The following is a 71,933-nucleotide window of genomic DNA, read 5'->3' as shown; positions in this document are numbered from 1 at the left end:
TGAAAGCCTCCAGTGATGAAGCTTCCACAACTTCCGAAGGCAACTTCTGTTCCATTGGTTGATTGTTCTCACCATCAGAACATTTCTCATTATTTCCAGGTTGAATCTTTCCTTGACCAGTTTCCATCCAGTGTTCCTTGTCTGACCTTCGGGTGCCTTGAAAAATAGTTTGACCGCCCACCTCCTCTCTGTGGCAGCCCCACAAATATTGGATGGGACAATTCCCATATTGATGAGAAATCTGATCCCAATTTTCATCATTAAGCTAGTATCTCTCACAGGTGCTTTTTCTTCTTCAAAAGGCAACTGGAAAAGAGTCCACATTTTGGATAGAGGGGACCACTGTTTTGAAAGAGAACTAAAATAATCTATCCGTGTTAGAACTGAACATCCCTCCCTCAACGGGGGGGGGGGGGGGGGAATAAGACACTACATATCTCCAATTTACAATGCATCCCTTTCAGCAGTTTCAAGAAGATTCCGCAAAGAAGCTCACCCTGATAAACCCCCAAGTGGCTTCAACAGCTCTCAGAGAACGCTAACGACCAGATGACTGTAAAGAAATACAGTCCTTCCATCCTTCCATCCAACCCTTCTAGGGTTGGACTTCGAAGCCCCTTCCAGCCAGGGGTGGGCTGTTACGGAGTTGGCCAGGTTCAGGAGAAACCGTAGCTAACATTATGGCCAGTTAGGAGAACCTCCAAATCCTGCCCCTGGTTGGCCCCTCCCACCCGCCCTTCCCAGGAATCTCCATGTGGCCCATTTTGGAGGCGAGGAAAGTGCAGGGCCCATGCAGAAGGTCAGGGGGCGGGGTGAAACGGGCCTCCCGGAAATTCTGGAAGGCCAGAAACAGGCCTGTTTCTGGCCTCTGGAGCCTGGGGGAAGCAATTTTTGCCCTCCCAGAGGCTTGAGAAAAGCCTCCAGAGCAAGGGTGGGTTCCAGCTTCTGTTACTGCTGGTTCACTCAGGAATGCGCTTCAGGAGTGCGCATGTGCTTCGGGCACACACTTGAGGTGCACTGCCCATGCTTGATGCACGCTAAGCGCTCATGCGCAGTAGTAAAAAAATTGCTTTTATGCATGCACAGAAGCAAAAAACAAGATGGTGGTGCCTACTGCGCCACCGATAGAACCAGTTCTGGGGCGTGGCCAGCCAAGTTACTAACTACTTGGCCAAACCGGGCTGAACTGGTAGGAACCAACCTCTGCTCCGGAGCCTGGGGAAGGTCAAAATGGCCCCTTGCCGTGGTGCAGGATGCCAACTAGGCCACGCCCACCATGGCCACACCCACCCGTTGCTGAAATTTTTGGAGCCCACCTCTGCTTCTAGATCTGTGATTCTAAGAAGTACTAAGAAGACACAAAGTGCAAAGAATGAGATCACAATTGATTGTGGCATCTGAAAAAGTCAGTAAAAAGCATTAATTATGTCAAATAAGCTTCTGGTGCTTAGCACCAAAGAGGCTGATGAAGTTCCATAGCAAGGAAACGGTTTCCTTCCAACAAGAGAGATTAACGCCAGAAATGAAGAAGAAAGTGGATGCTTGGAATTCCAAAATCCAGCCGTCATCATCTGACTGCAAAAGGTCAGAGATGTGGTGGGAACTCCCGAGTCCAACATCTTTGACCTTTCCGTGAGACTGGCCTCCCCGCCCCTCTCCCACAATCAGCAGCTGAAGCCTGTATCTGGAGGGTTTCGTTTTGATCCACAGGGGTGGAGGAAGCCTCTGGAAATGGACCTTCATACAAAAATGGAAGCCTTGTGAAACGGGAATCTTTGGACCACAGCCTGAATTTTGAATGGAACTGATTGATAAAGGAACTGTCAGGCCTGCCTCTGTTCAAAACCGAAGGACCCCCCCCCCCCAACTCTACTGAGGTAGAAAGGAGGCTCCTTTACTGAGTTTGAAATGATAGCAGCGAAAGCAAGGCAAGATCTGATTCAAAACGCGCAAAGGTTACAGATGGAAAGTTTCCCCAAACCCCTCCCCCAAAGGTCCCTTGCTAACGGTCCAATCAACATCCAGTATGATGTTGTGTGAAGCTCATCTTTAGGTATTTCGCCCATCTGGAGTCCCAGAACGGTTGGCCTTGGCAGGGTGTAAACAACTCCATTCAGTAGCGCAATAATTCTTGAGAGCAATCCTCCCTTCCAATTCACATGGGACTTCACCTCACCCGCTCACTTCCCCGACGCAAATACCATGCCCCCCCCCCTCCCCGTTACTATGGCAGCTGATAGCAAGCATGCAGAAAACTCGAACACCGTGCTGGAGATCCGGGCTGACAGGGTCCAGAGACTAAATTGCATGATAAAACAGTTGAGGGGGCTTATTGAAGAGTAATGGGTGGAAGTTTGTTAAAGAGAGATGCTACCTAGAAGTAAGGAAAAATATTCTGACAGGGAGAACAAATAATCAAATGGACTAGCTTATCTCCCAGAGCTGTGGATGCTCCATAACTGGAGGTTTTTTGAAAAATAGACTGGAAAACCATTTGACTAGGATGGTTTAAGGCTCCTGCCTTGAGTGGGGGGTGGGTGGGTGGACTGGACTAGAAGACTTGTGAGGTCCCTTCCAACCCGATGATTCTACGTTCTATGTTCTCCTTGATTACAGTGATGGCTAACCTTTTTGTACTCGTGTGCTGAAAGCCTGCGCGCACACCCATAATGCAATTGCACCCCCCTGTGCTCCCCCTGCGGATGCATGCACGACCTCTCTGCATGCACCCTGTCCCCTGTGCATGTGTGCGCAACCTCTACTCATACGGACACGACCCCCCCCCCGTACGTGCGAACCCCACAGGTGCGCCCCATGCATGCGCAGCAGAGACCTAAAAGCCAGCTGGCCAATGGGAGGCTGGTGAAGCTGATCTGGGCAATGGCTCGCATGCCTGCAGAGATGGCTCTGCATGACACCTGTGGCACGCATGCCATAGGTTCACCATCACGGACCTAGGGGGAGATTGAGCCAGGTAAGATGAAAGAAGGCTTTCCACTCAGGGGGTGGGTTTCGGCTTCTGCTATGCCAGTTCACTCAGGGACATGCTTCATGTGCGCAAACTCTTGATGTGTGCAATGCGCACATGCACAATAGTAAAAAAATGCTTCTGCGCATGTGCAGAAGCAAAAAACAAGATGGCGGTGCCTGCGGCACTACCGATAGAACCATTTTGGGGAGTGGCCAGACGAGTTATAACCTACTCGGCTGAACCAGGCCAAACAGGTAGGAACCCACCTCTGCTAACACCTCGCCCAGATCTTTTTGAAATGTTCCGGTAGCGTAACATTTGCCAGGGGGAAAAAATGCCCAGAATGCAAGCAAAAAATCTCACTGAAGCTTTGTTTAAGCCTAAAGGATCATTTTATAAGGCGGTTATGGAAAACAGCTGCTCAGCCCCACTATAATGCTAATCCTGGTCCGCCAGGATTATTTTAATTTAATTAATTTAATTAATGCAATTTAATTTAATTTTAATTATTTTCGTGTAATTTAGTATTTGTAGCAGAGATGCAGAATCCTATCCCCTCCAAGGCCTCAGACATAGCTCTCCATATATTTCTGCAGTTCTGTAATATTTAATGTGATGGAGGAATGTCAAATGTGTCAAATAATCACCATAATGACGTTTAATTACTTTCATTTCCATTATCTCAGGGGTTGCTACAAAGAAGAGGGAGTCAAACTATTCTCCAAGGCACCTGAGGGTAGAACAAGAAGCAATGGGTGGAAACTAATCAAGGAGAGAAGCAACTTAGAACTGAGGAGAAATTTCCTGACAGTGTGAACAATTAATCAGTGTAACAGCTTGCCTCCAGAAGTTGTGAATGCCCCAACACTGGAAGTCTTTAAGAAGATGGTCTGGAACGGTATAGGGTTTCCTGCCTAGGCAGGGGGTTGGACTAGAAGACCTCCAAGGTCCCTTCCAACTCTGCTATTGTATTGTATTGTATTAAATTCCAGTGAAATCTATTTTTGTTTGTCGGGATGTTCCACTAAGGTTGGTGTCCTACATCAGGGATGTCAAACTCGCAACGTCATGTAAAGTTCTAGCAGTTTCCCTGAGCCACTGAAATGCCAAAGAGAGTGAGACTCCAGACGAGGCTTGCAAAAAAATATCAGCTTTTATTTACGTCCATAGCAAAAGCTGGGTGATAAAACAATATCCAAAACATACAAACAAATGCATGTAAGGAATAGCCACACCCTGCAAGAGAGGCTCAGAGTATTATATACATTTTAGGCAGCTAGAAACAACATTTATCTTATCCGAGACAAAGATTCGTTACCAACAGTGATCTTTAAAGCGTTCTTTTGTTCAAGCTCCTGTCTCTGTTCTACCTTATCTATGGAGGATTCCTATAGCCTTGTGTAGGGGGTGGCTGCCCCCCCTTTGCCAAGTTGTTTTTCGGCAGAATGCTTTAAGGATTTATGAGCCAGGAAAACTCCCTAGTTTGGTTCCTTTATCTATGGGGCCTGATGTTCCCATGTAACAATTTATTCTATGTTTTCATGAATGTGCCTATTTTTGAAGCCAAGAATAGAAGCGAGACATAGCAGTGAGACAACATTTGCAGTAATGCCATCCAGTTTTCAGGTTACAACTTGCTAGGCTAGAAAACGATTTCTGACAATATACAATAATATAATCAGAAGCCAGTAACAAAACTTAATTCTTAATAAATTATTTCTAGCAGTATAGCATATCAGAAGTAAACAGCAAATATTGTTTTAATCAGTAACGATTATATAGTAACATAAGCAATTCATAATAAAATCAAATAGCCAGTATTGATTCATATTGATTCATATACGCCTTCAGTCACATTGTCGTCACGTGGCATATTGCGACTTTCTCCCCCTTTGCTAAACTGGGTATGGGCATGGCCAGCTTGTGACACATCTGGCCCACAGGCCGCAAGTTTGAGACCCCTGTCCTACATGATCTTAAAAAGCTATGGGTCTCTTTAGAGATTTAAAAGATCTTTAGAGATTTAAAAGATTTCGTTGGCATGAAAGCACTGAGGATGGTCAACTGGAAATTTAGAGGGGAACTGGGCCCTCTCATGCTGGCTGGGGAATTCTGGGAGTTGAAGTGCACACATCTTAAAATTGCTAACTTTGAAAAACATTGGTCTAAGGCAGGGGTCTCCAAACTTGGCAACTTTAACACTTGTGGACTTCTGGGAATTGAATTCCTCAGCCATCATGAAACTAAGCAATTCTGGGAGTTGACATCTATAAGTCTTAAAATTATCAAGTTTGGAGACCTTTTGTTTAGAGACTCACTATATTGTTTTGAAATAATAGAAAATGCTTGTAGCTCGGGTTTTAGATTTCGGCAGTGGTTTGCTCTCCAAGCTTCAGCAGCAGCAGGATTTTCTTGTCCCATTCTCCTTACTTTATAAATGTCTTTGTGTGTCAGTGTGGTCAGTTAGTTGTGTGGTTTTGTTCGTTTGGAGCTATATTTAAATTCTGAGCAAAGCTATACTGTTTTGCTAACACTAACACCTAAAGTGAAACTTTGGCATACTTCCTTGTTTAGTCCGGAATCACCAACTTTAGTTTAAGGCAGAAGACAGGCCTGAGTCACATACTTTTCTGAAGAACAGGGGCAGACAAATAAAGGATGACAAATGTTAACCCTATCCTCAAAAAAGTGGGAAAGGATGTTTTGCAAAAGTGTAAACCAGTTAGTCTGACATCTATAGCTGGAAAGAATCTAGAGTGTTTGATTCTGGCCCCGGTGTTCTTCAATTGTTTAATTCATGACTATGATTTAGCATGGAAGGAATGCTTACGGCATTTGCAGATGTCATAAAAAGAGTAACTCCCTAGAAGACAATTTCATAACTGTCTGGATGCAGCTAACAATTTTAATATTTTAACAATTTTAATTAGGGATGGATTTTTAACAACCTTAACAATTTTAATATGGATGGACTTCAGCTCCCAGAATTCCCCAGCCAGCATGGCTGGTTGGGGAATTCTGGGAACTGAAGTCCACACATCTTAAAAATTGCTGAGGTTGAGAAATACTAAGTTAGAGGAACTAGCTGAAAATAATTTCTTTTCAGAGAGAGAAATGCAAAGTGTTTTTCTTAGGAAATTGAAATCATGTTCATAGGTACCAAATTTCTAGGGCTGGCAATACGATTAATGAAAAAAAAGATGGATGAATACAGTCAGGTTGCAGTTAGAGTTTGAACAACACAACATCTGATTTTGTGTGAATTGGGGTTGAGGTTTTAAATGCTGTTCATCTTCAGGGATGCAAAATGGAGAAAAGAAACATTCCATCGGAGGAAAATAGTACTAATCTAAACAAAAATGAAGTTATTAATTACAGCAAAACATTGATGTAATTGAATAGGATTGTAGCAACAATTAAAAAAGACCAGATGCTGGAATGCCTGAATCTACAGATTTTTGTTTGTGTGTTTTTATTTTGATTTCTAGAACTATTCTGTGAGTTTGTTAAACTACATGTAGTGCTTGACTTTACAACTGGAATTGAGGCCAGAATTACAGTTGTAAGTCATTGTGGTTATTAAGCAGATCAATATGTGATGGCACCTGATTTTATGACCTTTTTGAGGGGGTTGTTACACAAATGCCATGGTTGTTAATTAAATCCATTTCATTTAATGATTTTTTTGCCAGAAACTGGAAGTAAACTCTAGAAAGTGACAAAAAGTGCTGAAAATCACGGTTACATGACCTCAGGGCCTCTGCAAGTGGCTGTAAAGATGAGCTGGTTGCCGTATGCCCAAAATATGATCACTTGACCGCAGGGCTATCAAAATTGGATTGAAAGTATATTTTTGTGGGGTCTATCATAATTTGAATGGTCACAGAGCAACCAGTTGTTAAGCAAGGACTACCTGTATACCTTTAAATCATATTCTTTTATCCTTTAGTGTATTAGTTAATTAACATATTTATAAATTTTATATTTAAAATCTTTCATTACTTTTTCCCCATTAAAGTAGAACAATTTACCATAGAAATATCATTTCCAATAGTGGGAATTCAAATAGGATAGGATAGGATAGGATAGAATAACAGAGTTGGAAGGGACCTTGGAGGTCTTCTAGTCCAACCCCCTACTCAGACAGGAAACCCTACACCATTTCAGACAAATGGCTATCCAACATCTTAAAAACAAGTTGTTCCACTGATTAATTGTTCTAACTGTCAGGGAATGTCTCCTTAGTTCTAAATTGCTTTTCTCCTTGATTAGATTAATGCAACTATTTCCTGAGATACATTAACTCAGGGGTGTCAAACTCGATTTCATTGAAGGCCGCGTCAGGGTTGTGTTTGACCTCAGGGGGCCGGGGTGAGCATGGTCAGGATGGGTGTGGCCAGCTCAACGTCACTTATGCCAGAGGCGCCTGTGGTGGCCCAAGTACTCTGCCAGCGAAAATAAACTCCCGAGCTCTGTTTTTGGCTGCAACAGCTTCCTGCTACCCTCTGCCAGCAAAAATGGAGCTCGGGAGAGCCGCGCGTGGCCCTCACAAGCTCCGTTTTCACTGGCAGAGGCAAAGGTCCTTCACTGTTTCCAGGGTGGCTCTACTGGCCAGATCTAAGCACTTCACAGGCTGGATCTTTCCTGTGGGCCTTGAGTTTGACATCCTGCATTAACTGCACTAATCGAAAGATACCAGTAGCTGATTACAAGTTTCAGATAAGTCATCAATGGGATGTAGCGACAAAAAAATAATAATAATCAGCAAATGCAGTTATCGGCTGTAGTGTCTGAAGTATTGTTTCCAAATTCCATGAAGTGCTATCGGTCATACCCCACCCGCATGTCTGAATCATCAAAGTCTAAGAAGAATGCAGACTAACTGGAATGTCTTCAGAGGACAGTAAATATGATTGGGGGACTAAAATGAAGTCTTGTGAGGAGAGACTGAAGGAACTGAGGATGTTTCACTGTGAGAAACAAGGCCGGAAAGAGAATATAATGGCACTTTTGATGGAGCTTAGTCACCCAGAAAAAGATGAGGACTGAATCTGTATTGTTCTAGCAGGTGCAGTCAGAAAGCAGAGACTAGCTGGATGTTGGGGGGGGGATCTTCCTTAATGGTAACAGAAGTTTGAAAATATGATCAATTATTTGGAGGATAATTCTTCACTGAACATGTTCAAAGGGTTAGTTAGTTAGTACTAACTTGATTTTACCTTACACAGGTTCGGGAACAGCCAAGATCCTGTAGGTTCTGCTTGCCACTGCAGATGCATCTCTCTTTTTCTCCCAAAGTATTTAGATGGGCAGATTTATAGATCTTTTTTCGATGTAACACAGTTTTAAGGCAATATGGAGTGGAGAATTTCTCTTTTAAACCCTAGAGATTCGTTCTCATGAATCAGGTAGGAAAATATGTAATCACGCCTCTCAAACGGAGAGGCTTGCATTTCATGTGCAATAGCGCCACCTGGTGGTCTTCAAGCGCAACACACATCAACTTGCTAGAACATGCAACATCAGCAACTTGGCGTCATTCAGAGATGCCCAAGAGCCTCTGCTCTTCAGAACTAAAGGCAGGGGATTGTGGGAAGTTTAGTTCAAAGCAGAACAAGCCCTGTCTTTTCCCCAAGGTTCGTTTAAAGTAAAAAGCTTTTGTTCGACTGCATTAGCCATAGTTAGTGTGGCTAAACGTCACAGAAATTGGTGCCAGGAGTCCAGCAACAACTGAAGAGTCAGAAATTCCCCATTCCTGTTATAATCAATGCAATTATGGCTTCAGGCTCAGGATGGCCTTTCACTGTAAGCCTGAATGAAATGGGGGATAGAAGCCAACTGAAAGCCTGCACCTTTATTCTCCTTTCCCATAGATTAACAGAGTTGGAAGGGATCTTGGAAGGGATCCCTTGGAAGGGATCTTGGAGGTCTTCTAGTAAAGAAGGAGACCGTATATCCGTGATGGTAAACCTATAGCACGTGTGCCACAGGTGGCACATGGAGGTCTCTTTGCCAGCACACAAGCCGTTGCCCCAGCTTACCTCCAACATGCATGTGCGCGTGCTTCCTGCCAGCCAGCTGGTTTTCAGGTCTCTGCCATGCATGCAGGGGGGGGGGCTCATTTTTGATCTCAGGAGGCTCCATGGAGGCCTGCTAGGTCCAAAACGGAACCCAGGGGGTCATGCACACATGTGTGTGGGGAAGTGCATGCATGCACAGGGGGGTGGGGCACACACACATTATGGATATGGGCATGTGTGTCTATGGTGTCATGCTGTAGTGCGAGCTTTCGGCACACAACGGCAAAAAGGTAGATATATATATATTTCCAAAGAAATGGCTGTCCACTATCTTCTTAAAAGCCTCCAGTGATGCAGCACCCAGAACTTCTGGAGGGAAATTATTCCACTGATTAATTGTTCTAACTATCAGGAAATTTCTCCTTAGTTCTGGGTTAGATCTCTCTTTGATTAGTTTCTATCCATTGTTTCTTGTCTTGCCATCTGGTGCTTTGGAAAGTAGGCTGACTCCTCTTGTCTAGGGAGATTCTCACCCATCCAGGTCATGGTTGTCCCAAAGGTGCTTTTTCAAGAGGCAGCTGGACTTTCTGGGTTTTCTTTTGAAGATATTTTGCTTCTCATCCAAGAAGCTTCTTCAGAGCTGAAGAAGCTTCTTGAATGAGAAGCAAATCATCATCATCATCATCATCTCCTTTTAATGATCCCCATAATCCCTTGTGAGGTGGAGTCTGGGCAACTGAACATAGCCAAGTGTTTACTGGCCGGATGCCCTTCCTGTCACCAATGCGGAGTTATATTCGATATATTTTCAACGTGCCCAGAAAGAGAAATATTTGCCTCTACCTAGGATCGAACTTACAGCCTCCTGATTGTGAGGCGAGAACTCCACCTCTAGGCCACTGCACCACTCAAATGAGAAGTAAAACATCTTCAAAGAAAAACCAGAAAGTCCAGCTGCTTCTTGAAAAAGCACCTTTGGGGTTGATCCCCTCTTCTTTATAGCAGCCCCTCAGATATTGGAACTCTGCTATCATGTCACCTCTTGTCCTTCTTCTCACTCAACTAGACACACCCAATTCCTGCAACTGTCCCCCCTAAGTTTTAGCCTTCAGCCCCCCCCCCCCCCCCAAGTCATCCTCCTTATTCTTTTCTGCACTTTTTCCAGAGTTTCAAGATCTTTTTTATATTGTGGTGACTAAAATTGAATATAGCATTCCAAGTATTACCTATTCACCTCTAAATTGGGATTAATCAAACACTGTACTACAAGCACATCATGTGCAATGCCCAAGCATCATGCTAAAACCATTCCAAACCATTAAACACAATATCCAACTGTAGCTTTGGGCTCACCCAAACAGCAAGCGAAATATACTTCCACCAGTGGTGGGTTCCGGATCCCGTTCCAACCGGTACAGTTGGAATAGGCCCGGCATCATCCACATGAATGCACGCGCCACGCACATGCATCATACCTGCCAGCGATGCCTCCGCAAGCCTCCACAATGCTCCAGCCGCCATGCACATGCGTGGAAGCGCTGAAGGCTTTAAAGGACAGATAAGGAGCTTGGGCGGGAGGGTGGGCCCTCCAGAGCACCGTACCGGAACGGTTACCTGGTGCTCTGGGCAGGCTCCGGTATGCCCGTACTGAGGCATACCGCCTGCAACCCACCACTGACTTCCACCCTCTTTCCCAAAAGGGGAGGGGAATACATAAGGAGAGCCCTTGATTCAAAACCATTCGTTTAGTGACCATTTGAAGTTATATCACTGAAAAAAGTGACTTATGACTGGCTTTCGCACTTAGAACTATTGCAGCATTCTCATGCTCACATGATCAAAATTCAGGGGCTTGGAAACTGGCATGTACTTATGACTGTTGCACAGTCCCGGCATTGTGTGATAATTATTTATAACCTTTCCAGCCAATGTCCGACAGGCAAAGTCAATGGGGGAAGCCAGATTTGCTTAACGACTGCATAATTCACTTAACCGCAGCAGGTATTTGCTTAACAACTGCAGCAAAAAAGGTTGTAAAATGGGACACAACTCACTTAATAACTGCCTCGCTTAGCAATCGAAATGTAAGGCTCAAGTGTGGTTGCATGTTGAGAATCTGTGGTTTTTTAGATCCCTTGAACAACGAAACCATGTGTGTCGATGCACCTTCGCAATGAGGGATGGATACAGGTCGGCAATTGGTAGCTTTCCAGCCAAAGATTAAAAGTTGGCAACTCCATGAAAGGAGAGTTTTCTCCCACTAACTAGCCCCAAATCAGGAGGCTTTGGTTCTGGGGGGCTGAAAATCACAAAACAACTTTTAAAGGTCTACTTTTGTTTCAAAAAAAGAATTCAAGAAAACTATTGCACGATTTCCAGCAGCCAGAAGATAAATGCTGTGATGAGACTAATTCGGGTAAAACATCTTCCTCTGTTGGGTTCCTCCTGTTCTCTGAGTTTGGTTGTCTTTTTACACAGATGTTGAACATCTGCCCAGGATGTTTTGCTTGACCGCAGGGGAAAATGTCACTTTTCCGTGGTTACACCTAAAGCATGGGATACTGGCTGGCTGGTGATGAGATGGCATCTGTTTTCTGATGATGTCTTTGAGGAACAGGCAATGGGGCAGTTGCATGATGGGGCAAGTTTGGATGAGTCCTTCACTCACTGGTGGGGAGAACCCAGATTTTAAGAATGGGTGGATGTGAAGAAATGATTCCAAGATTAAGGAGGATGGATGAATAAGGTTTCTGGTAAAGTTAAGACTTCCTTCATTTAGACAAGAGATAGAAGCCTGCATTAATGACAGAACATGATGCCTGGGCTTGCTATTTAGGCATTCACAGCACAACTCTTAAGGCCTTGTTGGATGCTCCCTTTACCAAAGTTGGTGGTGCCATCTGTCATTTGCTGTCTTCTCATGGATGTTGTCGTCCACATTTGCAGAGGGCTGAACTAGATCTTTGTGTCTAATTCAGTGGTTCCCAAACTTGGCAACTTTAAGACTTGTGGACTTCAACTCCCAGAATTCTCCAGCCAGCAGAGCTCCCAGAATTCAACTCCCAGAATTCTCCAGCCAGCAGAGCTGGCTGGAGAATTCTGGGAGTTGAAGTCCACAAGTCTTAAAGTTGCCAAGTTTGGGAACCACTGGTCTAGTTAACCATAGTTCATCTCAAACACACCCCGTCTTCAAAGGCCTAACCTGAAAATTTCCCCTACAAAACCTGGGGCCAGCTTAAAAGTATGCTATTGATCCCTTGTGCTGAAGAGCAACTTTCCATGGACTGCTCCTCTCTGGAGATCAAGGGGGGGAAGCTTCAGTATCGCATTCCACAGGGGTGCCATGTTGAGAAAAGGAGAAAAAGCGGACAAGCATCTCCCTTCCCTTTCTGCCGTTTCGGCCACTTGGACTCCTTCAACAACACACCCGTCAAATTCCAACAGAATAGCTTCATGAAGAACAGTTGCAGGATTTGTGTGTCTAGTTTAATTAAAAAGGACTGGGTGATATGATAGCAGGTTCTGATATCTCAGAGGCTGCCACAAAGAAGAGGGAGTCAAGCTATTCTCCAAAGCACCTGAGGGCAGGACAAGATGCAATGGGTGGAAACTAAGGAGAGAAGCAATCTAGAACTAAGGAGAAATTTCCTGGCAGTGAGAACAATTAATCATTGCTTCAACAAGTTGTGGGTGCTCCACATCTGGAGGTTTTTAAAGAAGAGTTTGAACAAGCATTTGTCTGAAATGCCATAGGGTTTCCTGCTCGAGCAGGGGGTTGGACTAGAAGACCTCCAAGGTCCCTTCCAACTTTACTATTCTGTTAGATAGCAGCACTTGGCTGATCTCCAAAACTAAGCAGAATCAGATGTGATCAGATAGGGCACGCATCCGCACACACGAAATCCCATGGCTGTGGACTAGCCAAAGCAGTTGGAAAAACATTCTGAAAGTGATGAACTGTTTCTGCACTTATGCCAATAAAACTACATGGGAATTTCCATTAAGTCCCTGCAAATTCTCGGTTGATTAAGCATCGGGCAGCAACAAAATAATCTCCTTACTAGCCCTTTTCAGCCTGCACCCCAAAACAAATTTAACATTTGTTAGAGTTAGACTATTAAGTTTAGTAGCTGGGATAGTGAAGTGTGGGGTGGGCCAAAGCACAGTTGTAGTTGATTGGAGAGTACTGACTCGTGTTATGAGGCAATCTACATTCTGATTGGTTGCTCAAGTATAAAGGGGGAGGTCCCCCTTTTTCCCGCCTTCCCCCCCCCCCCCTTCTGTGTTGTCTGTATGCTGCTTGATTTACCTCATGGTGTTCTGGTCTGCTGTAAATATGTTAAATAAATTTATTCATATAAAACTACAAATTTGTGTCAGTGCTTCTGACTTCCTTTGGACAGTAGCTGTGCAATTCCTTGACAACATTCCTCAGTTAGGTGGCCTCTTTTGGTTTATGAATAATTCGAAGAAAACGCCTGAAATGTTAAGAACCGGTCAATGTAACCAGGGGGAGCGGCAGAAAGAAGTGAAGCAGAAAAACAGAAAGGACACTTCATTTTTAATTGATTAAATAAAATGAGTTTAATGCAACCATTAAAAAATACGCAGGTGCTTAGTATTGAAGACAGCGGTTCTTCTATGGAAAGAAAAACCACCGTCCCCTAAAATTAACTGGTTTGCAAAAAAAAACAAAAAAACAAAACAAAACAAAACACAGGAAATTATAGAATAAATTACATTTTCTAGTTAGCCGTAGAAGGGGGAAGGTGAAACAAAGAGGTCTGGAGTTTTTAATGAAAAAGAGATTCCTGAGGAGATGAAAACAGAATGAAAACAAAGTCCGAGAACTCAAAAAGAAAACAAAACCATTTCGGTCGATACAGAGGTCAGGATTCCAGGCTTTTGACAAAATTCGGCAGCTTTTAGCAGATGGTCAGTCTCCAAGGAGCTGCAGACCCAAAGGGCAGGCACATGAGCCAGGTGGCGTTTTGAGAGGTAATCTGATGCATTGCCAAAGGTTAGGGAAACTCAGCTTGAATCCTCTGGAACTGGAGTCAAGCATCGAAACACAGGCATCCGGAGGCGTTTGCAGCATATAGCAACAGCACTTAGACTTATATACCGCTTCACGGTGCTTTTACAGCCCTCTCTACGCGGTTTTACAGAGTCAGCCTATTGCCCCCCAACAATCTGGGTCCTCATTTTACCCACCTCGGAAGGATGGAAGGCTGAGTCAACCTTGAGCCTGGTGGGATTTGAACTGCTAAATTGCAGGCAGCCGGCAGGCAGCATAAGTAGCCTGCAGTACTGCACTCTAATCCAGTGTTTCTCAACCTTGGCAACTTGAAGATGTCCGGACTTCAACTCCCAGAATTCCCCAGCCAGCGAATGCTGGCTGGGGAATTCTGGGAGTTGAAGTCCGGACATTTTCAAGTTGCCAAGGTTGAGAAACACTGCTCTAACCACTGCATCACTGCAGCTCATATGGTCAAAAGCCCAAGGTGGTGGCTGCAACAATTAAATGGATAATCAGCTCGGGGGGGGGGGGGGGGGGGAAGCTCTTTGAGCAGTGGACTCTTTGTGGGGGGAGTGTGTGTTTGTGTGTGTGTAGTCAATCCTTGGCTTTATTTAGTGACCATTCAAAGTTACAACGGCACTGAAAACCAGGGACCTGCAACCAGTTTTCCTGCTTTATGACTGCTGCAGCATCCCCACGATCAAGTGATCAAAAATTCAGATGTTAGGCATCCAGCATCTATTTACAATGGTCGAAGCATCCCAGGGGTCATGTGACTGCCATTTGTGACCTCCCCAGTTGCTTTCTGGCAAGCAAAGTTAATGGGGGAAGCTGCATTTGCTTAACCCTGTGATTCCCTTAACAATGGCAGTGATTTACTTAACCACCACGGCTAAAAAAAGTCATAAAATCAGGCATGACTCACTTAGCCATCTTGCAAGGCAATCTTGTCCCAATTGTGGTTGCAAGTTGAGGACTACCTGTAGTGGCTGGGTAATTTTGTCGCTCTGACTAAATAGGTTTCTTTTAAGTAAGTATAACCTACTAAGGAATGAACCGTGTTCTTCTGTATTTGATAGTTAGCAGAGTGTGATTTATAAACCCATTCTAAAAGTTAGGAAACTCATGTTTAAGTGCTGGTTTACAAAATCTGGTTTCTTTAACAAGGGCCGGTGACTCAGGAATGCTGGGAGTTGAAGTCCACAAGTCATAAAGTTGTCATAAACCATTCCCTGAATTAGAGGACTCTGGGTGACTTCTGGGTTTTCAAGTGGCGCCTATTTTTTCAGGATAGTGACAAAAAGATTAGGAATTATCAAACAAGTAATAATTACATTGCTAAGGCTGCTAGACTGAGTCTGCCTGTTTGGCAAAGCAAATTCTGGTTTAGCAGTGTGAAAGATTGCAACCGATGGGAAAGTTCACCGGAAGACACTGTGCCGATGATCAAACTGCTGTTCACCAGTCCCTGTCCACTCCCACCCACCCTTTATGACAACCCCTATCGTGGAAGCTAGCCAGGCAACATTTTCATTAGAAAAGCACCAGAGACATGGAGGTCCAATCAGAGTTGGTGAAGTGGAGCAACAGCCCCAATTTATGGCATGAAGAAATCTTCCCCTGCATCATTTGTGGGATTCAGCCAGTTCGCACCTATTCGGGAGAACCGGTTGTTAACTTTCTAAGCAGTTCGGAGAACCGGTTGTTGGAAGAAATCTTATTTTATTTTTTTACACTTTACAGGGCTAATCCTGTAAGGAAGGCAGGAAAGAAACATTCTGGTGTTGTTTCTAGCCTAATCTTTATTGCCTTGCTTACAGAAACGGCCTCTTCGGTTAACCCTTATTACATTGTAACAGCTAAGGCGAAGCGCCCATCAACCTGAGTGATGTTGATTGGCCACACCCACATGGTCACATGACCACCGAGCCATGCCTACCCAGCTAGTCATTACATAACAACTGGCAGAGAACCAGTTGTTAAATTATTTGAATCTCACCACTGTCCTGCACACCCAGAAGTGGGGGTGCAGCTGAACCAGGAAGAAAAAAAAACATGCTGCAGCAGGCATAATCCAGGGTTCTGATCCCGAATTCAGCCAAAGAGTCAGAGGCTGCAAAGTAGAACTATCCACTCTTAAACTTCTCTCTACAGGCTGGGATAACATGTGAAATCAGAGAGATCCCCAAAACCACAGCCTTCGCATTCTGTGGGGCTTTGGCTAGGCTGATACCACAATAAGGTTTAAAATGATTTATTCAGAAGCACCACATATTGTGCATTAAGAGAAGCAACTGTCCTCTGGGCTGCTGTTTTCAGAGCCATGCCACACCTCCTACCAGAAAATATTATTCGAAAGCCTGGTTTCCCCTCCCCAAATTCTGGGCAAAAGGTCTCTTGAGAAGTTTTCGGTTACATGCACACCTCTTTCCTGTGCCAAATTCAACATTCTCAACTGTTTTACACATTTTAAAAGATAGTATTGAATAGTCTGTTCACACATTTACCAATCTCCCAGTAAAAATTTCCGAGCAAAACTTTGCATTTGTTTGCACACAATACTAACAAATTACATGTGCTGCACTGAACACAAAAGAATTTTGCTTTAAAAACAGCTAATTAAAAATATTTCAGATTGCCATTATAATTTACATCCCAGTAGCTGAAGTTGTCAATTAGAGGGATTCAAAACGAATAATAATTGTTAATCTATTTATACTAAATACTAGTAGTCCTTGACTTACAAGTTATTCATTTAGCGACTGTTCAAAAATTACGACAGCCCTGAAAAAGGGGCTTTGATCAGTTCTCACATCAGAACATCCCCAGGGTCACGTCAACAAATTCTGAGCAGCTAGCAACTGGCATGTACATACTTACAGCAGTTGCAGTGTCCTGGGATCTTATAAACACCATAAGCAACCTTTCTAACCAGCTTCTGACAAGCAAAGAATGGGGGAAGCTGGATTTGCTTAATGATGGCATGATTCGCTTAACAACTGCAATGTTTTGCTAAGCAACAACCATGGCCCAAAAGGTCATAAAGTGGGCATGACTCTCTTAACAACTGCCTTGTTTAGAAATGGAAATTCTGGTCACAATTGTGGAGATAAGTCAAGAACTACCTGTATGTATCTAATACACATTCCAAGTCAGAATCCATGTTTAGAGCGTCATGGTCTCCAGAAAAGGTACGGATTCAGACATTTCTTAACACAGATGCCCCATGGTGTGATTATGAAGGGACTAAAAGTTCCATGAGTGTAAAACACCCAAGGGATGGCAGAGGACCAGCAGAAGAATCCTTCTGTCAAAATGGACAGACCAGGATGCCTGATGCTCTTCCTTGAACTCATATTGTCAGAAATGGGGTTATTGGAGGGCATCATTTCCCAACCTTGACAATTTAAAGATATCTGAATTCAACTACCAGAATTCCCCAGCAAGTATACCGTCGTAGCGCAGTGGCTAGAAAGCAGTATTGCAGGCTAATTCTGCCCGCAACCTGGAGTTCAATCCTGACTGGCTCAAGGTCAACTCAGCCTTCCATCCTTTCGAGGTGGGTAAAATAAGGATCCAAATTGTTGGGGACAATAGGTTGACTCTGTAAACCGCTTAGAGAGGGCTGTAAAGCACTGTGAAGTGGTATATAAGTCTAAGCACTATTGCTAACTTAAAATCACCAAGGTTGGGAAACACTGCTATAAGGTGACTGTCTGAAAACTGAAGTATTGTCAAATCCACAGGATGAGACGGTGCTAGCGGGCAAATCTCCTCACCATTCCAAGAAGCTTGTCTTTGAAATCAAGTCAACCTTGCAAAGGATTTTGCAGTGAAGCCTGAAAAATCCCATTTCCTTAGCAAACAGACGATAAAAAGAAAATGTAATTTTAAGAAAGGAAGAAAGGGGGAGAGAAATTTTCAGTAAGGGTAACTATCTCTTAAAAAAAAAAAGTCTGGTCCCCTAAAAGGAGGTTTTTTAATTGTAACAACCCACCTTTCCTTCCATTTAAATGTTAAGCCATTTCACATCTTAAAAGAAAAAAAAATTATCCAGGTCACCTATTCTTATCATTTCAAAGAGAGATAGCCTTTATACAATGTGCATATCTGCACCCATCTAATAGATTATATAAATTTCACAGCTACACTTTATTAGAACTAAAAACAGCAGCCCTCTGTTCCTCAAATTGCATCGTTGCTGTTTGTGTGTGGGTTTTTTTTTTTAAGAAAAGGGGGCAAAAGGCCCCTTGCACAGTTTGCCATCTTACTTACAAAGTGTTCCAAGGAAGAAGACTGCTTGCAAATCTAAAAAACAAATGCAGACTCTATGCCGTGACCCCACCTTTGCTAGAATGGGGACCGGGGGGGGGGGGAAGGGAGGGGGAAGCACAGAGGTCATCACATCTGGACAAAAAAAATATTAAATAAAATAAATTATTAAATGAAACAGAAGAAGTTGGCTGACTTACTACACCCAAAGGTGCTTGGAATTTGAATGCAAGTGTAAGAGGCTGGTGTGCAAACAAGTTTTAAGAGCAACTTTAGCAACCCGAAAAGGGGTACAGATGAGGTTCATGTAAGACTGTCTCAAAATACGGCCACGCATTCAAATTCCAGCAAGGCCTTTGTCTTGCAACCAGATTACCACTGGGTTTAGCAAGCCGACAAGCACAAGGCAGCTCTCACTGAGAGTTACTATAAAAGCAGGATCAATTAGTTTAAAGAGAGAGAGGGAGAGGGAGAGGGAGGGAGGGAGGGAGGGAGGGAGAGAAAGAGGGATTCAAAAAAGAATGATTTTACAGCAAAGAAGAACCAGTTTCATTTTAAACCAGAACATTTTTAGCAAAAGTTGCTCTCTTTTCAGTTTTATCGGGCAATTCCATCGTCCAAGATTATAGAGTGGCTGAGTCTTCATTCTGCCATACAAGTTGCTTCCTGCTGCTTCATCCCCAAAGTCTCCCTGTTTAGAGTGAAGTTGAACACTGCTCGTTTTAAAAGAAAAAAACAAAACAAAACCCCACAGTCTTTAATCTTTTGAATGTATATTATACTCTAATCTCATGTAGGTAAAAAGTGCAGCATTGTTTTCTACAGAGCTGGCAAGGGCCACTGTTGGGTAAGCACAACGGAGGGTAGAGCCCAGGGGAAATTCCTGGAGAGCTACTCTGCTGAAGAAATCATGGGCACTTTTGCCCAGAAACTGGAGCTGAAGCGAAAGAGGCTTTCACCAGGCAGGAGATGGTGCCAGCAACTCTTCACCCCCTTTTCCTAGCAAAAGCAGAAGCCAAAATCCTAACCTTGATCCAGAGTCTCATCCCTCCCCAGCAGAGCAGAAAAGTTTAGAAAAGGATATGTACCGTGTTATTTTCCTAAGGTACAAAAGGATATTTGAGGAACATCTCATTTTGAGGCACTGGGAAAGATAGCTATGGTAGGGCTATTTGGGGTGGGTGGGAGGGAAGAGGCCAGTTCCTACGGCACATTAAGCCAGCAGGCGAGAAGTTCTACATTTCAGACCAATGGGTGGCTACAGAAATCAGGAAAGGCAAAATCCAAAGAGATCTGGTCTTTTTTTAAAAAAAGAAGCCATCAACAGATTTGGCATGAGGTGTCAATTAAAGGAAATGTTCCCGCCTCTCTTTCCATCCCCAAGCGTTCCTCATGAAGAACAGAACTCTACCATATAAATTGGAAGAATCTGTTTTAAGCAGTGAAGAAGAAAAAAATCTTCCAAGCTTCCGGAGCAAATGTACAATACATCTTCTTATAAAGGGAATAGCACCTCCTGTGAGGGTCCTACATTTTGAACCGAAAGCGCTGCTACATGTTGAGTGGAACCATCAAATTGTCCTTCTGAAAACACAAAGACCTTGCGAAATTGAACTGGAGCACATCAGACAACTGGAGCAATTGCCTTAACTGGCAGATCCTCTCAATCCACTTAACGATCTTTGCAGGACCTGAACCACCGATGGGGACCCCCAGAAGTTAGCGAGAGCTAGTTTGCCTGGAATCGAAAGAGAAGCAAAGGAGGATCTCCCACAATGTATCTCCACAAGAGTGCCAAGAATCCATTTCTGTTCTCAATCCTCTACATGGACGCTGCCAGCTTGGGATTCTGTAAGAACAGGAGAAAACGTTTTTGGAAGTGCAACCATGAGGAAAGTAAAGAGGCGGGGACTTTGGCCCGAGTTCAATGTTCGTTGTGACAGTTGATGTTGCTCTCAGATTGTTCTAAGACATTGAGCATTTCCTCTATGATGGCCTGGAGTGCACGGCCCAGCTGTTCTGCGCTGTATGGTTTTCCCAAGGGAGGCACGTGGACAAATGCAGATCGCCCGTGGCTCTGGTACAGGGAAGTGTAGTACGTGAAGTCACATAGATACCTACAAGAAGAACAATGAGATTCTTCAGCCAGGGAAGAGGGAGCAAACTTTATAAGCCCTTGCATTTGAAAGCCTACAAAGATATACAGTTCAATGAATTATGGCATTTCATTCCTCTACCCTTCAACAGAAGTGAATATCTGTAGTTCAGGAATTGAATGGTGGAGTTCTTAGTACTCTCTAAACTTGTCTATTTGCTTGAAATTGTTTCATTACCCAATTAGGCAATGTAAGCAATCCAAGTACATCAATGAACGCCAATCAGCTGGCAGAATTCATGATGAAAACTCCTTCATTAAATTGTTTATGCTGGCCATCTCCTCTATAAGATGACTCCTTAATCTCACAACACATGGACAGACTTAAACGCCGTTTCAATTACTGGCATCTTAGACCAAACCAACTCCAAAAATGCTAGGGAATTCCTGGAAGCTTGGCATTCAGACAACTCAGCCATCAACAGATATATACAACTAAACCATATTTACACATCATTCAAAAAATATTTTTAGGAAAGATACAAAAAGACTACAGGGTAGTCCTTGACTTACAACCGCAATTGAGCCTAAAATTTATGCTGCTAAGCCACGCGGCTGTTAAGTGAGTTGTGCCTAATTTTACAACCTTTTTACCACAGTTGTTAAGTGAATCACTGCAGTTAAGTGAATCATGTGGTTGTTAAGTCAACCTGGCTTCCCCTATTAACTTTGCTTGTCAGAAGGTCACAAAAAGTGATCACGTTACCCCAGGATACTGCAACCATCATAAATACATGCCAGTTGCCAAGCACCCAAATTCTGATCATGCAGCCATCGGGATGCTGCAACAGTCAATTGTGAAAATGGTCATAAATCACTTTTTTCAGTGCCGTTGTGACTTCAAACAGTCACTAACGAATGGTTGTAAGTCGAGGATTGCCTGTACCTCAAACTGTCTCCCTCTCCACCCCCACTCTTCTCCATCCCCTTCCCCTCTCTTCTCCGCTTCATACCGCCCAGCATCCTCTGATATCGTGACTGTGACATCCAGTCCCAATGCAGAGACTCTCTTGCACACGGCATCCATGTCGATGATCGAATCAATGCATTCTGGGCCCCCTTCAATGCAGCATTCGGAACCTGGGCAGAAGTGGCAGTTGTCCAAACCCCGGTATCCCACGTTGTGGCCACATTTTTCCAATGTCACCGTTGTGGCCATGCCAGACAGTCCCACGTGAACTATAAGCTGTTTTGAAAACAAGTCAAAAGCTTTCTGTTGCAGAAGTGGAAAAGCAGGTTCATGAAACTGGCACAGTTGAGAGCCAAACTAACGACCTGAGGTCAACATCCCCTTAAATCTTTTCCAAATAATCCCTGGCGTGAACATTCCTCCCATCTGGAAGAAGGAAATGCATGTAATCATAGTGCATGTCCTTAAAGAGACAGACCTTGGTTAAAAAAGAAACAAAACGCAACCTCCCTCTACCACCAAGAAAATATAGCCACTCTATATACATGTGCCATGACCCTCTTTGCAGTATTTCTGTTAGCTTGCTTGCTTGCTTTCCTTTCTCTTTTCTTTTTTTTCTTTTCCTTTCTCTTTCCCTCCCTCCCTCCCTCCCTCCCTCCCTTCCTTCTTTGGATAACCATGGGCCTAAGCCATTAAAACCAATATCCCTCCTCTCCTAGCCTTTAAAGATTGCTGGGAAATGCAGTCATAATATACTCCTCCCCCTTTTGGGGTGGTGGTGTTTGTATTTGAATCTAAAGTCCATTCAAAATGCTACTATTACCCCTTGAAGCCCTAACTAGCTTGTGGCCAGATGACTTTAAGGTTCGCCTCCTTTCTTATATGGAGACCCAGATTTCTCTAAAGGTTCTAAATTTAAGCATATTTATCTGTTGTTCTGTTCAACGTTGCTGCTATTGGGTTTTACAGTGTATTTATGTTTAGGATGGTTCAATATCTTGCTCTAGTTAAAGTTTACAAATGTTGCTGTTTTGCGAGGTGGTATGCAAACAAGCAAATAAAGTCATACTTAGACTGCTGCTTGGACACTGGAAATACTGCAAGCGACCTGCTTGATCAGATCATGGATCTATGTACCGTATTTTTTGGAGTATAAGATTCACCAGAATATAAGATGCACCAAGATTTTGAAGAGGTAAATTTAAAAAAAAAAGTTTTTAAAGGTCCGCTTTATGCTCCAAAAAATACAGTAGTTGAGCAGATGGTAGACTCACAGGCTAAATCAGACCCAGAAGTTAAAAAGCAAGGCGGAATAGAACTTTTCACCTATCATTCCTGGTCCCAGCTCTGAGACAAACTGAGACAGGTGCTTTATTTTAGATACAATGACTAACACCGTGTTTCCCTGAAAATAAGACAGAGTCTTATTTTCTTTTGACTCCTGAAATAAGCACTTGGCCTTATTTTCGGGGAAATCTTATTAGTTTTAAGGTGCAAGAGGCGGCAAATGTGGTCACTTCATGGCTGCTGCTGTGTTGCAATATTTTCAGGGAGGGCTTATTTTCAGGGGAGGGCTTATTTTAGCACATGCGCTCAAAAGCCCGATTTGACTTATTATACGGGGAGATCTTATTTTCAGGGAAACAGGGGTGGGTTTCTGCCAGTTCTAACCTCTTCAGTAGAAGAGGTTCCACAAATCTACCGAACCGGTTAGAAGAGCGCCTGCCCCGCCCCCTTGCCTGTTCCGTCGCCGCTCGCGGGCGGTAGTTTGTGTGGTGCAGCCGGCTTCCTAGGACCTCCCTGAACTTGCCTAGGAGGCGTGGCCGCCAGCAAAGCATGGGGGCATTCCGGGGCGTCCCCCTGGTTCCCAAACTCCCTTCCCGGCGAAGTTTTCCAAGTTGTGGTTTCAAAAGCAGCCTCCCATCCCTTGTGCCCGGCTCCCACTGAGCTCCGGGAAGGAGAAGACCCTTTGGGGAGTGAGGAGGAGGAGCGCTCGCGCAGGGCCATGCCAGCTGGGCAACCGGCGCTAAGAAAGTGCTTCACAGCTTTTGAAGGGAGGAGGGGCAAAGGAAAAGGAGAATGCAGAGTCACCTTTCAGGGACGCCGAAGTGGCAGGAAACCAGCACCGCCGCCAGAGTCTAAAGCTTTCGGCAGCTCCAGACAGGTGAGGCGGGGAGCGGAGACCCAGGCAGTTTCCTTCGCTTCCCTTGCAAGGGAGTAGTAGGCATCGTTTTTGCATTCCTGTCTCTGCTGGACTTTGCGCTCTTCTCCGTGCGCTCCTCGCGACTGCAATAGACATCCAGAAGCGGCTTTTGGGGCTAATGGGGCCTGGGCTTCCAGCCCGACAGCAACGCCACTTCTGGACATCTATTGCAGTCGCAAGGAGCACACAGAGAAGAGCACGAAGTCCAGCGGAGGCAGGAAGGTTCTCGGCATTCCCCAGTCAATTTCGCAGCTTCCCGGAGCGCTGAGAACCATCCTGCCTCCGCTGGACTTTGCGTTCTTCTCCGCACCTCCCGGCGAGCGATCAAACAAGCAAGGATCAGGCTGCCTGATCCTCCATTGCTTGCTCGTTCTTTTGCCTACCCGGACCGCTTCGGCACTCCTCTGGTTACCTCCGTCCGTCTGTGCCCAGCAGCTGAAGCGATATCATCAAGATGAAGAGCGAGAGGGAAGAGCCCAGCCGGGAGAAGGCCCCGCCGCTGCTTAGGCAGGGCTCCGAGGCCCCTTCGCTTCCAAGCCACTTCGTCTTGATGATGTAGCCGCAGCTGCCGGGCAAGGACGGACGTAGGTAGCCAGAGTGGCGCCAAGGCAATCCGGGCAGGCGAAAGAAAGAGCGAGCGAGCGATGAAGGATCAGGCAGCCTTTGAATTGTTGTTCTCTCTCTAAATATTCAATTTAACTGTACCTTTCACTGTCACTTTTGATTTAGAAGAATCACTTCCAGCTGTGTTTGAGGCTTTGCACACATATTCCGCAGAATCAGTTTTAGTAACTGCTTGGATCTCTAAGAGAGCTGTTCCATTTGCCAACCTGAAGCTGCATTTATCAGAGGATCTAAGCCACTGTTTCTCAACCTTGGCAACTTGAAGATGTCCGGACTTCAACTCCCAGAATTCCCCAGCCAGCGAATGCTGGCTGGGGAATTCTGGGAGTTGAAGTCCGGGCAACTTCAAGTTGCTAAGATTGAGAAACACTGATCTAAGCTCTCTTCCAGCTTTGAGCCACTGGATCTTAATGGGCTGTGATCCAACTACATGGTAAGCAAGTTGCAGGATCTTGCCTTCATCTATTGTCACTGGTTTAAGAGGTAGATCAAATACCGGAGGGTTTTTAGGTTCTGAAATGTGATAACATTAAGAAAGCAAGAGGAGGAAACTAGTTAGATTATCATTCATCTTACATTTTTTAAAAACTACATATCAAGGTAAGAACAATATGATGCAATGAATTAATTCCATTTTTTCAGTACAATTTTTTTAATAGGAAAAAGAATTTTCTGTTTGGTATCATATGGAATTCCGATATTTAGTGAGCATGTTTTAAGATGATATACAAAATGTTTGATATGCAATATCCATTACCTATCTTTTATGCTAAATGTAACATGAATATTGTCAAGATTAAGGTCATTTTAAATGTGGAAAAAAAATTGTATGAAAATGGATGAATACTTCTAGCTGGATCATAGATGGGAGACAGTGAAATGAATGTACATTTTATTGGCATACTTTTATCTATAGATGCAGATGCTGGTGAGTCATAAAAAATGCATATATGCATGCATGCATGCATGCATGAATTCTGAGAGTTGAAGTCCACAAATCTTAAAGCTGTCAAGTTTGAACACTCCATGGGTTTTTTTTCCTAAAGGGTTAGGGGTGCAAGGGTCTTGTAACTTGACAGCTTTAAGACTTGCACACTTCAATGCCAGAGTTCCTGAGCCAACATGACTGGAGGAGGAATTCTGGGAGCTGAAGTCCACAAGTCTTAAAGCTGTCAAGTTTGAACACCTCTGGGGGTTTTTTTCTGAAGGGTTAAGAGTGCAAGGGTCTTGTAACTTGACAGCTTTAAGACTTGCATGCTTCAAATGCCAGAGTTTCTGAGCCAACATTTTGGTTGCTAAGCAAGAGCGTTGTTAAGTGAGTTTCACCACATTTTGCAAGTTGCCCACGCCCACCCAGTCATATGACCGCCAAGCCATTCCCACCTGGTCACATGACCACCAAGCCACTCCCACCCAGTCACATGACCACCAAGCCACTCCCACAAAACAGGCCACCCCTACAGAAGAGCTTCTAAAAAGTTTTGAAACCCACCACTTGTAACACCCAACAAATTCACCTTCTATTGCTTTTGGCCCCATTCCTCTTAAAAAATCATCAAATCCTGTCTGCTTTCTAAAACAGACACAGCACAGGTAGAACAAATCCAGGGAAGGGTAGTGGTGGCAGTCCAGCTCTGCCCACTGAAATGCTTAATTCTTGCCCCCAAGTTAAAAAAAAGAATGTGCTGCTCTCAGTCACCAAAAGATAGTTCTTTGTTAGTCTTCTCCCTTTGCATTGCCAGAATGGGAGGAAGAGAGCAGAACGTGCCCACCCTGAAGAAATGAGTCAGACAAACAGGAAACCTGCCCCCATCTTCTGGCAAGTAGGTGAGAGGCCACAGCCGTCACTCCAGTCAGGGTCCTCCCTTGTCCCCCCAATGATTGTCCCTCGTCTCAAAAATCAGGGCTTTGCAAACTGAGCCAGTTTCCTGACACCAGTCTTCCTCAACCTCACCACCGTTCTCACTTCCTTTCACTCACTTGTGGGCTGTGTTTTTTCCATAAGGCTGGAATGAGCCTCTGCACAGCCTGATACTCAACGGGAATCTCGTAGACGTGTAGATCCACATCCTCTCCGAGGCCCATTTTCTCCAACTCCTGAAAAAAAAAAAGGGGGGGGGAAAGGTTTCAAAACACTTTGTCACCTAGAACAGGGGTCTAGAACAGAACTTTGCTGGGTGGAGAATTCTGGGAGTTTAAATCTACCAGGCTTAAAGTTGCCAAGGTTGGAGACCCCTGACCTAAAAGGACTCAGAAATGTGTTTTCTCTGTAGCTTCCCCAGCCCCACACCTCAGATTGGAGGGGAGAGGGGCGGTGGCTGGAGGCTGTGAAAACCTGGGTCTTCCCCCAAGCATTGGGCTAGGATGGGGTTGAATCAGGGGGTTAAAGTGATGCATTTTTATGTTGTTGTTTTTATTGGTCGCTGTGAGTCACATATGATCGGTCTGCAAGAGACGTGGTCATTCAAGTTCTTTAAATTGGCTCTGCAAGCAAACAAGACAGACACAGAGTTCAACGGATAATTAGAACTGCAGAAAAAACAATTGCTACCAACCTGCCTTCCATTGAGGACCTGTATGCTACAGGAGTCAAAAAGAGGGCTGTGAAAATATCTACAGACCTCTCACATCCTGGACATAAAATGTTTCAACTTCTGCCTCAAAACGACATTATAAAGCATTGCACACCAGAACAACTAGATACAAGGACAGTTTTCCCCCAAATGCCATCACTCTGCTTAATAAATAATTCCCACAACAATGTCAATAATTACTAAGACTGTATTACTATTATTCTGCTCTTCCTTCCTAGTATCTATCTCTCCCCGCTTATGACTATAACCATGCTGCTTGTATCTTTAAATTATATTGTTTTTATTTGTTTCCTAGTACGATTTGATAGCTTATTAGTAACCTTGACTATCACTAAATGTTGTAGCATTTTATTCTTGATGTATTTTATTCTCCTTATGTACACTGAGAGCATATACACCGAAGACAAATTCCTTGTGTGTCTAATCACACTTTATCAATAAAGTATTGTATTGTATTGTACTGTACTGTACTCTATTCTATTCTATTCTATTCTATTCTATGATTTCCACTTAGGTCCAACCATAGTTATTTGGGTACATGGGCTAAAAGGAACTCATAATATTCAGCGGCCGTCTACTTCTAATTATCAAATGCTGAGCAAGGAGGACTGTTTTATGCTGATTATGCCCTTGATGGTCTCAGCAGGTAGCACTACCTAAATAGGGCTCAGCCCAATTAGGATTTGGCTAGAGATGCCCACGAAAGATCAGAGCTATAATTAGAACCGGGAAGTCAAAGACGCAGGTCTCACCAAAAGGAAAACTATCTTTTTCTTTTACAAAGAAGAGCATTCTATGAAGTTACTTGGATTAACATTCAACTCAAGGGAGGCTTTAATTTTTTTATTTATCCCATAAAGCATACAGTAGCAAAAAAAAAAAAAAAATCATAGCAGCATTAACTGCAGCAAGAAGTATCTGAAATAAGGATGATCCTCCCTCCCTTTCCTCCCATTAAACCAGGTTTTCTCAAACTTGGCAACTTTAAGCTGAGTGGACTTCAACTCCCAGAATTCCCCAGCCAGGCAATGATGGCTGGGGAATTCTGGGACTTGAAATCCATTCAGTTTAAAGTTGCCAAGGTTCGGGAAACAGCGCATTAAAGAAATATTTCTCAATTAATCAGGCAGATGTGACTAATTAACATGTAAATCCAAAGAAGATAAGCAAATAACAGTGTTTTGGAAAGGAAGGTGTGTGGTGAACTTTGGGATGGTGGACATCTGGATTCTGATATACATAAGGGTTAAAACCAAGACATCTGGAGGATACACAGATCCCTTCACAAAGAAGAGGGAGTCAAACTATTCTCCAATGCACCTGAGGATAGAACAAGAAGCAATGGGTGGAAACTAATCAAGGAGAGAAGCAACTTAGAACTGAGGAGAAATTTCCTGACAGAACAATTAATCAGTGGAACAGCTTGCCTCCAGAAGTTGTGAATGCCCCAACACTGGGAGTCTTTTAGAAGATGTTGGATAGCCATTTGTCTGAAATGGTATAGGGTTTCCTGCCTAGGCAGGGGGTTGGACTAGAAGACCTCCAAAGTACCTTCCAACTCTGGTATTGTGTTGTATTGTGTTGTATTGTGTTGTGTTGTATTGTATTTATTGTATTGTAATACAATGAATTAGTAAAATATACCTGACAGTTAAAGTGAGGTTACTGTCTAGCAAGGAATATCTCTACTGCCTTTGATGCTGTAACCCCTGTCATGGATTTTGAAAGCCAAGGGAAATAATCAAAACCATAAAAAAGCAAATATTAGAATATTTTGGACATGTGATGTGACACCCAGAAAAATATGGCATACTTCCACTTAATCCTCCAAGGAAAGATTGAAGGCAAATGAGGTCCAGGCAGAAGAATATCATAGCTTCAAAATCTAAGGGACTGGTTTGGACAAAACTCAGCAGCACTTTTTTTGTGTGGCTGTTGATAAAAATAGGATTGCCAACATGATCGCTAACATGAGATGGCGGATATGGCACAAGAAGAAGGTGCTCTAGAGATGGCCATAAAGATCCTCTGGTATGGGTGGGGAGAGAGGGGGGAGCTAAACAGACAGATTCGCAGACAGATGTGGGTAGGTAGGTAGGTAGGTAGGTAAGTAGGTAGATGGATGGACAGAGATAGATGGATGGATGGACGGGCAGGCAGGCAGGTGGATGGACAGACAGAAAGAGATAGATGATAGATAGGTAGGTAGGTAGGTAGGTAGGTAGCAGTGGTGGGTTTCAAAAATTGTTCGAACCTACTCTGTGGGTGTGGCCTCCTTTGTGGGAGTGGCTTGCCGCCCATGTGACCGGATATGAAGATGCCGACAACACATGTCAGAACCACCTTAAATTACCTCTCACACAGCACTGGCATGCATAAGAATATGATGTAAACTTATTTTTTAAAAGGCATCTTTGGTTTGCGTTAAAACAACTTCAACTCACACAATGTTCTGATTGCACCACAAACGCAGTAGTCATCCTTACCTTTCACAGAGGCACTGAGTTTTATAAATATGAGCATGATAGGGTAGAATAATCATATCCAAGGACCAGTGGTGGGTTTCAAAAAAATTTGGAACCTCTTCTGTAGGTGTGGCCTGCTTTCCGGGTCCACTGGTGGAACCTCTTCTAACCGGTTCGGTAGATTTGACGAACCGGTTCTACCGAATAGGTGCGAACTGGTAGGAACCCACCTCTGGTAGGTAGGTAGGTGCAGTATAGATGGATGGATGGATGGAAGGATAGATGGAAGGATGGATGGATGGATGGATGGATGGACACAAACAGAAAGGTCTTGAGGACTACCAGTAAAGAACACCCTGGTGCTTTTGCCCTGTAAGATGCAGGCTCTTGAAATAAGAAGCGAAACCCTGGGCCACAGTTTATTTTCTGCATGACCCAGTCAAGCCTCAGAAGACTTGGCCTATGGTCTGAGCCAGAATGGGAAGCTCTCCAGCCTCAATGCTGCAGCCCACAAATCAAACTGGATCATATTGCTCAGCAACAAAACTGCTCACTTGCTTCCCCGCCCCCCACTCTGTCTTACTAAGGTGAATAGCAAAAGGCAACTGTCATTGGACAAGCCTTTCAGATTATCCTGCCACCAGCCGGGAACGCTAAAACGAATAAGTCACAAGTACAGCCCTCCCCAGCCACAAAAACATTGCCCATTGAAGAAGGCACCAATTACAAATGTGTCTCAGAATCTATCCCCGATACAGGATGCAAGGACAACGCTTAGCTCTTAAAATTGGTGGCCACATTTATAGCTGGAAACTTCGGGCTGGGAGATTAAGAAAAAGAGATTTTATAGTTTGGAGGGCAAGCAGGAGAATTAAATGAGAAAAGCAGTTTGGGGGCAGTGGAAAGGGTTAAAGTTCCCCTTCTCTTGCAAAAAAAAGCCTAATCTAATGAGCTCTGAATCTTATATTGATTTTGGAGACAGAGAGAGAGAGAGAGAGAGAGAGAAAATCACTAATTCTGGAGGCATCTGGTTGACAAGAGCTGAAAGAGAATAAGTAGCCTGGGGGACCACTTTGGTATATTAGCAACCATTAACCATGAAAGCTAGAGGGAAGCTATATTCAGGGGCAGTCTACCTTAGCAGAGCAGATCAAGGAATGCTGCTGCTGCTGCTGCTTATGGGCTTCAGAGTTGGTGAAAAGACTCACGTGCCTTCATTTTTAATTCTATGAACAAGGGCAAACTGTTTATTTCTTGTCACAATAAGAACTGCAAGTTAGCAATAGCAATAGCAATAGCAGTTAGACTTATATACCGCTTCATAGAGCTTTCAGCCCTCTCTAAGCGGTTTACAGAGTCAGCATATTGCCCCCAACAATCCGGGTCCTCATTTCACCCACCTCGGAAGGATGGAAGGCTGAGTCAACCCTGAGCCAGTGAGATTTGAACAGCCGAACTGCAGAACTGCAGTCAGCTGAAGTAACCTGCAGTGCTGCATTTAACCACTGTGCCACCTCGGCTCCTTCAAGAAGTTCAAGAAAACGAAGAGACTTGCAGCACCTTCTGTGTCTGTTTGTATTTTGTATTTGTATTTTATTATTTTTTATTGTTGCATTAAAAGCCATCAGCTTTCGTCTTGGTTGCTACTGGTAATCCTCTACTTATGACCAGTGAAAATGGGATTTACATCCAGTTTTGAAAGTCCAATATCTGTTGTTGCCCCCACCACCACCCGTGGTCATGTGACCATGTTTTGGGTGCTTAGCAACCAGCCCACATGTATGGCCGTTTGCAGCGTGCAAACCAGGTGGTGGAATCGTGATTTATGACATTTGGCAGAAATTGGTCTTTACTTCCATCTTCTGGCAAAATTAAAAATTAAAAAAATCCTCCCCCTAGGGAATAATGGGTTTGTGGAATATCTGTAAAGTTTGCTTTAAGACTGCCACATTCACGTAACAAACACCATACAAAAAGTTAGTAAATTGGGGGGCAGTCATGTGATCTGCTTTACAATTACAATGGTAAGGACTATTTGTACCAGAGGCAAGCAGTGGCTCTCCTGCTTCCAGAATGTATTGATTTTGATTATCTCACCACAACCAAATAGAAATCTCAAGGGTTGGAACGAACTATGCTAAAAGAGTATAAATCTTAGAACTAGCTGGAAATTCTAGTGCCAGCACATTGGAATATCTTCAGGCTAGAAAAGGCAGCTCTGGCGCTGTGCATTAAGCCAACTTTCATGTAGAATAGAATAGAATAAGAATAAAATAAGAATAGAATAGAATTTAATTCTTTATTGGCCAAGTGTGATTGGACACACAAGGAATTTGTCTGCAGTGCATATGCTCTCAGTGTACATCAAAAGATACATTTGTCAAGAATCGTAAGGTACAACACTTCATGATAGTCATAGGGTACAAATAAGCAAACAAAACATACCAGGAAACGATCAATATAAATTGTAAAGATACAAGCAACAGAGTTACAGTCATAAGTGGGAGGAGATAGGAAGGATGAGAAGATTAAGTAATAGTAATAATAATGCAGACTTAGTAAATACTTTTGACAGTGTTGTGGGAATTAGTTGTTTAGCAGAGTGATAGCGTTCGGGTGGGAAAATTGTTCTGATGTTTAGTTGTTCTGGTGTGCAGTGCTCTATAGCCATGATGGCGAAACTAAAGCACGTGTGCCACAAGTGGCACGCGGAGCCATATTTGCTGGCACACCAGCCATCCCCTCTGGTGCATATGCGTGAGCCTGCCAGTTGATTTTCGGACTTCTGGACTTCACCCTCCCCAGGCTTCAGGAAAGCCTCTGGAGCCTGGGGAGTGGTCGTGTGCACATGCCCGGGGGGGGGGGGGGGTTGGGAATTGCACGTGCATGCACAGGTGGGCAGGGAGGATTGAATTGGTATGGGCACATGTATGCGTGCAACAGCGCACATAATTGAAAAAGTTGAACCATAAGGAAAAGGTTTGCCATCATTACTCTATAGTGTCGTTTTGAGGGTAGGAGTTGAAACATTTTGTGTCCAGGATATGGGGGGGTCTGTAGATATTTTCACAGCCCTCTTTTTGACTTGTGTAGTATACAGGTCCTCAATGAAAGGCAGTATTAAGGCAAATTCCTCCTTTCCTTTGCGGTCAGATAATTTCAAACCCCCCCCCCCATTTTATGAAAAGTTTTGTTTTCCCTCCCTCCTTACACTTTATTTCAAAATGTTTACGGTTTTACTTGTATTTCGAATGGCTGCCCACCTCACAAGAAGTGACTCTGAGTAGCGTACAGCGAAGAAATAAAACATACATGTCAAAAAAGTCAGTGAAAGAGTTTCAAAAGCGTGAGGCACACAACAGTTTAGATGAGCAAGGGAGCCCCCTCAAGATCTCCTCAGTTCCCTGGGACCCCTCCCCCCTCCAGGCCTGTGACGTAGCCAGGACTTGCAGGACATTAACAGGGACGGGGTGACCTCACTTCAGGAAGGAGAATATTCCTTAATGCGGGTGCAACACAGTGGTGGGTTTCAAAAATTGTTCGAACCTACTCTGAGGGTGTGGCCTCCTTTGTGGGAGTGGCCTGCTGCCCATGTGACCGGATGGGAGTGGCTTGCCGCCCATGTGACCGGATATGAAGATGCCGACGACACTTGTCAGAACCACCTTAAATTACCTCACACACAGCACTGGCATGCATAAGAATATGATGTAAACTTGTTTTTTAAAAGGCATCTTTGGTTTGCATTAAAACAACTTCAACACACGCAATGTTCTGATTGCACCACAAACGCAGTAGTCATCCTTACCTTTCACAGAGGCACTGAGTTTTATAAATATGAGCATGATAGTGTAGAATAATCATATCCAATAACTAGTGGGTTTCAAAAAACTTTGGAACCTCTTCTGTAGGTGTGGCCTGCTTTCCGGGTCCACTGGTGGAACCTCTTCTAACCGGTTCGGTAGATTTGACGAACCGGGTCTACCAAATAGGTGCGAACTGGTAGGAACCCACCTCTGGTGCAACAGCAGAAAAGGCCCATCCCCCCCGGGCCTTAAGAGTAATTCCCTGACACGTGGGATCCAGAGCATCCCTCTTTGCAGCATGCTGGATCTGATGGGACAGGAAGATGTAATGGAAGAGAGGCAGTCCCTCACATCAGAGGTCCCCAACCCCTGGGCAGCGGCTCACTACCAGGCCATGATCTACTTAAAACTGGGTCCTGCAAGCGGTGGGCTGATGCGCATGTTGAGCTGCACACACACCAGCCTTGCGTAAGGCGACCTCTGTGCATGTGTGCTGGCCCCCTGCTCACATGGCTCAGTTCCCTCTCCTCCCCCCTTCCAGGCCACCAAGCTGCAAAGTTTGGAGACAGTTGCCTCTGATAACTTATAAATATAATATTTAGGTAGGTTAAAGGTAAATGTTTCTCCTGCCCAGGAGGTGTGCTCATCTGTTTCTTAGCTGAGGGAGCCAGCATTGTCTGAAGACACTTCCGTGGTCATATAGCCAGCATGATTATATACCGAGGCAAATAGAGCGCTGTTCCCTTCCCACTGAAGTGGTACCTATTTATCTACTCACATTTGCATGCTTTTGAACTGCTGGATGGCAGAAGCTGGGGCAAGGAATGGAAGCTCACTCAGCCCATCCTGCAGTGCTCAGCTTTCCAACACAGATGCTCAGCTTTCCAGCTGACAAGCTCAGCATCTTTAACCATTGAGCCATTGCACCTCTAACTAGTTATGTTTAATCTATCTATCTATCTATCTATCTATCTATCTATCTATCTATCTATCTATCTATCTATCTATCTATCTATCTATCTATCATCTATCTATCTCCCTACCTACCTACCTACCTACCTATCATCATCTAAATGACTGTGCGTGTGTATGTTCCAGCATAATTCTGGAATGCCTCTAGCAATTTCAACCAAACTTAGTATACAGATGACTTACTCTCTGGAAGCAAATACTGTGGGGGTAAGACACCCCTAACCCCCCACAGGGTGTGTATTCTGTTAAGGTACAGCCTGTTGCATCTTAAAATGGCTTCTACTGTACTGCCATAAAATGGCTTCTACTGTACAGTGCAGTGGAGCTGTCATGGTAACGGCTTCACAGTACTCCACAAGGGGGCTCCATCTGGTAAGGGGGGAAATCCAACATTAGAAATTACATTTGGTCCAGAAATTTTCCCTCTATAAATAAAAAACCTTGGCAACTCCGGGTTATCAGCTAGTAGAACATAAACAACTCAAATAACCTATGCTGTCCCAGACTTGGGAAAGATTTATTCAAGAACATGTAAGTCATCTTCCTCAAGAGAAAGTCCCCTCCGAGACCACAACTCGCAGATTCCTCAGCTATGACAGGTTGGAGAACATGGATGTCTTTCCTACATGATGTCTCTCCCACTGGCCTTCTACTTCTCACTTCCCCAGTGTCTTGGATTCTGTATGCACACAACTTTTTCAGATCCAGCACCTGTTTGTTGCATCTGGTATTTCCAATTTTCCAGAAATGGATAATAGAGAAGGAAGGTGGAAGAACAGCCAAAGTAAGACTCATTAACATCTTCGCAGATGGCCGATTCCTGACAAAGCCTCAACTTTCTTTTTTCTGGCAGCCGGAAGTATCCAGGATAACTCGTATGGCTGCATCATGAGCAGCCTAGCAGTATCTAATGCAAAACACTTGTCTAGCCAGCTCAATGGGAAGCAGCCTACAGCCAATTTTTTCCTGTCTCCAGCCTGCCAAAGCCATACTCTGCCTGAACTTTCGACAAGATTTAAAATGCTTCATGAAAGACTCTGCAGGCAGGGCAGGAAGCAGAGAAATTCCAAAACATTTTGACATTTTTTGGAGTATAAGACGCACCGGAGTATAAGACACACCAAGATTTTGATGAGGCAAATTTTTTTAAAAAGTCTTTGCACTCTGCACACCTCCTCAAAATGGGCCATTTTTCGTGAAAATTGGCCCATTTTTTGTCAAAAAAGGGCACACATAGCTTTTAGGGGGCTTATAGAGTGCTCCTGGGGGCGGGCAAAATTGAGCACAAAATGGCTCGTTTTTCACTCATTTCTGCCCTTCCCAGCCCCCAGGAGCACTCTGGAAGCCTCCTAAAGGCTATGCACAGCCATTTTGGTGAAAGGGGCGGGGTTTTGAGAGGCCAAAAATGCTGTATTCAGTGTATAAGACGTACCCTGATTTTCACCCCTCTTTTTTTTTGAGGGAAAAAGGTGTGTCTTATACTCGGACAAATACGGTAAATATACCACACATGATTCACTTATATTTTTAATAAGGGCATCAAATTCAAAGCAGAAACCATTTCAAGCAAGGGAAACAACATGTGAATATAAAAATGGAGCGATTGAGAATGAGAGAGAAACTATCGACCCAGAATTGCCAGTCCTGATGAATTAAGGATTTTTTTTTTTTAAAACCCCAACCCATTCTGCAATATCTGGTCAATGATTCAAGGCAGCCTTCCTCTCACGCCTCTGGCAATCTGGAGTTGCTTGGACTACAACTCCCAGAACTCTGTTTTTTTATCTTTCTTCCAAAGCAAGGGAAAGCAATGATGGCCCCTTCACAACCTGTAGGCTTCAACTCCCACAATTCCTGAAACAGGATGTTTCTGCTACTGGCTCAGGAATTCTTGAAGTCCAAGGTCGAAAAGGGGTCATAGTTGCCCACTTCTGTTGCAGAGTCTCAGACTTGCAGTCTCCAAAGGACACATGTGGATGGAAGATGATGAGAAACATCAGTGCTGAAATCCGCGCTGAAGGCTAGATTGGGAAATTGAAAAATATTATGAATTCCAGCATGACGATGGCAAACCATTTCTGGACTGCTGCCAGATGGGCATAAGGACAAAATTGTTCAGACTTCAAATTCAACACAGCTGAGCTCTTAAAACCGAAACAGATCTGGAAGGCACAGGTAGAGAAAGGCTGATTGAAGGGAGAAATGGTTAGGAACCTCAAGGTCGAGCAAGGCACAACGATTCTCAGAGAGAGTGCTAACGACCAGATAACTGCAAAGATGACCACTCGTCACCCACTGGGGGCTGCAGGCGTAAATGGGCTGCCCAGACAAGGCTCAGGCCCCTAGTCCCTTCCTTATGAAAGCCAAACCAATTTAATTCAAAGGCTGTCACTTATCTCAAATACAGTAATAAATTCGCTGTGGAGCAGACAGGTAACACATCCGTCCTCACTGAGGGACTGAGTTGAAAGCTGGGTCTGCCTAGCGACAGGGGCGTGGCTTAACAGCTTCATCAGACTCAGTCCTATCAATGAGCGGATAATGTCAACCCAGTCTGGATGCTACCTCCACCACTATGGAGAACCTGCCATTCTCCACCTTTCAGTCAGAACTGAAGAAGCTTCTTGGATGACAAGTGAAACTTCTTCATGGAAAAACAAGAATGTCCAGTTGCCTTTTGAAAAAGCACCTTTGGCACCATCATGACCTGGAAGACCGAGAATCTCCATGCGGGGGTGCTCTCTGAGCTTGCTTGTTTTCTTGCAGATATTCCATTATCCAAACTAGGTAACATCTTCAGTGCTGATAAGGAGAGCAGTTTGTTGTCAAGTTTCTGTTCAGGTGGCTTGCCTATCAGTATTGGTGGGGGTGGTGGTTCTCAGGGATTCTTTGGTTGGGCTGTTTACTATTGACTTCTTTGGCAATTTCTTGATTGGAGCATTGTTTACTTGATTGTTGGTGTGAGGTTAACCTTGGAGTTAATCCATGCTGATCTGGGTGCTGATTGATGGTGGAGAGATGGCTTGGGTATTTTTGTTTCATTTTGGGCTGGGATAGATGATAATATCTATGTGTCTATTGAAAGCTGATATGTCAGAGTGTCACTGCTTCTAGAACAGGGATGTCAAATTCAATTTCATTGAGGGCCGCATCAGGGTTGTGCTTGACCTGATGGGGGGCAGGGGGTGTGGCCAATATGGGCATGGCTGGGGTAGGTGTGGCCAGGATGGGCATGGCCAACTCTCATTCATCAAGGCTCATTTTCGGCCATGACGGCTCCCTGGGCTCCATTTTCTCTGGCAGAGGGCTGCAGGAGGCCGTCGTGGCTAAAGCGGAGCCTCGATGGGTGACATCAAGCTCCATTTTCTCTGGTAGAGGCACTGCAGCATGGCCCTTCGCTGTTTCCAGGATGGCCCCGTGGGCCAGGTCTAAGCACCCCATGGGCTGGATCCGGCCCGTGGGCCTTGAATTTGACATCCCTGTTCTAGAAATTCCCTAGCATTTTTGGACTCGGCTTGGTCTAGGATGGCCACATTTTCCCAATTGAAACTGTGGTTAAATCTGTCTATATGAGAATCTCCACAGACTTTCAATTAAGGAGATACATTTGTACTATCTAGCATGTTGGTTAAATTCACAAAGCAGTTTTAAATATTTCTCTTTTAAAGTATTTAAATTTTTTTTCCAGATAAAAGTCGGCTTACACAAAAGAAACATCATCTTTATTCGAAGTTTTGGGAGGGAAGTTTTTCTCCCTGTGAATCATGGTTACATTGTTAAAAATAAAAACGCCTTCGTTTTCTCCACCCAGAATTGTTAATATGGCCCAAATGAGAGACAGGTGCGAAATGCTAAGAATGTTCATTTTTGCCATCTATGATGTCAGGAAAAAAAAATTGAAAACAGAAAAGCAAAAACAAATAAATTATTAAAGAGCTTTATTCTCATTAGTGCACTATTAAGAACTAGCAATGTTATAGTACCTGGATACCAAGTTAACATTTAACACTGCAAACATTAAACTGCATTATTCTCGGATGGGACCGTGTTTTATGTAAAATACATTTTCTGCTTTTCAGTTGTCTTCCAACGTTTTTCACTGGAAAAGCTAAGCAAGTTCCCAGGAAGAAAAAACAAAATTCTTCACTTTCCTAATTTGAGACTTCCTCTGTCCTAAAGGGATTCTTATGCAAACCCAGGGATTATATGCTTGGGTGACAGTGGATGACAGCTGGGATTCATGCATGAAGCAGTAAGTTGGGGAGAAACTACAAATAAAACAAAACAAAAACTGCCTTTCTAAAAATCAGACCATTTGAGGATTTAATCCAACACTGCTTACTTTGATTATCCAAAGGAGATAATTCTTCTGTACTTCCTGCTACCCCAAACCTTCTCAATTGCAGGCTTAATGGCAGGTTGCTGGAACTAAAATCAGTATTTTCTGTATACCAACTATTCTTTTTTTAGGCTTTACAACTTATTTATTTATTTATTTATTGGTACGATTTATAGGCCGCCCAATCCTGGAGGACTCCGGACGGCTTACAACGAAGGAAGAAGGAAAATAATAAAAAATGAAAATAAAAAATAAAAAACAGGTTAAAATCAACACACATACATTCGTTATGATTGGGGCTGGACCTCAACAATGAGGTCAACAGACCCAGGCCTGCCGGAATAGCCAGGTTTTAACAGCTTTTCTGAAGGCCATGAGAGTGGGTAAGGTCTGGATTTCTGGGGGTAGCTCATTCCAAAGGGTCGGAGCAGCCACAGAGAAGGCCCTCCTCCGGGGAGCCACCAGCCGGCATTGTCTGGCTGACGGCATTTGAAGGAGGCCCACCCAGAAGATTGAACTCTTTAAATCTTCCCTAATGATCTTCCCTGAATTGTCAAACCCCATCTTTGGTGCATCTTTTCAGAGTCCAAAGATCATGCTTGACCATCCTATCTCAAGTTGGGTGGTCAAAATAAAGTAGCTCAGGACTGAAATGAGGGCCCTTGGTGCTGAGTTTGGTTGTTTTTTTTTGCAGACGTCTCATTACCGAAGTAGATAATATTATCAGCGCATTACCTAGGGTTGGGTAATGAAACATCTACAAGGAAACAAGCAGGCTCAGAGGACCAAGGACACTTCACGTTTGGTCACCACGATGAAAAAAAGGTGTTGAGACTCTAAAAAGAGTTCCAGAGAAGAGCAGCAAAAATGATTAGGGGACTGGAGGCTAAAACATATGAAGAACGGTTGCAGGAACTGGGTATGTCTAGTTTAATGAAAAGAAGTACTAGGGGTGACATGATAGCCGTGTTCCAATATCTCAGGGGTTGCCCCAAAGAAGAGGGAGTCAAGCAAAACACCTGAAGGTAGAACAAGAAGCAATGGGTGGAAACCAGGGGTGGGTTCTGGTTACTGCTACTGCCGGTTTTCTAAAGAAAGCAAAAAACAAGATGGCGGCACCTGTGGCATCGTGGAGAGAACAGGTTTGGGGGTATGGCAGGCCGAGTTACTACCTATTCGGCCGAACCCGACCAAACCAATAGGAACCCACCTCTAGTGGAAACTAATCAAGGAGAGAAGCAACTTAGAACTAAGGAGAAATTTCCTGACAGTTAGAACAATGAATCAGTGGAACAACTTGCCTCCAGAAGTTGTGAATGCTCCAACACTGGAAGTTTTTAAGAAGAGATTGGATAACTCTTTGTCTGAAGTGGTCTAGGGTTTCCTGCCTAAGGAGGGGGTTGGACTAGAAGTCCTCCAAGGTTCCTTCCAGCTCTGTTATTCTGTTAATTTGGATGGTTGTCCTTTGAAAGGTAAGCAGGACTGCACCTATTTTTGTTTTAATATGGGACTTAAATTAAATTAGATACATCTATACACAAGCAGAACTGTTCTCCATATAATTAAACAATGTTTCTCGGCTTAAATAGCTGTTTTCGGATGCAGTTCAGGACATTTAAGGGCAGAAGACTCTAGGACTGGAAATTCAGTACTCTATCTTAAACCTTAAGTATAAAAGAGCAAATCGGATATGTAGAATACAAAGAAGCAGAGCATGAAATGCACAATGCAACATATTTGTGGTGGAGGACAAGCTCAGTGCACTGTTCAAACAAGAGAAATTGAACAATTCAGGGCTTTGAAGCTCCTTCTGGACATGAGAAGTGGACTAGATGACCCTCTTTCATCTGACACAGCTGGGTTACTTTTAAGTTAGGTAACAATAAAGGTTCTCCTCGCACATATGTGCTAGTCGTTCCCCACTCTAGGGGGCGGTGCTCATCTCCATTTCAAAGCCGAAGAGCCAGCACCGTCTGAAGACATCTCCGTGGTCATGTGTCCGGCATGACTAAACGTCGAAGGCGCACGGAAGACTGTTTACTCTCCCACCAAAAGTGGTTCCTATTTTTCTACTTGCATTTTTTTTTAACGTGCTTTCGAACTGCTAAGTTGGCAGAAGCTGGGACAAGTAACAGGAGCTCACTCCGTTACGCAGCACTAGGGATTCGAACCACTGAACTGCCGACCTTTCTGATCGACAGTGTCTTAGCCATCTTTTAAGTTACCACTGTCTTAATTCTTTCTTTTCTTTTCACTCTAGTCCTTATAATTTCTACTGTTCTCTTTTTTTCTTTTGACTGAAGAACACAATAGGTCTGGAAGGGAAGCTGGGATTTGTACAAAAGGGGTTTTAAATTGATGAATGCATTCATATATATATGTGTGTGTGTGTGTGTGTGTGTGTGTGTGTGTGTGTGTGTGTGTGTGTCTGTGTCTGTGTGTGTGTCTGTGTGTGTGTCTGTGTGTCTGTGTGTTTTCTGAGGTTTTCGCGGGTGTTAGTATGTAGGTCTTTGGTTATTCGGGTTTTCTCCCGCGTAAAATTGGAAGTGTCTTCAGCACCAAGCCGAGCAAACAAGCCTGAAGATGACGAATGAGACTTCGTCGAAACGTTGCCAAGACACTTCCAATTTTACGCGGGAGAAAACCTGAATAACCAAAGACATATATACATATACATATACATATACATATATATATGTATATATATATATATGAACATTTGATGTCTTTTTTTTTTATAAGTAGAGACCCCTTAAAAAAATAATAAAAGCAGGGTTACCGGCTACTGGAGAGAGGAGAGGCAGGGGCTGTCTCAGGCAAGCAAGTTCCAGAAGCAACAATAATAAATCACATGGCTGGGCCAATGCTCCAAAGGCAATTCTGGGTCTTAACAGTGCATCATTATTGATCCGCGTCTGAAATGCTTGGGATTCATTAGCAAAGGCAGGGGCTGGAAGGCAACGTTCAAACACACCGGGATAGAAACAGGAGAGATGAAGGAGGAAAATGATCCTGGTGAAGCACCAGGCCGAGCGGCTCCTTTTAAAGGAAATGTTCCAAGATTTCGATTCTTGAGGTCTCAAATTGCAGCACAGACATTTCATCTGAAAGCAGAAAGCACTAGACATAACATACTAGCAATCTGTATACAAGGGAAGTGAGGTGGGGGGGGGGGAGAAGCCCTCCAGGCAGTCCTCACTTCTGATTTCCCTTTGAAGTTCATAGGGAGGGAGAGGGGGGAAGAGAAACCCAACCTAACCGAACTGTTTTCACCAGCTTCAAAATATTTGCGTGCAAGTTATCTTCATTTCTTACAAAACTGGAACTGAATGCATCACCCTTAGTTCCACTCACTGGGCATTCTCACAAGTCCAGGTTGATTCCCAGACTGAACAGAGGGGATTATGGCTATATTTTCCACCCTGGAAAGCTCACCTATTGCAAAAGACAGATGTGAAATGCACTCAGAGAGTCGAAGATCAGATACACCCGCAGAGAATGTTGACAGGTAGTATTGTAGGAAGTTAACACCCACCCCTCTCCTAGGAAAATGAGATATTTCAGGAAATATTAAAAGGGCAGAATATTTTCCCCTAAAAGGGAGGCAGAAGCTCCTTCCACCTTTGTCAATGGGCCATTGAGGGCTTGGGTCAGTCTATTCTACATAACAAAGATCTACCTCCTTCAGGCAGAGCCATAGGAGGAACTGCCCAAAGCCCCTTCATTACATCATCACCCAGCAAGGCTCAACTGAGCCTGGGACACAGACAAGCTACAAAGGTACCCTTGCATGGCCCCATGGGAGTCTGACAACCAATCAGAACACAAGCTCAAATTCAAAAGCCCAGAGAGGGCATAAAACCCAGGCACTTTCAGCATCTCTTCGCATTTTTGCCCAGGAACAAGAAACCCATGTACACCATTAAACCCTCTTTCCAAACAGTCTCCATGTTTCCAGTGTCTTTTCCCCCACTTGGAACTGAACCCAGATGGACATCTCTTTCAATAGAATAAACTAAAGTTAATGTAAATTCCCATGCACAGGTTCCTACTGCTATTTTCCAAACCATGCTAAGTCTGCCTATGATTTATATATAAATAATCCATACCGGCTGCACCGTGTTATAGCCGGTAATTCTATTTTTTGCTAATTACATACCATGTTGTCATAAAGTAAATAGACACCTACAGGTTGTCTCTGACAGTTGGAAGTCAAGCTCTGACATTTTTCTGCTTTCTCTAACTCTACCAAGCTTCACTTATGTGTGTGTTCAGTCTCATTTCTCAGCCACAAGGATTGGAGTCTTCCCTTCCTTGTTAAATATGACAGGTAAAGGTAAAGGTTCCCCTCGCACATATGTGCTAGTCGTTCTCCACTCTAGGGGGTGGTGTCCATCTCCGTTTCAAAGCCAAAGAGCCAGCGCTGTCCGAAGATGTCTCCGTGGTCATGTGGCCGGCAAGACTAAACACCAAAAGCGCACGGGACGCTGTTATCTTCCCACCAAAGGTGGTTCTATTTTTCTACTTGCATTTTTTTTTTACGTGCTTTCGAACTGCTAGGTTGGCAGAAGCTGGGACAAGTAACAGGAGCTCACTTCCTTACGCAGCACTAGAGATTCAAACCACTGAACTGCCAACCTTTCTAATCGACAAGCTCAGCATCTTAACCACTGAGCCACTATGTCCCTGTTATGACATGATAAAATATCCTATGATGTGATATTTGATATCATACCAACATATGATAACTGAGGTCTAAAGAAATATTGAAAAATCACTTATTTTTTTCCTCTATGCCTCAGTGAAGCCACACTTGTAACTGGTAGAGAGGAAAAGTGCTAAAAACACAATTGACCCACAATAGCAAAACAAAAACAAAACAAAAAATTGGTGGAATAGCTTTTCAGAAAGATGAACGGTTCAGCCTAGATCAAGCACAAGGGACAAATGCAACTTCTTGCAAAAATACATTCCTGGAGTACTTATAAGTTAATTATCAAGAGTGTGATGCTTTGGAGACAAAATAGTTGACACAGGTAATTGAGCACATAGCAAATGAGTGACAGACAGAGTGGGGTAATATTTACAAGATATATTTTTGTCTGATTCCACGCAGCCAGTGCCACCACTCAACTGCAAATCAGGATAATGGATTAGCTCAACAATTATTTTACTTCAGATGTCACTTTCTTACATTTCAAAACATTTATTGTGGTATGACAATGAAGCACAGCCGGAATAAGGAGCAGCTAATCTTGCTCCTCTGAAATTATCTCCCCAGTTTCAGGGGTGGGGGTGGGGGGGAGGTCTAAGAAGTCTGAAAGTGTATTTTTTAAATTAAACACATTCCTTTGAAGCCGCTATACTTCTACCATCAAAGCTTCACAACTTTTTTTTTTTTTAAATTCTGATTTGAGAAAGCAGCTATACATTAAATATCAGCACACCAAAAAGTCTGAAGGCGTTTTTTTTTTGGGGGGGGGGGGGGGACGCAATAGATGTGCAACTATATACATACTATACATTCCCCCTCCCCCATCTCTCTCAGTATAGGAATTATACTCAGTTATAAAGGGGAGGGGGGAACAAATCCCTCCTCCAGTCAGACAAACTTATTATCTGCTGCCTTGTGTACCTGACAAACAGTAAAACTGAATGTGTGTGTGAGACCGATTCCCTGGCCCTCCACAATGGGCTGCTTTGTGAGTTTCTAATATCCTTATCTGGACTGTCTAGACACTCTGACAGCAATTGTCCGTGCGGATGTCGGGACGCGCGCTGACCTCACTCCTCGCCGGCCTGTGGGGGGGGGGGTGGAGGCGAATAAAAGGCGACAGGAGCCAATTAACTTCACAGTCTAGAGGGCACACCTGGGCCCCTAAGCAACCTGCTGGAGGTAGGCAGGAAATCAAAGTTACCACCACCACCCCTTTAAAAAAAACAAAACAAAAAAAGCAACTTGGAAAGCGAGTTCTCCAAAAACAGCAAATAGCACGTTTTAAAACTCCGGAGCCCCCAGAGGAGTGGGAATACAAGCATTTCAAGTTCGGGGGGAAATTGTCCCTTGTGGACGTCGGTATTTCATTCAGCCTCTGTGCGTGTCTGTGCAAACGTGCGCAGAGGCGCACAAATGTTTTTTTTGTTTCCAGCAGGAGAGACGGCCTTCGACTCAAACCTCTATATTTAAGCCACATGAAAATTACTTTGCTTAATATTTGTAGACAACCCGACAGCAGGTTCAGGAGACTTTTCCAAGCCGTTCCTCTTGGGCTTTGTTGAAGATTAAGCCATGGTTTTTCCACCCCCACCCACCTCCCCATCCTCCATGTCCCCTTGAGCATTTCCAAGTCGGACAGTCCGGGACAAGTATTCAACGCCAAAGAAATCCTTCAACAAGAGAAAGGAATTGGGGAAAGGGGTTTTTCTTTCTCTCTCTCTTTCTTTCTTTCTTTCTTTCCCCCTTCTTCCTTTAAAGCTTTAGGATGCAGGATAATGCCCAAGACGCAATAAACCAAGAGTCCGCTTAGCCTCCCTCAAACCGGGGAGGATTTACAAAGATTGTTTAATTGATTTTTTTGTCTATTAAAATGCAGATCACACTGTCTGGGACTCAGAAACTCAGACACAGGTCTTTGTGTCCACTCAGCTCCATGAAGTCTTGTCTGCCACAGGCACAATGCTTCAGTTGCATGCGCTCAAAGGAAGGCTGTTCCCTTTCTTTTGTCTGGGCCTCTTCAGGCTGGGGACAGAATTGTGTGCAGTTTGTTGCACACAAACATGCTCAGGGGAAACTGCAGGACGGGAAGAGAGAAAGGGTTTTTTTTTTTTAAAAAAAAAAGAACGAACGAATGAACGAGCCGAAGTTTCTCTTTTAAACTGAGCAGGAAACTCAAGGAAACCCAACAGCCCCTTCACAAGTTTCCTCAATAGGTAGCTTTGACTTCCAGGAAAATGCGCACTGAACTGCAGCCGCAAATCAGATAAGGGAGGGGGAAGAAAATGGAAGAATTAAGGAAATGATCTCAATTAATTAGACAGTCATTTTAAAATATAAAGTCTTCCCAAATCATTGAAGAAATACAGTCAGGAATGAGGAAGACAGAGTGGAGGCCCGGCCAGCAATAGCAACAACACGATCCACACACTGCGTTCCACAATTCTCGACAAAAACATAGAGAGTTCTCACCCAGAAGTAGGGAGATGCCTAATCCAGTGTACTATTTCTCACCGTGGTCAGCAAGATGCTTCTGGAAGGACCATGATTAATTAAATACTCAATTAACTTTGCAATGTTGCCTACTCTTTGTACAACACACTTATCCACATCAGAACCTCAGCTGTCACTTTAAAAAGGAAGCTAAAAGATCCTGGCATCCAAGTTCCAAGCCCTTAGGGATGATCTGAAATGTGGAAAAATGCGGCACTGTGCCCAGAATTTTGGCTCATGCCTTAAAAACAGGAAGCCCATATCTGAGGTATACTTCTTTAAATATGGAGGCTCTACATCAGGGGTGTCCAAACTTGGGAACTTTAAGACTTGTGGACTTCAACTCCCAGAATTCCCAAGTTTGGACACCCCTGCTCTACAGCTATACTTTTCATAGCTGATAGCTACTGAAAGGAATTAAAGGTTAAGATTCCCCACGCACATACGTGCTAGTTGTCCCCAACTCTAGGGGGCGGTACTCATCTCCATTTCAAAGCCGAAGAGCTAGCCAAAGACGTCTCCGTGGTCATGTGGCCGGCATGACTAAATGCCGAAGGCGCACGGAACACTGTCACCTTCCTACCAAAGGTGGTTCCTATTTGCATTTTTTAGTTGCATTTTTTACATGCTTCTGAACTGCTAGGTTGGCAGAAACTGGGACAAGTAACGGGAGCTCACTCCGTTATGCGGCACTAGGGATTCGAACCACCGAACTGCCAACCTTTCTGATTGAAAAGCTCAGCGCCTTAGCCACTGAGCCACTGCATCCTTTGGTGTCAGGAATTACAGTATTCTAAATCCTACCTCCCACCAATCTCTTTATACCAATCATGGCTTTACTGCCCCTATTTTCATTTTTTTTTTACACTGAAAAGTTTCACACACACTAGCGTGTCCTTCAACACATCAACTGCCTGGTTTAATTGTTCATTTTCTGCACCTTCCCTATCTTTACTATTGTGTGTCCTTCAAAATGCAGCAATCAAGAATTGTGTGACCTTCCGTTCATACAAAGGCTTAAGAGACAGTTAGATCTGGGATTCCTCTGGAAGCCTCTGAAACCAGGAAGAATCCTCCAAACTCCAAGATTTTTTTTTACGCTGTACTGTATAAACGAAACCTTCAGAATGATGCACAATTACAATAAAAATCATTTTAAAAGGAAGCATTTAATCATAACATCCCACATTAGTCAACAGCCGAAGAAAAATCACCGAACTCTTCAACAAAAAATGCCTGCCGGGGTAAAAATGTCATCTTAAGTAATTAAGTAAGAGCTCCAAAGAATAACATCTATATTACCAGCACACTTATGCAAGTTTGGGCAAATTTTAAACCTATTCAAAATCACTTTAAAAATCCCCTACAATTAACCAAGGCAAACAATCTTTCATATACCTCCCTAGAGAGAGAGAGAGAGAGCAAAACTGAATCCTGAAAAATTACTTTCCAAGGAAATATATGTAAGAACAGGACTGTGTGACCACACACACACACACACACACACACATATACAGGGGGATATGAAAAATAAAGATTGTCTTAATGTACAAAATTAAAATCAACTCAGTATAGTAATAGAAAAGACATCTAATTTTAGCTCCAAAGTTGTGGGTTCAATGCCAGTTCACAAAGTAACAGAATGCAATGCAATGCAATGCAATGCAATGCAATGCAATGCAATAGAATAGAATGGAATGGAATTCTTTATTGGCCAAGTGTAATTGGATACACAAGGAATTTGTCTTTGGTGCATATGCTCTTAGTGTATATAAAGAAAAATAAAATGGAATACATTTATCAAGAATCATAAGATACAACAGTTAGTGATAGTCATAGGTTACTAATAAGCAATCAAATTATACTAGGAAACAAATAAAACAATATAAATTGTAAAGATACAAGCAACATGGTTATAGCTGTAAGTGGGAAGAGATAGGTACCAGGAAAGAGATAGGCACTAGGAAGGAAGAGAAGAAGAATAGTAATACAGTCTTAGTAGATAATTTGACAGTGTTGTGGGGATTAGTTGTTTAGCAGAGTGATGGCATTCGGGGGGAAAACTGTCCTTGTGTCTTGTTGTTCTGGTGTGCAGGGCCCTACAAATGGACACTCTTCTCTTTCACAATGCATGCTGGTAGCCAGGATTATCTTAACTGAGGCTCACCTCCACCCTGGAGACAGTGCGGGCCCCTATCAAACACAACTAGTTGCTTTAAAAAAAAACACCAAGGAGGAGACACAAACATAGACAGCTGCAAACCAGACATCTGGCTTGCCATTAGTTGGCAGCAATTGATTAGAGTTGGGGGGGGGGGGTTAATTTAAAAGCATTTGAAGGAGCGTATTCCCAGAGCTCCAAACTCAGAAGGGGAGGGAACTGGCAACCAGACAGGCTTAAGAAGGAGAAGAGATACTTCTTAGGTCACTGGATGAGCTGGATTGAAATGTTCCTTTCAGGGAGGATCACATTTATCTCCACACTTGCACAATCTAACATACCATATCAAGCTAAAAAAGAAAGGGAAAAAGCTCACCCTACACAAATTCCTAATTCTCATGGACAGCACTGTGTGCGGAACGCTAACCTTGGGAGATCTCCTCTGCATATAAAGCTCTACTTTTACGGCTCTATTTGCAAAGGAAAAAAAACAACACACTGGATTGAATGATTTAATGCCTCCTGAGAATTTCAGAAGGATAGGTTTGGTGTCCATCTTCTGGTTGAGGGACAAACACACAAGCCCACATTTTTAACAGCAGGCTCGTGGGAATTGGAGGGATTATTATAATCATGTTATATTGGCATAGGATTTCAGGAGGAAATGCATGGCACAAAAGCCTCTCCTGCTTCCTCTCTTGAACACCAAGTCTGGGAAAGAAGAGGATTTACACCCAGGACAGAAAAGAAAAAGTAAAGCAAGATGACAATTTGGAGGCGGGGGGGGGGGGGGAGGGTGTTCAGGAAAAATAGCTTAAACTTTAAACAGAGCTTGGAATGGAGGCGACTTGTGTAGTTGTAAATTTGAAAGACGCTCAGAATTTACCAAGAAATGTGTATTGGGAGAGAAGGACGATTGAGGACATTTCCAAGAAAAGAACTACGGAAAATTAATAATAACAGAACAACAGAGTTGGAAGGGACCTTGGAGGTCTTCTAATCTAACCTCCTGCTTGGGCAGGAAACCCTATACCCGTGATGGCAAACCTATGGCATGCGTGCCACAGGTGGCATGCAGAGCCATTTGTTAGGGCACATGAGTGTTGCCCTGTCAGCTCCAGTGCACATGTGCACGCTGGCCAGCTAACTTTGGCCTTCTTTTCAGGCCATTTTTTGCCCTCCGGAGGCTTCAAGAAAGCCTCTGGAGTGCTTAAAAATGGCCCTACGGGCAAACCGGAAGTTTGGGAATGGAATTCCGGTTTGCTCATAGGGCCATTTTTTTGCCCTCCGGAGCCTTCAGGAGGCTTCCCTGAGGCTCCGGAGGGCAAAAACCAGCCCTACAAGCAAACCGGAAATCACCGTTCCCAAACTTCCGGGTTGCCCGGAGGGCCGTTTTTCGCCCTCTGGAGGTTTCAAGGAAGTTCCTGAAGCCTCCGGCGGGCTTTGAGGAAGGGCTGTTTTCACCCTCCCCAGGCTCCTTGAAAGCCTCTGGAGCCTGGGGAGGGCGAAAAAAGGGACCAAAAGGGGGGAGCACTGGTCGCATGTGCATTAGTGGGGGGGGGGAGGAGTTCTCACGCACATGCATGCTGGGGTCTCGTGCATAGCATTATAGGTGTGGGCACGCTCGTGCACAACCCTCCTGTGCTCCCCCCCACTTTTTGCACGCAATCCAAAAAAGGTTAGCCATCACTGCCCTATACCATTTCAGACAAGTGGTTGTCCAATCTCTTCTTAAAACTCCCCAGTGTTGGAAGGCCAACACTGCACGTCAAATCTAGTAATGGGATCCTAGCTAGAATGGCAGCATTGAGAGTCCATGTTATAAAGCAGTGTTTTTCAACCTTTTTTGTGCAAAGGCACACTTTTTTCATGAAAAAAATCACGAGGCACACCACCATTAGAAAATGTTAAAAATTTTTAACTCTGTGCCTATATTGACTATATATAAAGTAATTTTCCCACGGCACACCTTACACTATGTCACGGCACACTAGTGTGCCGTGGCACAGTGGTTGAAAAACACTGTTATAAAGGATACCTTCTACATTATATAGGAATTTCCAGGAAGTTCAATGCCAAGTCAATTAAGAGAGCACATATCTATGGTACTTTCAAGGTACAGGTAGTCCTCGACTTACAACAGTTCATTTACTAACTATTAGAAATGACAACAGCACTGAAAAAAAGTGAATGATGACCATGTTTTACATTTACGACCGTTGCATCCCCATGGTCACATGATTTACATTCGGATACTTGACAACTGACTCACATTTATGACAAATTGCAGTGTCCCGGAGACACGTGATCCCCTTTTGCGACCTTCTAACCGGCAAAGTCAGTGGGGGGAGGATGGGGGGGGGGGACGAAACCAGATTCACTTAACAGCCATGTTACAAATTTAATAACTGCAGTGATTCACTTATCAAACGAGGCGAGAAAAGTCATAAAATGGGACAAAACTCACTTAACAAATCTCCCACTTAAACAAGATACATTTTGAGCTCAATTGTGTTCATAAGTTGAGGGCTACCTGTAATTCACAATTCCGATATTAGCTTTCTAATTAATGTTTACTAGGCTGTTCTTTAATTGACAGGCATGGATGTGGTCACTTGAGCTCAGGCAGAATCTGCTATGTCAGATCATGGCAAAACTATGTTCCTCCACCCGCCCCAAATTTTTAAATTGCTGTTCAATCAAAGTCACGCTCCTGTACCCAGTCTTCCTGCAGAGCAACCCCCGGGGAAACTGCTTTCTTAATAGATCCTTGTAACCCTGACAAAACAACATCATTTGGTTTTACATCAATGGCCCCCTTCAACCTTGCAGGAAAGTTCTTAACCAACTGTTAACAGCTGGCTGCGCCAGATGTTCAAATGTGGCCGGTTGAGTAGTCAAGTGTCCCCAAAGAAGAACTTGGAGGCTTACCACCTCCGCTCCCCCACGACACGCACATACAATCAGGAGCACAAATCATCTTCACTACAACCAACAGGTGTCTGGCAGAGGTGGATGTTACACCGTTGTGTAACAAAGAAAACCACATATTCATGCATGGAGTTGGTCGGTTTTTATCCACATTGATCTGTAAGAACATTCATCCATGCCCAGGCCTATGCCTTAGCCTCTGCAAACATCCCACCATTATTTTTTCCAAGCAAAAACTAAGGGAGGGGGAAACATCACAAAAACTGCTTTAATGATGACAGCATGCTAAGGGAAGGGTTTACAAGAGGTTACACCTATCCTCCGCGAGCTGCACTGGTTACCGATCAGTCTCCGGATACGCTTCAAGGTGCTAGTCGTAACTTATAAAGCCCTTCATGGTATTGGATCTGGGTACTTGAGAGACCGCCTGCTGCCAATTACCTCCCACAGACCCATTAGATCTCACAGGGTTGGCCTCCTCCGGGTGCCATCTACCAGCCAATGCCACCTGGCTATTACCCGGGGGGAGGGCCTTCTCTGTGGCAGCTCCGGCCCTCTGGAATGAACTCCCCGCAGGGATTCGGACCCTCACCTCTCTCCAGGCCTTCCGAAAAGCCGTCAAAACCTGGCTTTGCCGGCAAGCCTGGGGGTGATGAGTTCCCTCCCCTCTCGACATGTATGGTTGTGCGACTGTTGTCTACTTTTATTATTTGTATTTGTCTTTTATGTTCCCCCTTTTTTCCCCCTTGAATTGTTCGCCGCCCTGAGTCCTCCCAGAGAAGGGCGGCATACAAATAATAAAATACAAATACAATACAATACAAGATGAACGGGTAAACAACAGGTATTTTTTAAAAACGGCAGATGCCTCTTGGAAGCCCAAAAGCAGGGAATGAAGACCACAGTTCTTCCTTGCAATGGCTCCCAAAGCAGATGGAGATTCTCAGTCTTCCAGTTCGTAGTTGTCTCAAAAGTGCTTTTTTAAAAGGCAACTGGACCGGACTTTGTTTTTTTTTTCTTGAAGATGTTTCACTTCTCATCCAAGAAGCTTCTTCAGCTCAGAGCTGAGGAAGCTTCTTGGATGAGAAGTGAAACATCTTCAAGGAAGAAACAAAAGTCCAGCTGCCTTTTGAAAAAACCACTTTTGGATCCCCCAAAGCAGATTATCTGCCCTGAATCTACCAGTACCTGGATTCCTCAGGAACCTGAAACAAAAACATACAGAAATCCAATACATTTGCTATCAGTCCAGAGTGCAGGAGTGCAGGACCTAGAATTTAAGACACAGGGAGGCTAATTCCATTTGAATGTTAGTTTAAAAAAAAATCCCTACAGTACAGGCAATCTGATAATTAAATCAATTACCCAGAGATCTAATACATATACTCTTCACTGATATATTCAAGCAGAAGTAGAAGAGTCATTTATTTGGAAGGCTTCCATATGGGTCCTTCCAATCAATTGTTTCTATGGAAGTTCCATTACGTTTAGACCAAGGGTATCAAACTCAAGGCCCAGGGGCCAGATCCTGCCTATGGAGTGCTTAGATCTGGCCGTGGGGCCACCCTGGAAACAGCAAAGGACTGGCCCACGGTGCCTCTGCCAGAGAAAACGGAGCTCGCAAGCTCCATTTTCACTGGCAGAGGGTTGCAGGAGGTCGTCACAGCCAAAAACAGAGCTCGGAAGCCCTTTTTCACTGGCAGAGGACCAGGGCCACAGGCACCCCCGACATGATGTCAAGCTGGCCATGCCCACTCCAGCCACACCCTTCCCCGGCCCCTCCGAGGTGAAACAAAACACTAATGCAGCCCTCAATGAAATCGCGTTTGACACCCCTGGTTTAGACCAAGCTAAGTTTACTTTCCAGAGATTTAGATATTGTCTTTTACACATTGCACAGAAAAAAAAAATAGATGGAACTTCAATTGCACCACTGTGGTTGCTATCTTGATTTATTTTTGACCACATCAGGTGGACACCCCTGAATCAAGGATGGGCATTCCTGTAGTGAACAGGATTAAAGTGTTAAGTCTTCCTGCACTGGTGGGTATTAGGTCAGTGGTCTGATCCTGTACCATTGAGTCTTAAGTTTCCTCTGTGAAAAACATGGGAGGGAGAAAGCCAAAGACACTCTTGATCGGGATGTCAAACTGGCGGCCCTCATGCGTCATGTGCAGGCCACGCCCACCCCGGCTCCGCAAATGGGAAAATCATCGTGAAACGTCACCTGACGGCAGCCGTGCTCTTGATCACTCACCTTGGTTGTCCTACAACTCTCACAGTTGACAGCAGCTGTCTGCTGGTAGTTTTAATGCTTTGCTTACTTTGAAAATGATTTGGAAAGATTATTTTGGAACTTACTGAAAGGGTGGATCTCTTGCTGTTCTTTAATACAGCCACACTTTTTTTCATGCTCACATGGGAAACCTGAAAAAAGTTGGGCTGCTTTCACAAACAGCCAAAAAACGATGCGCTCTTGCAAGGGCCGGAATACTTCCAAATAATTTTGCAAAAAGTGCACAATACAAGTAATTATTTTCATCTTAGACTTTATTCCCGCTCATCTCACAAGGCAAAGCCATTCCCATTTTCCTAGACCTTCTCAAATAGGAATAGAATTTGCAAGGAAAATGTACACAAATTGGATATAAAACATTTCCCAGCTGAATGGATGTCTATGATTTTTTTTTGCCCTTTGTAATGATTTCAGGAGTTTTAAATAACAAAGGACTAACACCAACACTAGCAGAGACACTTGTCTCAAAATGCTATCAGCAAATATGATCTAAACAGGAAATGCTGATTTATCCCTTTGGAATCACTGGCTCATTAAAGTGTTTTAGCTGACAAGTGTTAGTTAATAATTTGGTTGGGGTTATTTTAAGTAACTGAAAGAATCTTAACTTCTGTTAAGAATCTTCATCTATGCAGATAATCATTACACAGAACAGAAAACATTTGGCTTTTGCCTAGAAATCATTACAGTATTACTCTCCAGAGAGTCAGCAAGTTACTGAAAAACTCCAAACTATGAAGTCAAGAAGACAGGACAGAAGGAGTCAAGGACAAAGCACTACCATAACACTATCATGAAAACGGAATGGATGCAGTCACCACTAATCAAATTCAACTTTAAGGCTGGCTTTATGTTTAAAAACAAAAGTCAGGAAGGATCACTTCTCGGAATCCGGCTTAAATAGTTATTGGACTATTGTTGGAAAAATGAGTGATTAAAAAGTAATGCTATTATAACTGAAGCATTTGAAAATATGTCTTTTACCTGAACTGCGATCCAGCTGGCATTGACAGAATACTCCCCAAATGGACCGAACCCTGAAATCATAGAAAAAGATTTCTTTTTTACCATGATGGCATTCTGTTTCTAGGCACTAACGAGCAGTCTTAATTGGCCATTTTATAGATCACGTACATCAAAAAACAGCATGTAATTATCGTTGGTCATTGTACATTCTTTCTCCCACCAGGACTGTTTTTCTCGTCCTACTTCTAAACTACACTTTATAGGAGGTGAAAAAGAAAAGGCACCTAATGAATTTTCTGTAAGAGTTTGAAGAAGAGTTTCCTGCATCTTTGTCACCACCATGAAATTCTCGCTGAGTTCCCGTACTGGACTAGTGCAAGGGATTGTTAATTTGCTTTTGGCTTGTGCTGTATGAACTTGGTCACTAAATTCGTGCACACAATTGGATTTTATTATAATCAAGCAATCACAGCTTACTATGACAGGCGAGCTAGGTGGGACATGCACAGGGTTCCTTGACCCATGAGTTTCTCTAAAGACTCCCATCTTTTCTCCATTACTCTGTTTGAAATGTGAATGATAGCAACTTAGTTAGAATCAGCTACAGAGATTTGCCAAGAACGTGATGGAATTCAGTTTATACAGGTGTACATGCACAGAGGTTTATTTATTAGCCAAATTAATATCACAGGCAGATGTCTTTTCCTGGTTTATCAATTTAGTCAGAAGACCAAACTTACATGATCTGTGCTGTCCTTAAACCTACTTACCCATACCCAACCCTGGGCAAGTGGGCATACTTGCAGTACTTATGGTATGGTATGGTATGGTATGGTATGGTATGGTATGGTATGGTATGGTATGGTATGGTATGGTATGGAATGGAATGGAATAGAATAGAATAGCAGACTTGGAAGGGACCTATCCTTTATACTAGAATATAAATAAAATCAGGTCAAACACACTCCCAGCCCAAGAGAGTGGCAGCATTTACAAGAGGTCAGTCTATTTCCATTTCAAAGTTTTTCAAACTATGTAAAACTGAGGTATAGAGTGACAAAGTTTCCGTTGCACTAAGCCATAATTCAGTTTGTCATCATAGTTTATAAGACAGGGCATATGTTTCAGTTAATTCAGCAAACAATGGTTAGCAAACACCGCATATAAACCAGTTTATGTCTCTAGGGTGGCCATCTGTATTAACTATTTCTAACTTTCCAGAGAATTTGTTGCTCAGCAGTTTATTAAAGAAAGCAAAAATGTTCCTTAAATCTATTTGGTGTGAAGTCTTCCATATCGGGTTTTACACACTAAGCACTTTCTCGGGGGACAAGCAGATTCCCAAAAGAATATATACAGTATCTGAAACTCAAAGCAAGAATGGCATGCTTTGGCTTTTTAATAAATAACTTTGTTAACTGGCAAGCCGTAACTGGAATTTGTAGATGTTCTACCTCGAGTAAAGGTAAACATGTTCGAGACATGTGAGATGTCACTTTTTTTCAACGAGGCGGTCCTCGTCTTACAACCAATCATTTGGTCACTGTTCGAACTCGTGGCACGACAAAACCGCGGTCCACTAAAGCGCACCCGATTAAAGCGCGTCACTGACGTCATCAGCAGCGCGACAACAGCGACCGCGGAGAAAAAAGGGCACTTTAAAAAGCACTTTGAAAGCAAGCCGATTCAAGTTAAGGTAAGGGTTAGGTTTAGGGTTAGGGTTAGGTTAAGGGTTAGGGTTAGGTTTAGGGTTAGGTTAAGGGTTAGGGTTAGGGTTAGGTTAAGGGTTAGGATTAGGTTTAGCGTTAGGTTAAGGGTTAGGTTTAGGGTTAGGTTTAGGGTTAGGTTTAGGGTTAGGTTTAGGGTTAGGTTTAGGGTTAGGTTTAGGGGGGTTAGGTTTAGGTTTAGGGGTTAATTTTAGTTTTAGCGCTCACAGCGTGCTTTTTTCATCGCGCTGTGATGACGTCAGGTACGCGGTTTCGTCGAGCGTGCTTTAGTCGAACGCGGTTTTGTGGTGGAACCGTTCGAACTAGCAACATCACTGAAAAAAATTGACTTTAGGACCAGTTTTCAAACTTATAACTGCTGCAGCATCCCTGTGGTCATGTGATCAAAATTCTGGCGCTTGGCAACTGGCACGTATTTAGTTGCACTGACCCAAGGTCATGTGATCACCATTTGTCATCTTCCCAGACAGCTTCTGACAAGCAGAGTCAATGGGGGGGGGAGCCAGATTTAGTTAACAACTGCAGCGATTCACTGATCAACTGTGGCAAAACTGTTGTAAAATGGGACACAACTCACTGAACAACTGCCTTGCTTAGCAATAGAAATTTTCATAGCAATTGAATGGGTTATAAGTTAAGGACTACATTATTATGCTTGAATGGCTGCCCCATTGCTCCTAGAGCACCAGAGGGAAGAATCAAGGGAAAAAAATAATGCACAGGCATTCAAAATGCCTAAATGTTTTTTTAAAAAAACTTTTCCTAACTTTACCACACAAGACTCTTGATTGCCTACAGCAGCATATTTTTATCCATTACAGCTGAGCAGGGTTTCTAAGTCTGGTATGTGTATTCAAGTAAGACAAAAACCTTATTTCCAAATAGTTGTTTGTATCACTACAAACGATTACACATAAACACCCCCAAAATTAGTAAGTTCTTCATGTCTCAATGATATATGGAAACTAGAATGTATATAATTCCAGAAGCAATTGACCTGGATTGTATCCATTTTAGAGCGAAGAGATACCGAATGATTAAAAACAAGATTTTCATCAATAGATTTCAAGGCAAAAAAGCAAGACATATTGAGAGAAAAGGGGTTGCACGTACTATATTACAATGTGGTTTGAATCATTTTGCTGCCGTTGTGTGAACTCAGCCACTGCGTTTTTTGTAAAGCCCTATTTTACGGCTCGACATGTGGTGTAAATTAAACCTATTGTGGTTCATTGATTATACCATGGTTAAACTAATTCCATTTAGTGCAACATGTGAACTCAGTCAGACTTATCATTTGACCCAGTCACGTCCGTCAATATATGCCAATCCCTCAAAGACATTCTCCAAAAGGCAGTATTTTGCCAGCATGCCACTATAATATGTGTGTGTGTGTGTGTGTGTATTCTTTTTTGTCAGGAAGAAGAAAAAAAGGGGTTTTCACCAAGGTTTCTGTGCCTGATTGTACTCACCGGAGAAAACCAATTAAGGACAAACTAGGTACATCTGTTCTGATGCCAACGTTTTTAATTCTCTAAAAAGGTTATGTTCCCAGAATCTTCCCTCTTTTTGAAAATATAAAGTTGTAAAGGCTATCTGTAATTCCAGGGAACTGGACATTCTACAGGTGCCGGATACATAGCCAAGGCACCAAGAAATGAAGAGAACACCCCCCCCTTCTTGCTCCCCTCACCCCCAGGCAGAAGGCTCCTTTGTGCTCCCTTCTTTCCTGCTTAACCAAATGCTGTTGCTATCAGATAAGAATTCAATAGAGTATTTTGGAATCCCTTTGGGCACCCTCTCACTGGAAGCCGCCAAGGCCAATTAGCAGGAAACCAGCTGCTCCCAGCTGCCAGATTTTTATGGGATTAACTTGATCCTGAAAAGAGCTACACGGACACGCACATGTTATTCAGGGCACTTGGCATGAGCTGGTGCATCAGAGCATGCCAACGATATAGGTACCAGTCAGACTATTTGAAGATTTTATCCTGACAAGGACGCAAACGGTCTGGAAAAAAACTGCTTTGTATTCTATATTCCACAGGTGTGTGGCTACTTCATGCCACGGAGCCTGAACCGCGGCTTACCAGAAAGCTCCCATTTCAGCCTCTGCAAGGGGACATCATCGCCTGGCACCCCTGCCAAGAGTTCACTGGGTTCTTCAGTAAATCCCAAGGGCGCCTCCCTATTGCCACAACTCCAGCCACTGATGGGGCAGGGCAGGTGGAGCGGCGTCCGTCAGTCCCCCCCCAGTCAAAAGACTGTTCTTATGTCAGCCTCACCACTAACAGCAACCCCCTTTTGTGCCCCGCAAGCCTTTCAGAGATGGGCCTCTCCTTCCCGCAACTTCATGTCGCCCCTCCTCTCCAGCCCAACTTGCTGTTTCAAATAACCACTGCAGGGCTCTGAGCGAGCTTCAAGCAGTTACTCTTCCTTTGAAAGCAATCCTACTGTTACTAGGGTGCGGTTTGGGGGCGACACTGATTTAGGAGCTCAGGACCCCGGAGGGAATCACACGGGGGCGGAGGTGGGGGGGGGGGAATGTGACTTCAAAACCTCTTGAATGACTTCAGATTTACCAGCTGCCATCAGACTTGTCTTTTGGGAACAGAAGGAAGGTATCCAACAGCAGAGAGGGGGAAGAAGGGGTGGGGGGAAGCTGTCACACAAAACCAATACACAGATCTCACAGACAAATGTCCACACAGAGAGAAGCATACTTCACATTTCATGGGATTTTTCATGAGAACAATCAGATATTTCCCCCTTTAAAAAAAAGGGGGGGGGAACAATATCTGCAGTATTACCAACAAGTAGCACCACCTTGAAATGGTGGCAACAACATACTTTCTATATCAGAATGACCCCTAGCCTTCTTCTAAAACAAGTCACACCCAAGGTTGTGCAATGAGAACTAGAGCACCAAAAGACACATTTTATGTGCATCTTACACAGAGAGGGATCCCTTCTCTTCCTCCTCCTCTCCTCTCCCTTCACCAACCACTGCTAAGGAGCCTCCTTGCTCATCCGCCCCCAAACATTCATTTCCAATAAACTCAAGGGTGTTTTTTTTTTTTTGTAGAAAACAGATGAAGAATTATGAATAAGAAAAAGTATATAAACAAACACGACAAAAAGCTTCCCACTAGTTGGCAACAGCCTCTGGGGGGCATTATTACAAGAGGCGAGTTAGCAGCAAGGCTAAAGGAAAATTAAAAAGAGAATAAAAGAGACAGGCACTGGAAGAGGAACACGGGGAGCAAATCATGGGTTGGATACACTCGGAGATAAATCAAACAGGACCGTTTTTAAGGAGGATGGCATTACTCGATCCAGTTAATCCGGAATATCAATACTCCGGAGAACGCAACATTCAGGAGGGGAAAGGGGGAAAAGACACACTTCAAGTGGAAAACCACAGACTCAAGAGTTTAAAATAAAATAATTAAAAAAGGACGACCCACTCTGTTATATGCTTAAAAGAGAAAGTTTATTCAGGAATAATAAAGGAGGAACAAATGACTCGATGGGGTCTATTTTTACATTATACATCTCCCCTAACCAGCAAAAGGAATGTCAAGGTTTTAATGTTCATGCTGGGACCAAAAGAAAAGGGGAACTATTTTGGGGGGTTACTTAATGCGGGGGGAAGACGAAGCTCAACCCTCACTTCCCTCCCCCTTTGGAATGGTCCCACTTCTCACAGCCCCCCCCCCCTTCCTGTTATCTCCCACCCCACCCCACGCCCTTACCAGTCACCACTACGGGCCGCCGGGTCTTCTCCATGGCTTTGCTTCCTTCGCTCTCTTCTGCCCGACCAACTTGAGGCGACTGACTGAAGGAGTGAGCAGCAAACCCGCCCCACTCGGGGCCTAGACCCCGCCCATTGGAGGAGATCGCGTGACCACACCCAGGCCCCACCCACTCGCGGCAGAAAGAGGCGGAGGCACAGCGCAGGGAAGGAAAAAACCATAGACGAAGAACGTTTGCAAGGCTAGAGCGGCACAGCGGACTTACACCCTTGCTTTTTAACAGTGCAGTCACAAAGCCCGTTCTTTCCCAATCTCCTTCAGTACAGAAGGACAGAAGAGGTTCTGTTCCATCAGCAACATCGTCCATGCTAAAGTCCACTGATTAATGGCCATGACTTCCATACCAAAGTCCCTTGGGAGTTGTAGTTCTCTCCCATTAATCCTATTAACCTTTGGTCTAAGACCATTTTTATTTCTATAATGGTATTGTTGCTGCTTTATTATATGCTGCATACAAAGAAATACATACAAAATAATTGTATGGGAATGCCTTACCCAGGGACTATCATATCTAGGCTTCAAAAATCCAGATGAATAGCATATTGTTCTTGGTTGTCTTTTTACAGCCTAGATCTATTAGGCTGTGTGTGTGTGTGTATCTGTCTGTCTGTCTGTCTATCATCTATATCTATCTATCTATCTATCTATCTATCTATCTATCTATCTATCTATCTATCTATCTATCTATCTATCTATTCTTACCAAGTTAGAATATCAATACAATTATTCATTATTAGAGAGTGGCAAAACCTCTCTAAAACTTTGGATAAATATTGTCTAAGCCACATCAAGCTTTATAACGTAGACCTTTTGCACATAAAGTACGTGCTGCATTGCTCAGCCAACCTAGAAGAAATCAAACTTGTCACAGTTGTCTGTACTTTATCTTAGTTACAGTGCTTGTAATAAGCAGCTGAGTCAGCTAAACTATGTAATGAAACCCAGCCAATATCATAGCAAGAACAAACGTTGCATTCCTGTTTCTATCAATTTTATGGTCTGAAAAAGATTAAAGCAGAGTTACCAGATACCATTGATCTGCTTGACTACATTTTCCAGGAAAAACTGCCGGATATTTAATCTGTATACAGTATGTACCCTGTTCCTCTGACAAATGATCTTCTCAGGTGTTTGTACTAACTGTAAAATGTGTTTATTTCCAAACTTTCATTTAGGAGTTCAAGACAGTAAGCCCCCTCTTATTTTTCTCCAGAGCAACAAACCTGCCTAATAGATTATGCTGAGATAAATCAGTGAGGCCCTTTCACCCCGGGGAAAGTGAAAGTGCACTAGAATCCAGCTCTTACATTGCAACATATGGAATATTTATCATACTGTATTCCTTGTTCTTCTCACGAAACATTAACTTGCTGTAGTAGAGATAATAAAACTTTTTGCAAATTATCTGTAAAGAATGACAATTTCCAACAGAGCTATAGAAGTTTTCTTTATTAAAATACCTGTTAATGTTTTCACCCACACATTATGAAGTAATTTCCCACTAAACACTGAGATTCAGCTCACACAAAACAATTAGCCATATTTTTGATTGGCTTTTAGTTTTCTGAAAAGTTGACAGAGATGGGATATAATTGTACTGTTGGAAAAAATGTCCTTCTGGGTTCAGTTCCAAGTGGAGGGAAAGATACAGAAAACATGGAGGCTACTTGGAAATATGGTTTTAATGGTGGACAGGATCACATGGCTTGAGTTCCTGAACAGAAAAAGGATGTTTACATGCTTCAAGATGTTGGGTAAAGAAGAAAAAGTGTTGAAATGCTGAAAGTCCCTGGTTTTATGCCCTCTGTTGGGCACCACCCTGGGATCTCTTGCTCCTGTGCAAGAAATGCACTCTGATTGGCTGTCAGACTCCCATGGGGCCATGTAGGAGCAACTCTGTAGGCTGTCTCCCAGGCTTGCTTGACTTGCTGGGTAATGCAATCCTCCCAGGTGCCATGTGGTGAGATGGGTGGAATGCTAATCCTACCTTTGTTATGTAGAATAGACTGGCCCAGGCCTCAATGACTCATTGACAAAGGGGGAGGGGATGGATTTCTTCCTCCCTTTTAGGGGGAAATAGTCTGCCTTTTCATATTTCCTAAAATATTTCATTTTCTAGGAGAGAGGTGGGTACTAACTTCCTACAGTACACTGGTGTTACATAGAAAAAAGTGCTTTTAAATTTACATGAAAGTACTTTTCAGCTGAATGGGTGATGTGTATGTGTGTGTCTTTGAGTCAGTCTTGACTCCTGTTGATTGCTGGGACTAGCCTTGGCAATATTTTATTCATTTATTTGTCAACAAGTACAAGGAAACAAGTATGAAAACACATGATTCTATACATATTATGTTTATATTATATATTTATATTATATGATTATAAACATATTAAATATGTTTGAACTTGGTTTGCCATAGCTTTTTTTCCCCCTTGAGAGTGACTGGCTCCAAGTTCACAAATGGCTTTCTGCTTAAAGTGAATCTACAGCAGTGTTATTCTACTTTGGCCACTTCAAAGATGTGTGGACTTCAACTCCCATGCTGATCGAGAAATTCTGGGAGTTGATGTCCACACATCTTAAAGTTACCAAGGTTGAAAAAACATTGGTGTGCCCTTGTGCTTGTGCTTTACCATTTTATACCAACATGGCTCTTGGTTGAATGATATTAATGGGGAAAAATATCCTAATAGAGAACGCAGTTGAGAGGAGAATCAGTTACCAAGACAAAGAGTGTTTCACTGAAGTCTCTTCACTGAATATTTTTCAAGTAGCAGCTGGATAACCATCTGTTAAGGATTCTTTTCTTTGGATTCCTGCAGTGAACTAAAAGCTAGCTTCAGTGACCCTTTTCATTTCTATGATTCTATGAATAAACCAAAGTTCACTGACTTTTGCAACTGTCTAAATATATATAAATCTAAGAAATACATTTTCGGTACATTTTTTTGCAATCTGACATTCTTCTTTTCATGGCATTGGACTGAATAGATAACCCAACAGTCTTTAAACGGGGGATTTGCTGCATTATCGGGGAATAATATCATAAAGAGCATTAATGATATTATATGCACCATATTAAAAGTTTGATTATCAAGGTTATAGTGAAATGTTAAGACATCAATTTAAAAATGCTAGATCTCTGATCCAAAGCAGCACAATGCATCGTTGTTATTTTTGATATATTCTCTCAATTTTAGTTTTCAATACTGTATGCATTATTTATGTTAAATTATTGCTATATTTATTATGCTAGACTATGTTAAATTATATCATAGCAAATCTGTAATTATTTCCCTTTGTCATAGAAAATGGGTTGCAAAACTCAGAAGTATTCATCTGTATGATTCTTACAAAGTAATGTTATAAATCCTACAATGTATAGAATTACATCAAACTATTTTGCATGTACATTATTATTTATATAAGACTACAGAAATAGAATTCTTTATTGGCCAGGTGTGATTAAGTCACACAAGGAATTTGCTCTCAATGTACATACAACAATAGTGATAAGCAACAAAGTTATAGTCCTAAGAAGAAAAGGAGATAGGTAATAGGAAAGATAAGAATAATGATGGCAATACTGTCTTTTAGATAGTTTGACAGTGTTGTGGGAATTAGTTGTTCAGCAGAGTGATGGCATGGGGAGAGGGGGAAACTGTCCTTGTGTCTAGTTGTTCTGGGGTGCAGTGCTCTATAGCGTCATTTTGAAGGTAGAAGTTGAAACTGTTTATGTCCAGAATACGAGGAGTCTCTAGATATTTTTATTTATTTATTTCGTGAAGCATGTATTCATTGCCATCCTTCAGTCTCAAAAGACTATGGTATCGTGCTCTGAAAAAAGGTCCTAATGCAGCATCTGGTATGGCTAAAAAGGCCAATTCAGGAGTGGCAATCCCTTCCACACTGAGGGCAGATACATTCTGTCCCCTGCCCAGCCCCCAGATTTCGCTGGTTCCGGCACTGCCTCTTTGCCTCAGCCTGCCTAACAAGTGTCTCTTCGAATTGGAGAAGGCCATGCTGTGTCTTTAACCTCCAAGCTGAACGATTAGAGGTCAAGGTTTCCCAGCTGTTAATGTCCATTCCCAGGGCCTTTAGATCCCTCTTGCAGGCATCCTTATATCACAGCTGTGGCCTCCCTCTGGGGCACTTCCCCTGCTCTAATTCTCCATACAGGAGATCTTTTGGAATCCGACCATCAGCCATTCTCACGACATGCCCAAGCCAGCGTAGACGTCGCTGTTTCAATGGTGTGTACATGCTAGAAATTCCAGCACGTTCCAAGACTGCACTAGTTGGAACTTTGCCATGCCAGGTGATGCCAAGGATACGTCGGAGACAGCGCATATGAAAGGTGTTCAACTTTCTCTCCTGCCGTGCGTAAAGGGTCCAAGACTACCTGCAGTACAAGAGTGTGCTCAGGACGCAGGCTCTATAGATCTGGATCTTTGTATGTTCCGTCAGCTTCTTATTAAGCCACACTCTGTTTGTAAGAGTATCTAAAGTATCAGCTCAGTATCTAAAGAGAGATTGTTGGAGATAGTTGAGCTGAAGTACAAAAAGTCCGTGACCCGTCAAAAGGGCGAACGACAAAACCGCGCCCGATTAAACCGCGTCGCTGATGTCATCAACGCAGCGACAACAGCCAGTGCGGAGAAAGAAGGGCGCTTTAAATAGCGAGTTGAAAGAAAGCCGATTCAACTTAAGGTAAGGGTTAGGTTTAGGGTTAGGTTTAGGGTTAGGTTTAGGGTTAGGCTAAGGGTTAGGGTTAGGGTTAGGTTTAGGGTTAGGTTAAGGGTTAGGATTAGGTTTAGGGTTAGGTTAAGGGTTAGGGTTAGGGTTAGGTTAAGGGTTAGGTTGAGGGTTAGGTTTAGGATTAGGTTTAGGGGGGTTAGGTTTAGGGGTTAAGTTTAGGTTTAGGATTTACAGCGTGCTTCTGTCTCTGCGCTGTTGTCGCCCTGTTGATGACGTCAGCGACGCGGTTTAGTCGGGCGCGGTTTTGTCGTTCGCCCTTTTGTCGGTGAACCCAAAAAGTCATGGATGACCTCTAGTTCTTGTGCAGAGATTGTAATAAAGGAGGTGAATCCACGTCCTGACCCATGACTTGTGTTTTCTTTCAGACTGATTGTTAGTCCAAAGTCTTGGCAGGCCTTGCTAAAACAGTCCATAAGTTGTTGAAGGTCTTTGGCGGAGGGGGCATAATGGCAGCATCGTCAGCGAAGAGGAAATCCCATAAGCATTTCAGCTGGACTTTAGACTTTGCTCTCAATCTAGACAGATTAAAGAGTTTTTCATCTGATCTGGTCCAGAGATAAATACCCTGTGTTGCAGTTCCAAAAGCATGTTTCAGTATGACAGCAAAAAAAAATCCCGAATAGAGTTGGTGCGAGGATGCAGCCCTGCTTCACTCCACTTCGAATATCAAAGGAATCTGATGTTAAGCCATCAAACACTACAGTACCCTTCATTTCCTTCATGAAAAGACCTGATGATGTTGAGAAGGTGGACATCCAATCTTGGGGAGAATTTTATAAAGGCTGTCCCTACTAACCAAGTCAAAGGCCTTCGTAAGATCTATGAAGGCTACAAAAAGTGGCTGTCTTTGTTCCCTGCATTTCTCCTGCAACTGTCTAAGGGAAAATACCATGTCAGTAGTGGACCTGTTAGCTCGGAACCCACATGTGATTCTGGATAGAATACAAGCATGTATTAGATAACAGATATAAGTATAAACATGATTATGAATACATGAAATGGTACGAATGAAAGGGAACATTGGGACGATAGACACGTTGGTGCGTTTATATATGCCCCTCACAGACCTCTAAGGAATGGGGTGAGGTCGATAGTAGACAGTCTAAGATTAAAGTTTTGGAGGTTTGAGGAAGAAACCAGAAAGTCAGGTAGTGCATTCCAGGCATTGACCACTCTGTTGCTGAAGTCGTATTTTCTGCAATCGAGTTTGGAGCGGTTTACCTTAAGTTTGTATCTATTGTGAGCTTGTGTGTTGTTGTGATTGTAGCTGAAGTATTCATTGACAGGTAGGACATTGCAGCAGATAATTTTATGTACTGTAGGAAGTTATCATCCAGCCCTCTCCCAGAAAAATGAAATATCCTAGGAAATATTGAAAAGACAGAATATTTCTCTGGATGTGAAAAGGAAGAAACATGTTCTATAAAGAGAGAATAGCTCCCTGCAGCTTCCTGCCCCCACCCACTTTGTCAATGGGCCAGTCCCTTTATATAATAAAGAGTTCTCCCCATCAGCTCCAGGTGATGGGATTAAGACATGATAATATTGGCCCTTTACCCAACTCTGCACATGGCATCTGAGAACTCAACTAAACCTGGATTCAAAACACAGCCTGGAGAGTTGTCCCTGCATGGGCCCATGGGAGTCTGACAACCAATCAGAATACAAGATCAAGATCAAAGGCCAGAGAAGGCATAAAACCAGGGACTCAAGATCTTAGGCCTCCTTTCTCTTCTCCACCAACATTGAAGCATGTGATCACCTTTTCTGTTCAGGGCTCAAGCCTGTTCAGGGCTCCACCATTAAAACCATCTTTCCAAGCAGCCTCCAGTGTCTTTTTCCACACTTGGAGCTGAACCCAGAAGGACATTTCTTCCAACAGTACTACATTTAGGTCAAACCAAAGGCGGCATAGTTCTACGTTGTCTAAGCCCAAAATTTCAATCTGGTAGCTTAAGGTATTCTGCTGCGAGCAGGAGTGGAGGACCCTTCTCATGAAATATCTTTGGACTGTCTCAATTGTATTAATGTCTGATATGCAGTGTGGGTTCCAGACATATGAGCTGTCTTGGAGAATTGGTCTAGCAAATGTTTTGTATGCTCTGATTAGCACTTACCCTCTTTCTAAAAAAAAAAAAGTTTTATTTTAAAATAGTTCCTCTAACCCCCATACCTTTTGCCTTAAGCCAGGGGTATCCGAAACTTGGGAACTTTAAGACTTGTGGACTTCAACTTGTAGGAAGTTATCACCCAGCCCTCTCCCAGAAAAATGAAATATCCTAGGAAATATTGAAAAGGCAGAATATTTCTCTGGATGTGAAAAGAAAGAAACATGTTTTAAAAGACAGAATAGCTGCCTGTAGCTTCCTGCCCATCCCCACTTTGTTAATGGGCCATTAAGAAGGCCAAGCTAGTCCACTTTACATAATAAAGACTTCTCCACTTCAGCTACAGGAAAGCATGATAATATTGGTCCCAACTCACCACATGGCATCTGAGAACTCAACCAAACCTGGATTCAAAACACAGCCTAGAGAGTTGCCCCTGCATGGCCCCATGGGAGTCTGACAACCAATCAGAATACATTTCTTACACAGGAACAGGAAACAGAGAGGTGGGACTGAACAGGTTATAAAAAGCCTAGCAAGCCCCTTCCTCAGCCCTTCTCTTCTTCTCCACCAACATTGAAGCATATGATCCCCCTTTTCTGTCCAGGGCTCAAGCCATGTGGGCCTGTCCACCGATAAACCATATTTCCAAGCAGCCTCCATGTCTCCAGTGTCTTTTTCCCCACTTGGAGCTGAACCCAGAAGGACATTTCTTTCAACAAACTCCCAGAATTCCCCAGCCAGCTGGCTGGGGAATTCTGGGAGTTGAAGTCCACAAGTCTTAAAGTTCTCAAGTTTGGGCACCCCTGCCTTAAGCTGTCTACTGTGGACCTTACGTCTTTCTTAAGAGGTCCCTAAGGGGGCGTGCATAAGCGCACCAGCGTGCCTACCGTCCCTGCCCTATTGCCCCATTTATATGTACTCTTTTTATGTGTTTATGGCTATGTTTTGCTTATTTATATCCATTTATTTGTGCCATTTTTCATGTACTTGTACTTGTACTTGTATCCTTGTACTTGTTGATAAATAAAATCAAATAAATAAATAAAATAAATTAAAGTTAAAGTTAAACAAACGTTCTGCTTGAAAAAACAGGCACTCTCCACACAAAAAATAATATTGCACATGTATAGGATAAGCCCTGGCGCGCAAGCGCACATCATTCCTCAGATGGAAACAGAAGTTCCTACCGTAGTTATGACTTGCGTTGCATTCTGGGTATTATCCTCCTTTCCTCACCCCTCCCTCCCGCGAGGCATGCGCTACAGTAGCTATAAAATACTGTACGTCTCCTTTAGGGTTGAATTTCAAGATCCTGGACGGAAGCTTCTCATTGGACGTCCGGCACTATATGCTGATTGGCTATAGAACTGAGTCTTGGCTTAAGGCGGGCGGAAGTCCGGCAGGCGGAAGTGGAAGTTGCTGGTGGCATCGCAGATAGAAGGATGGTGAGACTTGCGAATGGGGGGAAAGGGAGGGAAAACTATTTCTGTTTAAGAACAAGGCTTAAGAATACGAATTAAACTTTAATGAGCCTCGCTGTTACTTAAGGATAATTGGGGCTACTTATCCCAGCACCGTTTACTTTAAGGATACTTTTGTAGGGTCCTGCCTTGCTCTCTAGGCGTGAATATAGGATCTCCCCTTTGTAAAATGTGGCTATGCTGTTGCTTACTTCGTGAGTAAGACTCACGGAGTAGTAGCAATGAGTTGTGTAGTTGGAGCCTGTGTTAGTATTTGTAGAACTAAAGCAGGGTAAAGAATTGGTTGGGGGGGGGAGCTTGTTTCGTGAGAGAGGAGTTTTTGCATGAACCAGGAAAATGAAATGTTATCAAGCTGTAGATATTTCAACTTTTAATTTGTATTTAATTCATATAGCTGTTTTTTTTAATAGTGCTGCTTTTTATAAGTATAAAGCCTTGACTGGAAGAAATGTCTCTTAGAGATATGTTGAAAGCATCTAAAATTAGTGTTACTCTACGTCTTGTTAGGCTTTAGAGAATCTGCTAATATTACTCGATTACTGTGAAGATAATTGAAGGATTTTCCTGGAAATATATTTTGCTTTAGTAAGAGCAAGATGATGTTGGTGTTTGTAAAGCTTCACATCGTCATCTGTTTATGATGTGGGATTAAATGCAATTTTGATCTGTTGGGCGAGGAAATACTATTGATGTGGGATTAAATGCAATTTTGCTCAGTCCATCATTCTTAATTTGACTTCTTTCAATATGTTTTTAAAAACTGAGAGTATGTTGACCTACTTTTCAAAATATAAAAATGATTATTGGATTAATACCATTATGGCTAACTGAATTTGGCAGTAAAAGGCATGATCTGCTAGTTTATGGACAACTCTTTAGCTGCTTAAAGAAAAGTGGTGAAGTGATCTTTTCTTCATAAACATTAGAGTTGAGGGCTTGGTTGAAACTTATTTCCATCTTAAAATACCTCAATTAAATTCTAAGAATTTGTCAGTGGTTGTTGGCCATGAAAACCTTGATCTTCAGAGATAGTTCATTTGGAAATGATGTGCTGCTCATGAACACACAATAAAACAAGGCAATTATCTTTCCGTTCTGTTGCTGATGCTGTTGTTGGAGGTGCTTTGTGAACCATAATGGGAATAGACTACAATAAGAAGATGGTTTTTGATCCAGATGAATTTTTCTGGTAGGAACTTGAAATCAGGAGGGGATGAAACATGCTGTTTCTACTTGTGTGAGGCTGTCTCCTGACAAGAGGGACAAAAAATATTGTAAAAAAAAACCCTACAAGATGAAATTGCTGTGACAGCTTATTTATACCCTGGGTATGTTTCTCAAGCTGTTGAACTTTCTCTATTACAGCTTCCACTATCCTTGCTGAAAACAGCACAGAACCACCCAATGGTAAGTTATCAGACTTGGTTATTGGGATCAAAGTGTAAGTCTTTTATTTGTAAAGAAAGCTTTTTGGAAGTTCCAAAGTATAAGTATTCTTCAACTTATGACCACAATTGAGTCCAACATTTCTGTTGCTGAGACTTTTGTTAAGTGGGTTTTTGCCCCATTTTACAACCTCTCTTGCCACTTGTTAAGTGAATCACTGCAGTCATTAAGTTAGTAACAAGGTTGTTGAGTAAATCTGGCTTCCCTGTTGGCTTTGCTTTTCGGAAGGTTGCAAAAGGGAATCACATGACCCCAGGATCCTTCAACCGTTATAAATATGCATCAGTTGCCAAGTGTCTGAATTTTAATCACATAACCATGGGGATGTTGCAATGGTCATAAGTGTGAAAAACAGTCATAAGTCACTTTTTTCAGTGCCATTGTAACTTTGGTCACTAAATGAGCTTTTGTAAGTTGAGAACTACCGGTATTTGCTGTAGCTCTTGATGTTTTTTTATGATTTCTATCTTTTATATATCTTATGCTAGGGTCAGTGAATAATCACAAAAAATTTAATGCTTAGCAAATCTATTGTTCCAAATTTCTAAATGGAAATTTGCTAACTGTGCTTTGATTTTTTTCAAAGGAATAAATTAGTACAATTTTAGAAAATAGTATTTTTTTGTCAATTTATTGTACATTATGCTTTCTTATCTATTGGCTTGTAAAGATTTTCAATAATATGAATATGCGAAGCAATGCATTTATATAAAATACTTTTTAAATGTAAGCACTCTGCATTCATTTTCAACCATACTTTATATGCTATATTATAAATATTTTCCTGGGTAACCTAAAATATAAAGATATGTAACAGAAGACCAATAATGCAATCTCATCTTTTCAAAGATGAGAACAAAGTTTCCAAAATTATAACAAAAAACAAACAATCTGAAAATGTTAAAATGAAAATATTCTTAATGATATAATATACATCGTAGTATTAATTTCCTGAATATCAAACTTGCTCATTTAGTGGCCCATAGGTGGAAATTTTTGAAATCATAAAAAGTGCTAAACAGTGTGATTGATAGCATGTACGATGCTAATTTAAGTGTTGTGTGTTTATTATAACTTATGCACTGTTCCATTCCCATAGACTTTGAATGGCTTGCAATGTTAATGCCATTGGTGATGCTGGTTGTGAACTATAAAAATTTTTTCTTGGATCAGCATTTGTGTACTTAAGAGATTTTCCTGTACCAGTCTGAACTATTCTGATCTATTAGATCCATCCGGAGAAAAACATAAATAAAGCAGGAGGTATTGCTTCTCAGTGGATCCAGAAAAAAAGCATAAAGAGAGCAACAGCTATTGTGACAATACCAGTTTTCTAGAAAAGTCTCCCTGTAGAGATCAGAATGCTGTCATCCTGGAGTGCACATAGCAGGGGTGTCAAACTCAGGTTGTCATAGCGGTGTCACGTGACGCATCTGGACTCCCCCCCCCCTTTGCTAAACCAGGCATCAGTGTGGCCAACGCATGGCGAATCTGGCCCGCAGGCCGGGAGTTTGACAGCCCTGGCATATAGGAAGTTATCAAAGATAGATCCATTATCAGGAGCATTTTAATCTGTCAGCCCCATTTTTTTCTTTTTATTGGGTTGCTTTGTTATTTCAATGGACAGGAAGCTTGTATTCATAACTATGGATACTTTAAATTTGCTTTCTATTGTGTAAAATTCCTGTGTGTTGAACTGGTAGCAGTGGTTAAATGCAGCACTGCAGGCTACTGCTAGATCAGCAGGTCAGCGGTTCAAATCTCACCGGCTCAGGGTTGACTCAGCCTTCCATCCTTCCGAGGTGGGTAAAATGAGGACCCAGATTGTTGGGGGCAATATGCTGACTCTGTAAACCGCTTAGAGAGGGCTGAAAGCCCTATGAAGTGGTATATAAGTCTACTGCTATTGGTAGCAGAAGATAATTATAATGTGATAATGTATCTTTGTTTTTGATCTTAATTATAATGAAGTCTATATGATGCACAGATGGTCAAGTGGAGCATGATCTTACTCATCTCCTCTGCCTTTTGGAAGACACATATGTTTAATGATGTCAGAAAATAGAGGAAAGACGAGATGGTCTGGATATCTGAGAGGCGACTGTCCCAAAGGAGGAAAGCCATCGTTGAGCAAGCTCAAGGCCAAAGCCCTTCAAGATGGCATTCCTCCAGTGTTGAGTTCCCCCCATGAGTCCCCTATTCCCGTGATGGCAAACCTATGGCACGCTTGCCACAGGTGGTACGCGGAGGCCCCTCTGCTGGCATGCAAGCTGTCGCCCCAGCTGAGCTCCACCTCGCACGTACTTCCTACTGGCCAGCTGATTTTGGGGGTTTTGCAGCGCATGCTGTTTAATCAAAATGCAGTTAAAACACTATACAAGCCATCAAGAATATAACTATATACATCCAACAGGAAGTGCCTCACAGGAGCAGATAGAGGTAAATCCTAGAGAGGCAGGAAATGTATCACTGAACAATGGAGATGGATGCTAGAGAGGAATAAAGCTACATACAAGGCAGACAACACCTGTAACAGTGTAGGCATGCAGGGGGGGGCAGTGCACCCCCACATCCCATTTTTGATCCCAGGAGGCTTCAGAGAAGCCTGCTACACCCAAAACGGGATGCGGAGGGGTCATGCAGACGTGTGGGGAGAGCACAAGGGTTGCATGCACATGCGCA

General features: G+C 43.1%; 2 protein-coding genes and 1 long non-coding RNA gene across 3 annotated transcripts in view; 1 reads left to right on the top strand and 2 right to left on the bottom strand.

Annotated features, from left to right (window-relative positions):
• Positions 1 to 13,549: 13,549 nt before the first annotated feature.
• On the bottom strand, positions 13,550 to 14,530 carry LOC148049810 (uncharacterized). The gene is made up of 2 exons (XR_015695141.1): positions 14,458 to 14,530; positions 13,550 to 14,328 (listed from the first exon to the last, which is right to left on the bottom strand). It is a non-coding gene; the product is annotated as an uncharacterized LOC148049810 (long non-coding RNA).
• A 4,509-nt stretch (positions 14,531 to 19,039) lies between these two features.
• PGPEP1 (pyroglutamyl-peptidase I) lies at positions 19,040 to 59,484 on the bottom strand. Its single transcript, XM_087702198.1, has 5 exons — positions 59,395 to 59,484; positions 53,931 to 53,983; positions 26,156 to 26,272; positions 21,392 to 21,624; positions 19,040 to 20,400 (listed from the first exon to the last, which is right to left on the bottom strand). The coding sequence occupies exons 1-5, from the start codon at positions 59,426 to 59,428 to the stop codon at positions 20,208 to 20,210; spliced, it is 630 nt and encodes a 209-aa protein (XP_087558324.1). The 5' UTR covers positions 59,429 to 59,484; the 3' UTR covers positions 19,040 to 20,207.
• Positions 59,485 to 67,666: 8,182 nt separating this feature from the next.
• Positions 67,667 to 71,933, top strand: part of LSM4 (LSM4 homolog, U6 small nuclear RNA and mRNA degradation associated) — a 14,324-nt gene continuing 10,057 nt past the window's right edge. Inside the window, exons 1-2 of the mRNA XM_087702189.1 lie at positions 67,667 to 67,769; positions 69,171 to 69,212. Of these exons, the coding sequence (XP_087558315.1) occupies positions 67,767 to 67,769; positions 69,171 to 69,212 (45 nt within the window). The 5' untranslated portion in view covers positions 67,667 to 67,766. The remainder of the gene's footprint in view (positions 67,770 to 69,170; positions 69,213 to 71,933) is intronic.

Source organism: Thamnophis sirtalis, unplaced genomic scaffold (assembly GCF_051295495.1).
Source record: "Thamnophis sirtalis isolate CommonGarterSnake01/CBP01778 unplaced genomic scaffold, rThaSir2_p1.2 scaffold_1, whole genome shotgun sequence".
NCBI classification, from domain to species: domain Eukaryota; kingdom Metazoa; phylum Chordata; class Lepidosauria; order Squamata; family Natricidae; genus Thamnophis; species Thamnophis sirtalis.
This window is presented reverse-complemented; position numbering and strand designations above follow the sequence as displayed.

Bases quoted from the DNA above. Each gene is read 5' to 3' on its own strand.
- PGPEP1 (XM_087702198.1), bottom strand. From the start codon at position 59,428: ATGGAGAAGACCCGGCGGCCCGTAGTGGTGACTG. The intron at 26,273-53,930 runs GTAAAAGACATA...TTTTTTTTTCAG, and splicing joins CCAGCTGGATCGCAGTTCAG to GAGTTGGAGAAAATGGGCCT. The intron at 21,625-26,155 runs GTGAGTGAAAGG...TTTTCAAAACAG, and splicing joins GGAAAAAACACAGCCCACAA to CTTATAGTTCACGTGGGACT.